General features: G+C 40.6%; 3 protein-coding genes across 6 annotated transcripts; 1 reads left to right on the top strand and 2 right to left on the bottom strand.

Annotated features, from left to right (window-relative positions):
* Nucleotides 1-23,771: 23,771 nt before the first annotated feature.
* On the top strand, nt 23,772-26,503 carry LOC307018211 (frizzled-8-like). The gene has a single exon (XM_079648361.1). It carries the CDS (start codon nt 23,958-23,960, stop codon nt 25,695-25,697), a length of 1,740 nt encoding a protein of 579 aa, XP_079504487.1. The 5' UTR covers nt 23,772-23,957; the 3' UTR covers nt 25,698-26,503.
* Nucleotides 26,504-36,506: 10,003 nt separating this feature from the next.
* LOC307019639 (gap junction delta-3 protein-like) lies at nt 36,507-38,736 on the bottom strand. The gene has a single exon (XM_079650639.1). The coding sequence runs from the start codon at nt 38,717-38,719 to the stop codon at nt 37,607-37,609; it is 1,113 nt and encodes a 370-aa protein (XP_079506765.1). The 5' UTR covers nt 38,720-38,736; the 3' UTR covers nt 36,507-37,606.
* Nucleotides 38,737-40,333: 1,597 nt separating this feature from the next.
* On the bottom strand, nt 40,334-70,187 carry LOC307020533 (cyclin-Y-like). 4 transcript variants are annotated; one of them, XM_079651950.1, is made up of 11 exons: nt 69,905-70,187; nt 55,007-55,081; nt 52,916-52,933; nt 52,202-52,236; nt 51,618-51,712; nt 51,490-51,525; nt 50,966-51,023; nt 50,716-50,835; nt 46,674-46,840; nt 43,636-43,798; nt 40,334-42,679 (listed from the first exon to the last, which is right to left on the bottom strand). In XM_079651950.1, exons 1-11 carry the CDS (start codon nt 70,056-70,058, stop codon nt 42,563-42,565), a joined length of 1,038 nt encoding a protein of 345 aa, XP_079508076.1. In that variant the 5' UTR covers nt 70,059-70,187; the 3' UTR covers nt 40,334-42,562. The 4 variants fall into 4 exon arrangements, with proteins under 4 accessions (XP_079508076.1, XP_079508078.1, XP_079508077.1 ...); XM_079651952.1 differs by lacking the exon at nt 69,905-70,187 and adding an exon at nt 56,786-56,935; XM_079651951.1 differs by lacking the exon at nt 52,916-52,933 and having other exon boundaries at nt 69,905-70,185.
* Between the last annotated feature and the right edge of the window lie 1,902 nt (nt 70,188-72,089).

Genomic DNA, 72,089 nt, shown 5'->3' with positions numbered 1-72,089 from the left:
CGGTCAGCTTCACAGGGCGTTAAAGACAAGACATGTGAATCAAAATGTTAATAATCACCAATAAAAAGATGAGATGAATATAAGAAGTTAAATGAAATAGAATAAAGTGTAAATGTGGGAAAGTTGCATCTTTTACTACCATATTAAACATGTACAGTATATTCAAATACATAGTGGTTTCTGTCTTAACACACTTTTTTTATTTACAAAATGGTTCCAATTAAGGAATTCATAATTTTCACGTTTTACACTCATATCCTTTTCCCTTTAACACTTTCTCTATCCTCCTCCTCCACCTCCTCTGTTGTTCACCTTTCTCCCACCTCCATCTCTCCCTGCCCCTACTCCCCCCTCTTGCCTCTTTCTCTCCCCCTCCTTCATTTGGCTGAAGCTAAATGTCTTGTGTGAGATAACATCGCAGTAGGAAATTCCGCCTGTGTTGCCAGACTGCTCAGTTTTCTCCCCAGGGCTGGCAACAATGTGCGTCCTTCATAAGTGCCTCTGCAGCGCTCAGGATCTCCACTCATCCCCAGTGAGCCGGTCAAAAGACCCGCCAGCGAAACCCAACGCCAGAAACTCAGCCGCTAGCCAACGGGATTACTACAAAGCCACAGGAAAGTCCACTCTGCCATCTTACATACACTTACAAGACCCCCAATAATGTGGAGAGGCTATTAGCATAAACCTGTGCTTGAAGATGTATTCCTCCAAAGGTCATTTTGAAAGTATTTTAAAGGTCACCTATTATGCACCATCCACTTGTTCCTGTCTCTTCTACATCAACATGTGTCCCCTCTGTGTAAAGAGACTCTGAAAGTTTCAGGAACAAAGATTCTCTCTCTTTTTGTCCTATTTTTGCTATAAAAAACTGTCTGAAAACGAGCTGATCAGATTTTGGCCACTTTATGATGTCATAACGATGTTTTGGCTTGTGTAACCATTAGCCAATCAGCAACCAAGGTAACCCCCCCCCCCCCCCCCTTATCACCTGGATCTCCTCCTAGAGCACCATGAGGCGCGTTCACACCGGAGTACTTTTCCCGTTTAGTTCCGATAGTGCCTGGAATTTTGCGTTCACAGCAAAAAGAGAACTTAGTTCATGAGAACTTTTACCTCCTTTTTAGTGCCTGCTAGAGAGGTGGTACTATCCTGGGGAGAAAAAAGTACCAATTTTGATTGGCTGGGCGAATTGCAAACCACGCCCCGTAAAACTCGGAAAAGTTTTGTGAAGTGTTTGCTGGCATTAGCATTAGCATTAGCCCCGCTAATTATTGTGAATGATTGTGTTCATCACTTCCAATGTTGCACTTGCTAAAAGTGGGGATTTGAAATACGTTATACACCACCGGGTAACATATATGTAGTGGAGTAAAAATACAAAGTAGCATAATGTAAACATACTCAAGTAAAGTACATCTCTAAAATAGAAATAGTGTAGTGTTTATATTGTTTTAAAAATGATGAAATTAATATATACTTGAAAACAAAATCATTGACTCGCTGCTGCCCAGTGATGCATGAAATATAATAAGGGGCTTAATTTTAATCATGGAGGTGTTTCATCGGAAACTGACTCTTGCACGATGATGACATTAAGTGCATTACAGTTATGATTCACCCCCAACCCGTCGTTAAGTTTAAGAAAACCAACAATGAGTTTGTCAGAGCAGTTTCATATACAACTATTGCATGTTGAAATGTCCAGTCATCTGGGAGGCAGAGCAATTAATAAAAACTCCCAGCCAGCCATAACGAGAGAGAGGTTAGAGGTTAAAGTTGCGAGTTCGAACGTGCAGAAAGAAGCTGGGTGTGGAGCGTCAGCAGGAAACAGTTCCTCTGCTGCAGTGTCCTTCAGCAAGGCACTCCAATGTCAGCCGAGCAAAGGAAAGAAAGATGCATGACTTCGCATGAAGGAACTTGAATTATCAATATATTGACTACAAAAACACGAAATCTTGCCAAGTATATTTGTCTAATATCTAGTCAGAATATGTCTTGACACTTGCTATAAGACATGATAACTTCAGAAGTAACACCGCAGTGAGATATAGGGTCTTGTTTTTAAACAATAGGCGCTTTCACACCGGAGTACTTTTCCCATTTAGTTCCAATAGTTCCTGGGATTTTGCGTTCACACCAAAAAGAGAACTGAGTTCATGAGAACTTTTCCCCCCTTTTCAGTCCCTAGAGAGGTGGTACTATCCTGGGGAGAAAAAGTTCAAATTTCTGATTGGCTGGGCTAATTGCAAACCACGCCCCGTAAAACTCTGAAAAGTTTTGTAAAGCGGCCATTGTATTTGCTGGCATTAGCATTATTAGCATTAGCATTAGCCCCGCGCACCAACGGAGAGAGACTAACTTATGGCAACACAAAAAAAAACATGGGAGCGGTGGAGCGGTGGAGATGAGGAGGTGTCGGCGTTCTGGCGATTTACTCGGAAGGCTTCAGTAGAAGCTGCTGGGAGACCCTGCCAGTAAACCCAAAGCAGCAGAAGAAGAAGTGACGTCAGCGGCTTCATTTGCGTAATCTTCCCTCAGGGAACTTTTTCCGGTGTGAACGCGATCTGTACTTAGTGCCATGGGGGTACTAAGTGCTGGCACTAAGTACGGCAAAGTACTTGGTGTGAAAGCGGCTATTGTGTTCTTTTTAACCAAATCTCTCTCAGAGGGTCGTGGGGAGGGGCTCCTTATTTTAATCTAAAGTAACAGACAGAGAATCAGCACTTTGGAAACAGGGCTGAAACAGAGGGGATTATGGGTAATGCTGCAATGATCTGTTTGGTGTTTCAACCAATCAGAGACATGCTCTGTATATATCGGAGACCTATAACATATTGATGAAAAACAGTATAATAGGGACCTTTAAAGGAAAAGTTCCTAAAGTCTCTGCTGGTTGTCCGTCAACCTCACAATAACAACAACACTTAAGGCAGTCACTTCACCTGCAAAGAAATATTGAAGCACATAACCTAACCCGCGTTATTTTATACAACAGTTTTGGATTAAACGAAATCAGATATAATATGATAATTACACATCTTTAGAGGTGCTGTAGGTGAATTGTGTTACATTTGATCCTGTTTCCAGACTTTGTGCTAAGCTAAGCTAACCAGCTGTGGACAGACACTCACACAGTGATGACTTCAGTTTCAAGGCCAACCCTGAAGTCAGCATCGCAGGACTCCCTCGACAAAAAGCCAAATGGGATTTTTCCATTGGATTCTGTGGAAAACACTAGTCGGGATAATTAGACTATTCTGTGGGTTTATGTTACAGACGGCAGATATGATTATTCGTCTTTTCTGTTTGTTTTAAATTGTGTTTTCAGGGACAGAGGCTGAAGCTTTTTCTCGATGAGTAGAAAAGATGTGGCGCTACATGGCTTACGATAGGAACATCCAGTGGTCAGTTTATCTTCCAGATGGCTTCTGCAGAGTCTGTCATCCACGAAGGGCAAGTAAGCTCGGATCCTACATCATTTTAACAGCACATGTCAAAAAGTATTTATCTATTTCCTGCCATGTAAACACTGATTTCCATCCCTATAGTCTTTATATAGCACTAACCCTGGAGCAACACAGTACACAGCGTTACCCCGGAAACTAAACAGTTACCTCCAGCTTTGCCGAGATTAGTGGGTTGTTGTCCGGGCAGGACGAGACGTTTGGTATAAAAAGCTTTATGTATTTAGGGTTGTGTCTCTAAATTTGGAGCGTCTGCGCCATAAGCGCACAAGGCCCTTTGACAGATAGGCAAGGAGTGTCTCTCTGTGTCAATGTCTGTGACCTTTCTAGGCGAGTTCAGGGGCTGAACTTTGCTCTGCACTCTGCACGAAAAAAACGTCCGCCCAAAAAGCAACAGAAGGTTTGAAGAAAAACAGGCAGGCCAACAAGCCATGAGGCTACCCCCATTCACTGGGAGCAGAGCCATTCGGGCCGTGGGGAGGCGTGTGGCGCAGTGCGTTGCCGTGTTACAGGTGGTTGACAACACAGAAAACCCCTCCTGAGGGAGATCTAGTATTCTCAGCAACCAACAGAAAGACTTCACTTTCTAGAAGTTCTTAAATCCCATTATGTTAGAGTAAAATGTTTTGGGTAAAAATGTGACCCGCTCTATCAAAATTAGCGAGATGTTGAAATGGCTAATTTTAAGACAAACGTCGATTTTTGTCAGAAACAAATTTTGTTCATATCGGGGTTTTGATGGATTTTGAACAAACAAAGTCAAACTCTTGTCGCCATATTCAAATGATAAGTACATTTATAAGCTCAGCAATCATCGGCCTCATCCAAGTGAACCGACATTGTCGTCCTCTATGGTATTAGCATAAAAATGAGTTAGCCACAGAAATACGATGGACTGATCTCTAAGAACAATAAACTATAACAAACTTCAAATGTGTTCTGGGGTCAATGAGACTAATGTTCATATAGCAAGTCTCTAATGCACTATTGCTGTCCAAATTAAAGCCTAACTCTCATACAGTGGTACACAAGAACCAAAAGTAGTGACAAGTCTGGTCCTGAAAGCTCAGAGTCAAAAACATATTTGTAATGTTGAAAGAGGAGTTTCAACATTGTCGCTGTCGAGCCTCAAAACGGCGCCACTTCCAGGTAGGAAAATAAAAGGTTTTTACCACCTGCATCAATCTGGGGAACGCAGCAAAGACAAGGCCAATTCTTAATTGTAATCTAATAGTAGAGAAACAGTTCAGGTGAAACTACCCCCGGTCATTTGCACACCAAATGTCATTAGTCGTCGCTGCAGATTGACATTTTCACTGCTGTCTAAACATTGGCAGCCATCTCTCCTCGGGTTGGTTAGCCTTTGACAGCGCTATCTAACAAATGAGGGCTCTTGCTGGAGCAATCCTCGCCGACTGCCGCGCTAAACGCACCTGTTGTCAGACTTATTTGAGGTGAGATAAGGTTAATTACGCTCCGCAGTGTGCTCCATCTTCGCTGAGTGACATACCTGGAGTTTGTACAGGGGCTGCACTTCCAGGGCTGCAGGAATGCCATTCAGTCGATGTAGTGCTCCTTAAGAGATAAGTCAATTGTCATAAAAACATGCTATACCTTCACATGGGAAATAATCATTTACTAGCCAGTAGCATCAGTTGAAATACACAGTGTAGTAGACGTAGAAGTAGGACAGTCCTTGTGGTGCTATGAATGTATAGAGGTCATACAAATACTGAAGGAGATATTACTGCAAAAGAAGTTTGAATTGCATAATTTTTTTGTCATATAAACATAATTTGATATAGCTGAAGAGCAGAGAGGGAAAGTTCTCTTCTAAATTGTTTCATGAGTATTTTTATTTTTACGAGACTTTCTACTTTTCCTCGGTTTACTTGTTAAAAGGAATTGTTCTTTCTCTTCCATTGTGTATCCGATGGTTGCTGGACCATACTATGCAGAGCCAGAATTTACCTGACCAACGCATTTTAAGTGTATAATTGTCAGGATCCGTGAATTTTAGGACTCAGATGCAGTTTTAAAAAGACAAAAAAAGGTAAAATAACAAAAGGCGAGCTTTATTTACCAAAAAGCTGTAGACGATAAGCAAACAAGAAAGAACTTAACATTGAGAAATCCGTAGCATGAGCTTCCAAACAGAACCGACAGTCAAACATGGAGGGTGACAGGAAAGAGACAAACAATGAACTGACACCGAACACAGGAAGAGACAAGACTAAATACAGAGAGGGGTAATCACGAGACGAGAAGCAGCCGGGCAGGGAAGGAGAAACACAAGGGCAACAGGTGAACACAATCAGACAATTAGACACACCAGGGAAACTAACGACAGGGAGGACAGAACAGCAAAAGAACCCCGAAACTAGACACACAAAAACTCAAACCGTGACACGACATAAGAATCGTGACAATAATGTTTGGTTGTAGAGGAGCATGTTAACAGTGACACTTGTCAATGCAGGATATAATAAAGTGAGGTATTAGGCTTTCATTGTTTTAGTTTTCAACTCAACAAATCTTATTTTGTCGTAAAATCAATGGAAAAAGCTAAAAGCCCACAAACAGCTTAATCCTTTACAATGGATATAGTACACGTAATATCCGCAAAACACCATCCAGTAGAGGGGTAGTTATGGGACTAATGTGTATTTGTTCCAGGTTTTACCGACAACAACGGTCGCCAAGTCATGTGTAAAGCTTAGCAAACTTATGTCTGACAGATATTTGAACCCCTCCCTTTCATTTCCCCCTTCTCACTTCAACGTTTTCCTCCTTACACCATCTCACGTCGACCCACGTTCACCCCAATAATTCTCTCCTGTCTGTTTTGGGCGAGACCATAGCGCTCTCGGTTTACCGTGTGTGTGTGTGTGTGTGTGTGTGTGTGTGTGTGTGTGTGTGTGTGTGTGTGTGTGTGTGTGTGTGTGTGTGTGTGTGTGTGTGTGTGTGTGTGTGTGTGTGTGTGTGTGTGTGTGTGTGTGTGTGTGTGTGTGTGTGTGTGTGTGTGTGTGTGGATTTGGGTTGACAATGGGTGTGAGTGGAGGTGCTGCCAGGCATCGTCTGGGTCAAGGTTGACTCACCACCTCGGTGTGGAATCTGTCGATCCCCCAGGTACAAACACATGTACGTACACTCAGAGAGCAGACTGCACCCTTCACTTGCTCCATATTCTGAAGCTCATAAGCTACACTGACACGGACACATCCATAAAGAAATGGGTTTACACTTGATTGGATATCTATGTGTAGTAAGAGACATTAAGAAACCAGTATGTTCTACAAAACTGAATTGTCCAATTTGTATCAAGTCACCGTATGTTCTCTTGGATTATGTTTATTTTTTACTCTTTCGAAAATAGGTTTCTGATCAAGTCTGCAAAAGTCAATTTGGGAGGAGGAAGGGTTGGTGGATAGGTGGATGGTGAACAATGGTGAACGGTTGTTTTTCTTGAACGTTAACCACATGTTTTAAACTGCATTGTCACACATGCTCCACAAGTCAGGATTCACATAAGCATATGTTTTTTATGGTCAGTCTTTTGTTCGCTTAGAATTAAAGTCAACGGCAGCAGAGTTTTTGATTTCATGCGTGTGTGACTTTGCACTTATTCATGGTAAAAATAAGATTAAAATGAAAGGTAATTGAGACGGAAGAGGATTAGGGCCACATTGTTCTTGCGATCTGACCAAAGGTGGATTTTCTTTAACAGAAAAAAGTCAGAATTCTGAAAAAAAACCTTTTGTCCGTTTTCTTGGATTAAAGTCAGAGTTCAAACCAAATCACTTTTGGTCAGATTTGTTTGTGTTTTATACTTCTCTCATGATTGTACTCTTTGTACAGAATGATTGCACACACAGCTTTTCAGATTTACAAACAATGGCGCATAAAAGCCTTTAAAATGTCAGTCGTACACTTGGTATCGCTGCTCACACACCAACACAAACACATAGGGTCTGATTAAATGTGGGAAAAGCTGTTACTTAAGGGGCTAACATGGGTAAATATTAGCTGGGGAGAAAGAGAGAGAGTGTGTTTACTCTCCGCACAGATGTGTGTGTTAGTGTGTGGGAAGTCTTCCTGAGTGTGTGTGTGTGTTCGACTAAGTGTTTATTAACCTGTCTGTACAAATGTGTATGTTAGTCAGATTTTTTGCAAATGAGTAAAACGAGGCCACTTAAAGCCTCCAGGAAACAAGTCGAGCCTTCAGACTCACGCGCTGCGGACATGTTATTTTAAGCCCAAATGACACATCATCTGATATCCGTCCTAAATGGCTTTTCCAGCTTCACCGCTCCAAGTATTCTGAGGGAGAAGGACAGCAGTAAAAAGGGGCCAACAGGTTTACCAGCAGTATAAAGAAGAGGTGAAAAAAAAAGGAGACAAGGCCAGCACTAAGAAGAGGGAAAGCTGCCAAATCCCCAATTCCCCGAGAAGGAGAGGACAGGCCCGGGCACTGAGGAGATGCTAGGCTACTTATCTCTCTTTCAAACAGTTACACTCCTGGCTTCGGCACTTCAGGGAAGTTGATCTTCCCAAATGTTCAAGTCTCCATTTGATGAGGTGATGGAAAGGGGATGTTTTTAAGGCATCCGGTGTACAATTAGGAGAGCTGTGTTCAGATAAACATGAGTACAAGTTTCTTTAAAGGTATATCACATTTTAATTAACAACGACTAGACCAGGGGTGCCCAATACGTCGATCGCAAAGGTAGTGTGGGTAGATCGCATGGCATTGACAAAAAAAGAAGAAAAAAAGATATATATTTTATTTATTTTAGTTTTAGCCTATCGTCCATCCTTACTATGGCATTTGCCACTTGATTGACGTACAGGTAAGCCAGTCTGAGTTGTATTGTGCCATACGGGTTCATGCAGTTATGAGGGGGCCTCACCTCATCTGAAGTGCAAATGTGGCGCACTATTATACGCTTAGGGCTCAACGCTAACTTTTAAAAGTGGTTGCCAGGCTGGCAACCAGGCATCAGCTTTTGGTTGCCAAAACTGAAAATACGGTTGCCATTTTTAGTCACCTTGTATTTTAAATAATGAAGATACTATACAGTTATACATCAGCTTAATAATGTGACAAAAAAATGTTCAAATGCTTTACAGTAAGTAATTAACACCATTATTTGAAACTAAAGTGGTCGTAAACTTATCCACCCTCAATTGCTGGTATACAAAATACCAGTGGTGCAGCTGTTGTCATGTTCTTCGCAGATCCCTCACAAATGAATTGAGCAAGTCACTAGTTTCTTGGTCATCCATTGTCTCCCTTTCAAATGTGGGTTTTCTTGACCTTTGTGCTGACCCCCACCATAGATCCATTGGCCCTTCAGCATTGAAGTCTTGGATTGGCCAGACTAATACATTTCTAATGTTAAATAAATTAAAACCATTCACAGTTAAAGATTAGATATTAATTTTGAATGCTGTAAATTACCTTTAATAGGCCTATGTCTAACTATATTTAAAATGGGTTTCGTTTTGCACTTTTATTTCGGTAGTAACAAGATCGGGACTCTTATTTTGAAGGAACTTTTACCGGAAGTGAATGCACAATGAAGCAGAATGTACATAATTTCGCCTCCCAAGACTTTACAAATGTCCTCTTTGCTTTTCGTTCGGGTTCACCTTGCGCTTTATCAGTTGAATCACTTTGAACATTCGTTTGAGATATTGACGGGACCTTTTTACCCCACAGTCAAACAACTTAATTTGCTTCGCCATTTTTTTGTAAAACAAACACACGGTGCATCGCGCACACGAGTAAACGTGCATCGCTTTCTGGCTCCGTAATCACACCAATCACCAATCACGAAAATAATTAAATATCACTCTTAATACAACAAATATTTAACATTTATCTATTTTGGGGTGCACATTTAGCTATTTGCTGTCCTTATTCCTTCATGTTAAAAAGTGGTTGCCACTGATGACAACCAAAGGCCAAGAAGTGGTTGACATTTTTTCTGAATGGTTGCCAATGGCAACCTGGCAACCGTTACTGTCGAGCCCTGCAGTATGTGGCGTAATTAGTGTAAATTATCCAGATGGCTAGTCCGCCCCTGAAAATGTCTATGCAAACGTTATTATTAATAATAAAATAAAAAAATTAATTATTAAAAAAAAGAATTTTCTTTTGGGGGAATTTTTTTTAAATTTTATTTTCCATTGTTATTTTGTAATCATCTCGCGACCCCCACTTTGGGAACCCCTGCACACCCAACACCCCCACAATCACTGCCTTAATAGAAATATCATGTGTTTTCTCCCAGTACTCAGAGTGATTTACTACAAGAATACAAGAAGAGGGTTTATTATTTTAGTAGTTAATAAAGATTTGCAAAGGTATCGGCCTTAGCTCCAAGATTAGGCTGGTAAAAGTGAAGAATACAACATTTCCAAGTGGAAATTGTAAAAGTAAATATTCACATTCACAAGCTTAGCCGCCTTTTTGTCTTTTAGCAGACACACAAGGAAAGTTACTTGCTGTTGAACATAGTGGAGCATTTAGCAACAAAAGAGATCAATGTTTCCATTCGGACATGGTGGAGACCTACGTACGATCATTCAAGAGGATAAATATGTTGCTGGGTAACTGCTGGATATGTAAATAAACAACTGCTTGTTAATATATCTGTTAGGAGCACGGGGTGTTCTGTCTGCTGGCCCTTGATTGTTGTTGTTGATCCAGGTCGTGCGCTTAAATTTGATATGTAAAACTCACCACCTTTGAACAAAGCCTCTCACTCTTCCTTTGGACACAGACACTGTTTGGCTTCGTTTGTTGCACATTTTCAAACACATGCATACATGACTGATCACTGGGCAGAAAACATTTCCAATAGCAGTGAAAACACATGTTAGTGAAAGCACATTGGGCTTGTAGATTCCTCGCTGAACTCAGAAATAACCGATTCAAATAATTATCTTAAGAACATTTTGCAAAGCTCAGAGAAAAATAGTAAAAGTGTTATTTGCCAGATAAACCACACGTACAAAGAGCAGCTAATTCAAGTTAAGTAACCGATTAATGCAATGACAGCCGAAGCCTTTCTTCGTGCACACTTTCTTTTTTCTGCAGGCAAGCGTAAACATGTTTAAGATACCTCAAATAAAGAGTTGAATGGATATTTTAGAAACCTTCTGTTTATCTAAACCATGCACCTAATTCTCAAGGTGTTACGGTGTTGAGCGTGGAAAAGGCAATATGTTCTTATTTCAAAAATACTTTTTAAAATGTCCTAAAACAACTTTCACTTTGTTTGATTACACGACGTTCAATAAAGAACAGAGTTGATTTGTTTCTAAATGACCTGGGACACGTATGGCCCTGCAGTCAGATGTAGAAAAGGCCCAGTGTGTCACCTCTATTCGCCTCACTCCACGACTGAAGGCCTGAACACTAATGGGACACTAATGGCTTTCAACATGGCTACATTTCCAACTTCGTCACTGGTTCTCTACCCTCGATGACAAGCTCCCTCTGAGGTGAGAGTCGCTCATAAAACACAGCCGGCGACTCGGAGTCAACGGAGCTCCTGGGCTGTCGTCTCTCTCCTCTTAATGAATCCTCGGGTCTGTGTGTTTACCACCAGGAAGACGTCATTGCCCCCGAAGAAAGAGCGTAATTATAAACATGCCACCGCCACTTCCAGGGGCCGCAGTTTGAGAGCAGGCGTCCTGTCTCAATGACGCCAGCAGAACAAGTGGCAATTTAGAAAAGCTGGCAGAAACACCCTTAGTGCTGCCGCCTCTCAATATAAACTACAGTCCAGCAGAGGTGGGAAGTAGTGGAGTACAAATACTTTGTTACTGTACCTAAGTACATGTTTCTGGTATCAGTACTTTACTCCACTACTTATTTTTCTGACGATTTTTTACTTTTACTTCTTACATTTTGAACTCAAATACCTGTACTTTCTACTTCTTACATGTTGAACACAAATACCTGTACTTTCTACTTCTTACATGTTGAACTCTAATACCTGTACTTTCTAATTCTTACATTTTGAACTCAAATACCTGTACTTTCTACTTCTTACATGTTGAACTCAAATACCTGTACTTTCTACTTCTTACATGTTGAACACAAATACCTGTACTTTCTACTTCTTACATGTTGAACTCAAATACCTGTACTTTCTACTTCTTACATTTTGAACTCAAATACCTGTACTTTCTACTTCTTACATGTTGAACTCAAATACCTGTACTTTCTACTTCTTACATGTTGAACACAAATACCTGTACTTTCTACTTCTTACATGTTGAACTCAAATACCTGTACTTTCTACTTCTTACATGTTGAACTCAAATACCTGTACTTTCTACTTCTTACATGTTGAACACAAATACCTGTACTTTCTACTTCTTACATGTTGAACTCAAATACCTGTACTTTCTACTTCTCTCATTTTCCAAACAGGCTGGTTCCTTTAGTCTGAATGTGTGTTTGGTGGCGTGATCATTATTATTTAGAGTCATTGCGTGCCTATTGATTTGAACACGATCCGTGTATCCATCATTTCCTGGTCTTCTCTAAAGAAGAGGGACCAATGAAAACGTTGTCATGTTGCCGTTGTTCAGCATGGAAACATTCATTAGCTAACAATGACATTATTGTTCTATTAATATAAAGGGAGATCAGGTACTCTTTAAAACAGCTGGTAGTTATGGGTACTTTTTATTGAAGTACATTTCAAAGTTCTTTACTTTGACTTGAGTAAAGAAGTTTAGTCAGTACTTCTACTTTCACCAGAGTATTTTTAAACACGAGTATCTGTACTTCTACTTGAGTAAAGTATGTGTGTACTTTTGCCATCTGTGCAGTACGGAGGGATTCTACACACAGACACAAATGGTCAGACATGGCAGCTGGTTTCACCCCCTGATGAAAGAAGACTTCAGTTTTATAACTTATTCAATTATCTTTTACCAATGAATGAGGCCCGTTTACCTAACATTGTATTTTTTTCAATAGTTCTCCCTGGGTTTTGCATCACTTTATTTATCAGTTAAGCTATACTAATGGTGGTTTAAAGAACAAATAACTCAAATGTGTGTGTGTTGTGTTGGTAGTTAGGGTTAGGGTTGTTGTAGCTATCAAACTTCTTTGCTGTGGAACGTAATTGCAATTGTAAGGCAGGAATATACAATATGTTTTTGTGGTCTGGTATATCATTAGAAGTGTATATAGGGGCAATTAGTGGGTCCACCGGGTAAATAGTTTAATGAAGTAACAAGAGCTTCATAATGTCACCTTATTCTTGTCTTATCTCCTGCCTTATTCACTGGAGTTTTGCCAATAAAATCTGTTTTTCTTTCTGCACTTAATTAACAAGAGAGATCAACTCTTACTTTAACCTCTATTTGTGTAACTCGAGAACTGTTAGCCTATTTTATATTTCAGACCCATTAGCTCTTATCTATCGTGCGTACGTGTGTGTGTGTGTGTGTGTGTGTGTGTGTGTGTGTGTGTGTGTGTGTGTGTGTGTGTGTGTGTGTGTGTGTGTGTGTGGCTGTCATGATCCTGCTCAGCAGTAGACTGATTGGATGGGAGTGTTTTGTGTCACTGTTTGCTCTGGTTAATGAGCGGAAGGAAGGTGAGCCAATACAATACACACTGTCAACAGAGGGACACTGTCAGGGTGTGTGTGTGTGTGTGTGTGTGTGTGTGTGTGTGTGTGTGTGTGTGTGTGTGTGTGTGTGTGTGTGTGTGTGTGTGTGTGTGTGTGTGTGTGTGTGTGTGTGTGTGTGTGTGTGTGTGTGTGTGTGTGTGTGTGTGTGTGTGTGTGTGTGTGTGTGTGTGTGTGTGTGTGTGTGTGTGTGTGTGTGTGTGTGCATTCTGTTAAGGTTGACATCCCACCTCAGGCTGATTATTAGTCAGTCTTTAAGTAAACACACACTAACTGTGGAGGAATCTAACCTGAGTGTAGAGGAAGGAAGGAAGGAATCCTCCATCCATCACTGACCGGAAGCAGCAACATGGACTTAAATGAATAGCGTCTTTAATTTCCCCTCGTAAAATGAACACGCCATCTCCATAACAACACACTCAAAACACTTTCTTTTGAGACCAACTTTAAAAGATGTAAGCCATCTTCACTAGAAAGCACGCAAAAGACAGATGCGGGTTATACAATTGTAAATACAGAAAAATAAATAGGGCCATTCCACAATTTGTATAAATATATTTTTGTTTGCAATAGTAATACTAAATCTATTCACATGCCCTAAAATGCTTGTTGGGGTTTTCCCTTTCCTGTAGTGTGTTTTATAGGTTTGTGTGCATGTCAATGGTCTTGAAAGGCTAAAATCCAAAACTTCTGGAACATGGTGACATAACTATGTAACACTCGCTTCGATTGGCTAGCGCTCCAAAACGTTGTACGTAAAGGGGCGGGACATCTCTAAGCGGTTGACCAATCACAATAGAGCCAGCCAGCTAACCAATCAGAGCAGACTGGCCTCTGGTTTCAGACAGAGGGTGAAAAGAGGTGCTGCAGCACAGGCAGCATGAGAACAATAAAGAGCTTTTTGAACATTAAAGCATGGAGACATGTCCCAGGAGAGACACTACATACTGATATACACCTGAACATCAGCAGGAGAGGACTCTTTAAAGTATAAACACTACATACTGATATACACCTGAACATCAGCAGGAGAGGACTCTTTAAAGTAGAGACACTACATACTGATATACACCTGAACATCAGCAGGAGAGGACTCTTTAAAGTAGAGACACTACATACTGATATACACCTGAACATCAGCAGGAGAGGACTCTTTAAAGTAGAGACACTACATACTGATATACACCTGAACATCAGCAGGAGAGGACTCTTTAAAGTAGAGACACTACATACTGATATACACCTGAACATCAGCAGGAGAGGACTCTTTAAAGTAGAGGCACTACATACTGATATACACCTGAACATCAGCAGGAGAGGACTCTTTAAAGTAGAGACACTACATACTGATATACACCTGAACATCAGCAGGAGAGGACTCTTTAAAGTAGAGACACTACATACTGATATACACCTGAACATCAGCAGGAGAGGACTCTTTAAAGTAGAGACACTACATACTGATATACACCTGAACATCAGCAGGAGAGGACTCATTAAAGTAGAGACACTACATACTGATATACACCTGAACATCAGCAGGAGAGGACTCTTTAAAGTAGAGACTCTACATACTGATATACACCTGAACATCAGCAGGAGAGGACTCTTTAAAGTAGAGACACTACATACTGATATACACCTGAACATCAGCAGGAGAGGACTCTTTAAAGTAGAGACACTACATACTGATATACACCTGAACATCAGCAGGAGAGGACTCTTTAAAGTAGAGACACTACATACTGATATACACCTGAACATCAGCAGGAGAGGACTCTTTAAAGTAGAGACACTACATACTGATATACACCTGAACATCAGCAGGAGAGGACTCTTTAAAGTAGAGGCACTACATACTGATATACACCTGAACATCAGCAGGAGAGGACTCTTTAAAGTAGAGACACTACATACTGATATACACCTGAACATCAGCAGGAGAGGACTCTTTAAAGTAGAGACACTACATACTGATATACACCTGAACATCAGCAGGAGAGGACTCTTTAAAGTAGAGACACTACATACTGATATACACCTGAACATCAGCAGGAGAGGACTCATTAAAGTAGAGACACTACATACTGATATACACCTGAACATCAGCAGGAGAGGACTCTTTAAAGTAGAGACTCTACATACTGATATACACCTGAACATCAGCAGGAGAGGACTCTTTAAAGTAGAGACACTACATACTGATATACACCTGAACATCAGCAGGAGAGGACTCTTTAAAGTAGAGACATTACATAGTGATATACACCTGAAAATCAGCAGGAGAGGACTCTTTAAAGTAGAGACACTAAATACTGATATACACCTGAACATCAGCAGGAGAGGACTCTTTAAAGTAGAGACACTACATACTTATATACACCTGAACATCAGCAGGAGAGAACTCTTTAAAGTAGAGACACTACATACTGATATACACCTGAACATCAGCAGGAGAGGACTCTTTAAAGTAGAGACACTACATACTGATATACACCTGAACATCAGCAGGAGAGGACTCTTTAAAGTAGAGACACTACATACTGATATACACCTGAACATCAGCAGGAGAGGACTCTTTAAAGTAGAGACTCTACATACTGATATACACCTGAACATCAGCAGGAGAGGACTCTTTAAAGTAGAGACACTACATACTGATATACACCTGAACATCAGCAGGAGAGGACTCTTTAAAGTAGAGACATTACATAGTGATATACACCTGAAAATCAGCAGGAGAGGACTCTTTAAAGTAGAGACACTAAATACTGATATACACCTGAACATCAGCAGGAGAGGACTCTTTAAAGTAGAGACACTACATACTGATATACACCTGAACATCAGCAGGAGAGGACTCTTTAAAGTAGAGACACTAAATACTGATATACACCTGAACACCAGCAGGAGAGGACTCTTTAAAGTAGAGACACTACATACTGATATACACCTGGACATCAGCAGGAGAGGACTCTTTAAAGTAGAGACACTACATACTGATATACACCTGAACATCAGCAGGAGAGGACTCTTTAAAGTAGAGACACTACATACTGATATACACCTGAACATCAGTAGGAGAGGACTCTTTAAAGTAGAGACACTACATACTGATCTACACCTGAACATCAGCAGGAGAGGACTCTTTAAAGTAGAGACACTACATACTGATATACACCTGAACATCAGCAGGAGAGGACTCTTTAAAGTAGAGACACTACATCCTGATCTACACCTGATCATCAGCAGGAGAGGACTCTTTAAAGTAGAGACACTTCATACTGATATGAACCTGAAAATGTGCATAATATGTCCTCTTTAAATTAGCTATGAGCCCTCTCCTAATTGTCTTTTCACATTTTGAGGTAGGCATGTCTACAATCATAATTATCAAAGCTATTACTGCGTCATCAAACCTCAAAACAAAACACTCAAAAATTTAAGTCTGATGAAAATGTCAACCGTATCCGTCAGATTTCTGGCACGAAAAATGAGTTCTCATATAGATATTACAATCTGTTTTAAGTGAGACACCATCTGACTAAATGACATTTCCCAAGTCTGGATCATCTATGGAATAATTGTATATTTGCACCGAAATGGATGCATAGATTTTTCTCTCCGTATAGTTATTTATACACTGATTATTTATCCAGCCGGTGAGAACTCGCTGACAGCAGCATTCCCTCTGAGATCAAGGGTGGCGTCTAAAAGCCTGCGACCAAACTTAAAGAAAGTAAACATCTTCATAAGTCAGGGGGGCCTCCACGTCTTATCTTGAAGTCGTACGTCAGATCTCATTACACTCAGGCCTCCTCTCCGATATTAACTTTTGAATCACGTATAATACGCTGGGGACCGAGGCGACACGTTATTTAAATATTCATTGAAATCCAGTCAGACATGGAGATGTGAGGTTCAATGAAACGAGGTTAGTTAGAAGCAAAGTGAGACAATAGGACAATTAAGTATTGTTGTGTTGGGTTAACCCTCCTATTGTCTTAGTGTTTGGTGTTCGCGGTCAAATTCGACCGGTCCTGTTTTAACTGCTATTACATTAACACAAAAAACATTAATCATCACCAAATTTCATTTAACACCCTTTCAAACTGTAAGTATTGTATCAGACTACTGGTATACATGAAGAACTGCAGTACATATACAAAGAATAGACACTGAACATGTATTGCGTGTGCCAGGTGTGATCCATGGGGGGGGATGGGCACATAAGAGCGGGAAATGTTTCAAATTGTTCTGTGTGTGTGTGTGTGTGTGTGTGCGTGCGTGCGTGCGTGCGTGCGTGCGTGCGTGCGTGCTTGTGTGTGTGTGTGTGTGTGTGCGTGTGTGTGTGTGTGTTTATAATAATGTTATTTTTACATGACTAAATAGCTCATATTGTGTTTATGCTTGCACCATTTTACACCAAATTCGTATATGTGTAAACCTACTTGGCGTTAAAACTGATTCTGATTCAGATTTTGATGTCGAACTGTATCCTCGTCTTCCATTAACCTCCAGCAGGTGGACTGTTATTATGCAGAGGAGGGAGGCAGCCAGCAAACATCACTTAAGCACACACACCTGCAGCATCACATCAATGAATGCCTAACTCCGGACGCATCAGAGGAAGTCATTAAGTTGCTGCTTTTTGGAAAGTCGCGCCAAAAATGGTTCCCAAGTGCATTCACTCCTAAAAAGAACTGTACTGACCTTCTCTGATTGGCTGGCAGCTCTAGAGAATGGATTTTGGTTTTGTGTACCCCGTAATACCCCAAAATAATCAACACAATGCCAATCCACTCAAATCTGACACTTTATATGATCGGAAGGACGGCAGACTTTGAGAGTATCAGAGGGCCAACCTTCCCATGAGGAGGTTACAAAGACAAACATTTCAGTTTCACAGCACGCCTCAGTAACTCTGTGAGAAACCCCCCCCCCCCCCCCCTTTCTCTTCCTCCCTCGCCTTTTTCTTTGGCGTCATGAACTTTGAGAGCCCTGGGAGAATCAGGGGGAACGAGAGGAGAGGAGAGAAGGGAGGTTTAGATAAAGGAGTGGCGGGGTGGGCAGCTCGGAGAATGCAGAAATCGACTTCTTAAACAGATGCAGTAATTCCATTTCCAACCCCTTTAAATGTGGTATGCAGGGGGCCGGTTTGTAACCCTAGACCCACTATCGACAGTTGGTGGAGGGCAGAGGTGGGAAGTAGTGGAGTACAAATACTTTGTTAGTGTACTTAAGTACATGTTTCTGGTATCAGTACTTTACTCCACTACTAGTACGACTTTTTACTTTTACTTCTCACATGTTTAACCCAAATACCTGTACTTTCTACTTCTTACATGTTGAACTCAAATACCTGTACTTTCTACTTCTTACATGTTGAACCCAAATACCTGTACTTTCTACTTCTTACATGTTGAACACAAATACCTGTACTTTCTACTTCTTACATGTTGAACTCAAATACCTGTACTTTCTACTTCTCACATTTCCCAAACAGGCTGGTTCCTTTAGTCTGAATGTGTGTTGGGTGGCGTGATCATTATTATTTAGAGTCATTGCGTGCCTATTGATTTGAACACGATCCGTGTATCCATCATTTCCTGGTCTTCTCTAAAGAAGAGGGACCAATGAAAACGTTGTCATGTTGCCGTTGTTCAGCATGGAAACATTCATTAGCTAACAATGACATTATTGTTCTATTAATTTAAAGCGAGGTCAGGTACTCTTTAAAACAGCTGCTAGTTATGGGTACTTTTTACTGAAGTACATTTCAAAGCCTCTTTACTTTTACTTGAGTAAAGAAGTTTAGTCAGTAATTCTACTTTCACCAGAGTATTTATAAACACGAGTATCTGTACTTCTACTTGAGTAAAGGATGTGTGTGCTATCTCCTTGTTAATCAATACGGGTTCCACTCTGACGGACAGCCATTGGTGTAACCGATGCTCTGCTATTCGGAGGAGGAGGAGGAGGAGGAGGAGGAGGAGGAAGAGGAGGAGGAGGAGGAAGCACCTGTTTTCCTCCTGCTCTCACCTGCGCTTCACAGCTCGGCTGGCCCAGCGTGAGGCTTCTGAATCGGGCCCAAACTGTCTGTACATGAGCATGGGAATGTTGGAGGGGGGTCATTTCTCCATGAGACAAAAATCCTTCCACCTGTTGGGACAAAATGTTGGCTGGTAATGAAAGTAGAACGACATGATGAGTTGGTAGAGTTGAGAGGTTGGAAGTGACACAAGGCAAGATTTGTATGTAAAGATCAACCAAAGCTACAAATGTGTCACTGAGGAAATACTGCAGTAAAGTCTCTGTGTGCAAAATGATATCAATTTTGATCAGGACTTCAGATAACGGAACGGGCTTCCTACTGATATAATCAGGACAGCAAAAAGTATCAAAATCTTCCAAACTGAAAACCCACCTGATTCACTTGCACCTTGGACATTAGATAACAATGCAATAGCACCTGCACTTAATGGTTTGTCAGCACTTTTCTAGTTGTTCTGAGCTTGAGTTGTTAAGGTTTATTGCACCTATTGTAAATATCTTTCGATAAAGGTGTCAGCTAAATGCAATGTAATGTAATGTACTACTACATCAACTCAAATCTACAACACCTCCTTTCTTTCCATTAAGAACCATTGGATCACAAAGTCGCTTGTAGATGTATCTTAAAATAGTGACATCTTACAAACAAGTGAAATGCAGGTGTCATATTAAGCTGTTAAAATTAGACAACCCATTTATTTCTCCAAACTGCTTGCAGAGATTTAGAGAAAACAGTGTGAACAGGTTCCTTTGGTGCATTAAGGCTGGAGCCACACGAGGACGATAACGCAAACGGACCGCGCAATCGTTATCAAAAAAGTCTTCCGTCCACACGAAACAGGCACCGGAAACGTGTCCTTCCACACAAGACCGCTGGAAGACGCTGGAGATGCTGTAAGTACATATGCCAGGCCTGTAAGTGGCGCTGTAGTCCTGCCACAAAAGCAGCGAAGAAGACTTCCCGTGCATGGTTGCCATGGTTGCCCTTCTGTTTATTCTCCGCTGTGGACGCTCTGGCTCTTTTTCTCCCTCCCCGAGGCAAGCGGTTATGGCTAGAAAGGATCCGTCTAGTGTAAATATGACGTCACGTTCTCGTTGTAACTCTCGTTGGAGCGGCTCGGAAAAAACATCTACAGCAGTGACATGATGCAACATACACATTCATGCTGCAGGATAATAGTAAAACACTGAAAGGGAACATTTTATTGCACCAGGAGCTATCTTGGGACTTTTACTGTGACAATGTTGACTTGCCTGTGAATAAAAAATAAACCATAGTGTTGGTGATCTACAGTGTTGTCATTCTTCTTTGAACAGCAAGGCCACTAACACCCTATTTCAACAATCACACTCCCTGTCATTGACATAATTAATAGATGGTTTAGCTTCTCACGATCATTTGATGTGGCCCACTGATGTTAACGATCGTAACTGAAAGGCTGCCTGCCAAACGTAAACATTCAGCCACGTGACTTGCAAACTCTCGCGAGAGTTTTACACTAGACGGATCCTTTCTAGCCATAACCGAGGCAAGCGTGTGCTCCTGCTGTTCTCCGGTAGTCCACCAGCAGATGAAAAACACCCTCCTCTCCGCCTCTTCCAAGGGACGAGGGGACCGTGCAGCAGAGTTTCAGTTCAAGTTTAAATCTTCCTGACAAAATTAGAAAAGTGCCGGTTAAAGGTCTTCTTTGTTATTTATTGAGACTGGCCTACATTAACAGGTCATTCTTGTAGCCTGAAATAATTCAAATTATCTTAAAAGTAAAGAGAAATATCTTAGAGACAAATCATTTAGATGGATTAACCTAGATGTTGAGATAAATACATTTGAGAGAAGAAAGTATTGTACACACTGGAGTTGTGAGTGAAACGTTGAATAATTTGCTAATTTATCAATCAGTTCTCTCTCTGGAGCCAAAAAGGAGTGCCAGAAACCCCCAACGTATCCATTGGGTGATTCTGGTGTACTTTTCTGTGTATTGGCTTCAGCTTGAAGTACCTGGTTTTGTGAGGTTTTTCAAATTAATCTTCATAGTTTTCGAAAGGTTGATAATTTGGCCTTGAAGTTGACAGATCCCTGTTTTAATCTCAGACTGTCAAAGCACTTTTGAGCTCACTTTCCATAAGGGTGAACTGTAAGCTCTAAAAGAACCTGGCGTGTACATAAAGGAGGAAAGAAATGAGAGGTGCCTTTGAGGATTTTTGTGAGGATTTCCTTGTATGTTTGATTGTAGAGACTTGGAGATTAATGTGTGACTTGTGGGGGCTTTTCAAATAAAACTAACCTGGCTTGACTTGAAAAGAAAACCCAACCACACGCGTTTGTGTTTGATGCGTGTTGGAAGATACAAATGGCATTGTTTTAAAATAGTTTGGTCTGACTTTTCAGCCAAATGACTCATATGTGCCCTACAGGAGCAGACATTGAATGCTAAGAAGTTATATGACAGTATCTTTAACTCAATTGAGAAACTCATTGGTGATTGTCAGCTTACCCAAGACCCTCAAAATCATAATTTCACACTTCACCCCACCCAGCTATAGGACCCCACACTGAGGCAAAACAAGCATCCTTTAGCAAATAGTGGAGGTCGGGGTTAATGAGTTCTGATAAATCCTGAGCATTGGAAACCTGTCTGACAACAGACTCCATTTGAAGCTGATAAATCCAATAAGAAGTGTGAATGACTTTAATCAGTGCTATCACAATGCTGTATCTGCCCATGTTAGCTTATTTCCTTCAGGCTGAGCTCTCACACACACACACACACACACACACACACACACACACACACACACACACACACACACACACACACACACACACTCATTACTGTACTGTTTGTGTGGCGCATCGCAGTAATCGCCGGCCCAGCATGCCCTGAGTGAAACATTGGCACCAGCGTTAAGACAAACAGCCCCTCCTCCATTTAGACCGAGACGACCCCCCGCTGTGGGCTAACAAGACCACATTAACCTCCCTTACCACACGCACACACACAGACACACACACACACACACACACACACGTCCTCGCTCTGTTTCTCTTGCATGCAGCAGACATGCAGACATATTTGCATACTGTCACACAAAAGCAATTTGACACGTTTCCTCTCATTCTTTCACACGTTTATTCAACTCTGAGGCCCCATCCATTCACACACCCTGTCAGATGCAGGGGACACTGGAAGTCAATCACTTAGCTGAAGTATGAATGACGGACAATATCAGCCTGGAGCTCCCTTGTGGCTTTCGGAACAATTTGTTCATGAATAATAATAATAATAATAATAATTGATGCGTTTCACAAAACTTGGCAGAAAATTGGATCACCATGTCACAGCCAAAATATGTATCTTACAGAATTGAGTTGTATCCTCACCACAGTGGAAATGTGGCTCAAAATAGAACTGGTTGGAAAGAAACACACTTGGACTTTAATATTCTTTTCGCATATTTACTGCCATTGTGTTGGGAGCTTTGAATAATTTACTCTCTGACCTAAATGCATTCCTGTTTTTAAATATGTTTGAAAAAATATACAAACCATCAGAACAACTAGAATTACAAAAGAGAGGACAGGTGAACTTTCAAATAACATATTTATTATATTTATTTAAACAGAATAAAGTCCTGAGAGCACTTAAGAGTATGTTTTCATAGAAAATGTTTTTATTTCAAGTAAACTTAAGACAGAAGCTGCAGTTTTCTGCAGTTCACTTAATGAAACATAATGTTGTTATCCAGACAGGAGGGATGTGTCCCTGCAGTGAGCATGCAGAGATTTAATATGTGATATATTGCTGTTGAATGATTAACAGCTGTGAGGACGGTTCTTGTCAAATTCATAATATAATCATATATAATATAATATATTTCAATAATAATGTACATTTTCAAATGTTACTCTCTTACCTTAAAAAAGTTCGTTTTCAAGCAAATGCAGATTGTGCACAATGCCTCATTAAGTATGCTATAAGAAATATGAGCAGATATAAGAAGAGATGAGATACACATTGTTGGGTAAGGAAACATCATATTCTTTCAGGCAAGCATTGTTTTTAAAGTGTCCTTAATGGTATAATTTGCATCATGAGTATTGAGCATTTAGCCACATCCTGTTTCCTTCCAGCCTAATAAGCAGTAACGTTTTGTTAGTTTACTCCCCACTGTCTGCATAATAATTAAATGTCTTCCTGATGTCTCTATTGTATTATAACTCCCCGACTTGTTTGTAAAGGGCAGTGTGTGTGTGTGTGTGTGTGTGTGTGTGTGTGTGTGTGTGTGTGTGTGTGTGTGTGTGTGTGTGTGTGTGTGTGTGTGTGTGTGTGTGTGTGTGTGTGTGTGTGTGTGTGTGTGTGTGTGTGTGTGTGTGTGTGTGTGTGTGTGTGTGTGTGTGTGTGTGTGTGTGTGTGTGTGTGTGTGTGTGTGGCTGAGGGGGGGGGGGTAAACAGAGACAAAGTGATTATAACCCTTCCTCCAGGGTGAACATTTTAAACAAACACCTTTAGGAACCCCTGATTGACTTGTTCTCTCCGTCCCCGCCCTGCTGGGGGAGTGTCCTCGCTGCTCCCGTATAAAAACCAACGCACCCACCAGCAGTGCAGCATGCAACCAGAGTCACTGTGTAACACCGACACAAAGGGAGAGAGAGCAGACTGACAGTGAGAGTGACACGCTTGTTTTGGATATTACACACCACCACACACTCTCTGCGCTCTAGCATGACTTCTGCAGCACCTCTGGATTAACTGCGCAAGTTCGCTGGCACTACGCGAAAATGGAGAGGAGCATCCCGGGATGGTGTGTGCTGTTTGCCCTCGTCCTGCGCGGCTGCATGGCGGCAAAGGAGCTCCAGTGCCAGGACATCTCCGTGCCTCTTTGCAAAGGAATCGGCTACAACCACACCTACATGCCCAACCAGTTCAACCACGACACGCAGGACGAAGCCGGGCTGGAGGTGCACCAGTTTTGGCCGCTGGTGGAGATAAAGTGTTCCCCGGACCTGCGCTTCTTCCTCTGCAGCATGTACACACCGATCTGCCTGGAGGACTACAAGAAGCCTCTGCCGCCGTGTAGGAGCGTGTGTGAGAGGGCTAAAGCCGGCTGCGCTCCCCTCATGAGGCAGTACGGGTTCCCGTGGCCGGACCGGATGAGGTGCGACCTGCTACCCGAGCAAGGCAACCAGGACGTGCTGTGCATGGACTACAACCGGAGCCAGACCACCACAGCTTCCCCTGTTGTGGCAAAACCCACTAACAGACCCGTGAAGCCGTACAACCCGAGGAAGAAGAGCAGCTACGGGCGCGGGATCCCCGGGAAACACAAACCAGCCGCGTCCCCGTGCGAGCCTGGGTGCTTCTGCCGCGCGCCCATGGTGACAGTGACCGGTGACAGCCACCCGCTGCAGAACCGCGTCAAGACGGGACAGATCCTGAACTGCGCCATGCCGTGCCACAACCCCTACTTCACCCAGGAAGAGAGGACGTTCACCGCCTTCTGGATCGGACTGTGGTCCGTGCTGTGTTTCATCTCCACTTTCGCAACCGTGGCGACCTTTCTAATCGACATGGAGAGGTTTAAGTATCCAGAGCGACCCATCATCTTCCTCTCCGCCTGCTACATGTTTGTGTCCATCGGATACATTGTGAGGCTGATCGCTGGACATGAGGAAGTGGCGTGCAACAGGGAGAGTGGCGCTGAACACATCCACTATGAGACCACCGGTCCGGCACTCTGCACCATCGTCTTCCTGCTGATCTACTTCTTCGGCATGGCCAGCTCGATCTGGTGGGTGATTCTGTCCCTCACTTGGTTCCTGGCTGCTGGTATGAAGTGGGGGAACGAGGCCATCGCCAGTTACGCACAGTACTTCCATTTGGCCGCCTGGCTCATCCCCAGCCTCAAATCCATCGCAGTACTTGCTTTAAGCTCAGTGGACGGAGACTCTGTGGCTGGGATTTGCTACGTGGGCAACCAGAATTTGGATAACCTGCGAGGTTTCGTGTTGGCACCCCTGGTGATCTACTTGTTCATCGGCACCATGTTTCTGCTGGCCGGGTTCGTCTCGCTGTTCCGGATCAGGAGTGTAATCAAACAGGGGGGCACCAAGACTGACAAACTGGAGAGGCTCATGATCCGGATAGGAGTTTTCACAGTTTTATACACAGTCCCTGCCACTGTAATAGTGGCGTGTTACTTTTACGAGCAGCACAACAGACAGACTTGGGAAATTACGCACAACTGTACGTGCATGACAGACCCCAGCAGGCAGAGGCCGGACTATGCTGTGTTCATGTTGAAATACTTTATGTGCCTCCTGGTGGGCATCACATCTGGGGCCTGGATCTGGTCCGGGAAAACCTTGGACTCCTGGAGGACTTTTTGCACGCGGTGCTGCTGGGGGAGTAAAGCCTCCGCGGGCTCCATGTACAGTGACGTGAGCACGGGACTAACCTGGAGATCGGGGACAGCCAGCTCAGTGTCCTGCCCCAAACAGATGCCACTGTCCCGGGTTTGAACAAAGAGGGAAGGGGGGGGTTTATCGGCTCAAATGCATCTTATGTCATTTGACACTAAAGACTTAAAACCAGCGCTCTTTGTATGGGGACTTATTATAAATGTTTTGGTAAATTATTCAAAGTGTCCCCAAACTGCCACGAGCACTCCTCTAATGTGAACTTTTTTTAAATGTGTGGTCAATTAAGCTCTATGAAAGTTCAGCTTGGACTTTTACTTAAGGAAAGGGCTCCTTCCTTCCTTGCCTTATCCAAATGACGTCCATGTGTTTGAATAGAGGGTATTGGGTATAGAGGAGGGAGGGGGGTGACTAATTGTATGGGGATTGTCCATCAGCGTGTTGTAATTAGCACATTAATGAGCGCCTAATGGCTTCTCTTTAAATAATGAGACTGTCAGCAGCAGAACAATGTACCTGGCACGAAGAATGCAGAGTCTTATCTGGGCTTAATTGAATGCGCACAGCTGACAAGATCCCCCTTGTCGATAGGTGACATGGTGTAGCTGAGGCTCTACTTCTTCTTACTGTAAAGAACCGCTGTGTCTTAAACATAAGAGCCACAATGGGACTGCTCTGCTGGAAATTAGGCTTTTTGTCTGCAAGAGATGGATTCTACACGTACATTAATCAATGCCTTAATACTGTCTCATATACGGGTTGCATCAGCGCGTAAAAAAGTGTATTTATATAATTATTGGTGTACATATATTGTACATTTGTATATGACATTTTACGAGATTGTAAATATGTATAATTTCCACTTTGATAGAAAATTCTATTTTGAGAATAAAACAACTTTTATTGAATTTTTGCTTCCTGATTTTTCTCGCAAGATTTGCAAGCTGGGGGAAAAAAGTGGTTTGCTGTTATGCCTGGTGTGCACAGCTTCATAACAACGTAATATATTTCTGCGTAATGGTGATTTATGGCAGCTTTATCTCAATTTAACTAATTGTAACTTGCCTTTGGGACCACATGGGATGTGTTAGCTGTATTAAAGCTCCAGATCCACATGCTGTGAGACGCGGGGAACAACATCGGCATGGCAATGCCTCACTACAGGTGGTCTTCTCCATTTAATGCCCTCAAGTCTTGTTACTAAGCCTTTCCTTCTGCCCTCTGTTAAACTCCTGATCCAAGCTTAGTGTGGGACGTTTTTGTCCCATTTTACACAATTTAAAAGAGAATTAACTTTTTGTTGGATTGGTGCTAATGTAGGAGGATCCTTTATAATTGTTTCCAGTGATAATACGAATATTTACGAATTATTGAAACAACGAAGAAAAGTCCACTAAGCTGCAAAATAATTTTAAAAAATGTGGGCAAATGCATGGTAATTTCTCAGCAACATATCAACATATTAAAAGAAATATCTGATTAGTCATACATGCTTAATGTGAACCTGTAGTGGACAGGTAAGGTGGCTCCTAATATATTATGGATACCTTACATAGCGATAGTGCTGATAATAGAGGCGTCTGTGGTGTTGAGGGACAGACAGTATCTGCAGGCTGACGCCCTGTCTGTCGTGCGCAAAGGTAATTAGGGCCCTGCAGTGTGTGGTCCAATTATTGTGTGACAGTGTTTTCCTCTTTAACTGTCAGTATCAACACTAAATTGGTGGTTTAGGAGATGTTAATGATGTGTGCATAATGGCTCGTAAGTGAGGTCTATTTTTGCCTACGTGGGAAAACATTGCCGGTTTCAAATGTGTTAAGACTGAATAATATTTCTCCAACTTCAATGACATGAACGATGTAACAAAACTAAATGTGCCCCAAACTTTGGTGAAGATTCTACACTGCACTGAAATCGAGAGAGATAGATCAAGTTGGATCATACTGCCACCTGGTGGTCCATCGATTAAATTAACATGAACAATTGAAGGCAAGGCAAGTTTATTTTCACAGCACCTTTCAGCACACGGAAATTCAAAGTGCTTTACAAATTAAAATAAAATACATTTAAAGAATAAATACAGCAGAAACACATTATAAAATGGCATTTAAAAACAGGCATTAAAAAGCAAAGGTAATAAAATAAACACAGCACATATAGAACACATGAATAAAAGCCATACTGCAGTGCGGATATAAACAGCTCACTCAAATGCAGCGACAAAAAGATGTGTTTTTATTCTGGATTTAAAAGTATTAAGAGTTGCAGTGGACCTGCAGGATTCAGGGAGTTTGTTCCAGATCTCCATGTTTAGTTCTTACTCTTGGAACAGAGAGCACAAAAAACCTGAATGCAGATAGCATTGAAAAACGTATTCTACAAATATAAAGTTTAAACCAACAAGACTTAGAGAATAAGACTAGATTCCAGTATGGCGACTGTAGCTGCGAGGGAGTGCGGTCTTCTTTCCACCAGAAGGTTGTGGGTTCGATCCCAGCCCGTGCAGTCAACATGTCGATGTATCCTTGGGCAAGATACTTAACCCTGAGTTGCCAACAGTGTGTGAATGTGTATGAATGTTAGTTCATAGAGTAACACACCGCTCTGTGTGAATGGGTGAATGACATAGTATTTAAAGCGCTTTGAGGGGTCATAAAGACTGGATGAAGCGCTATATATAATTACAGTTATTTTAACATTTATGCACTTTTGTGTTCCTTCCACTTCACATTATTTTATTTTTTAATAGACCTCCATAAAACGTATATTTTAAAACAAAGACTCTTAGTTGAATATTCATTCATAATATTTACAATAAAGATGGCTGCACAATTAAGTGTTTGTATATGTTAAAAAGAACACAGAGGAAACAATGTTGAATAAAACATGCATTTGTAAATATGGAGTCATCTGTCGGTAAACTCAGAGTTTAGCAGATTAAAGTTTCGATACCAAGTCAAAATCTGAATTTCACCCTAAATAACTTTTTTTTAACTGTCCTCTTATTTGCTGTGCATACCCAAGGCGGTAAACGAATCAATGACTTCCAGAGGTCTAATTGTCTAAATTTGTCCCCCCAATAATTGCATTACATAAAATGTAAAGAATGGAGGTCTTGTTTGCTCGGACCAATGAGAACAAATTGCTCTGTCACTGCTTATTAACCATGAGACAAGTTAGCTTCCTCTTCCTGTGTGTGTGTGTGTGTGTGTGTGTGTGTGTGTGTGTGTGTGTGTGTGTGTGTGTGTGTGTGTGTGTGTGTGTGTGTGTGTGTGTGTGTGTGTGTGTGTGTGTGTGTGTGTGTGTGTGTGTGTGTTCGCTCCAGCCCAAAAGCACGGAAATCAACAGAGGAAATGGGTTGAGAGGTCATGCCTGATCCATCTCCTTCTAACATAAACATGGCACTGTGTTCAGGAGGACCTCATCATGGAGAGATCCTATTGGCCGAATCCAGTGAACCCAACTCCTCTGTATTGGTCGGGATGTTTATGAATGCCATCTTTGTCTAATGATGTAATTATCTGTCTGTCTGATTGATTTGGAATAAATCGGGTTAAGATGTCTGATTGGCGTACGTGGGCTGTTAAAGGTCACATACTGTAGGAAGGCATACTCTCACATTGTTTACAAAGCTGGGCGGGAAACATTTAGCTTTCAATAACAGCTATTGTCATGTCATGGCTGATTTACAATGCAGTCTAAAACAAATATGTTTATTCAGGACCTTACTGACGTGTTTTGTTATTGACAGTTGACCTGCTTTCTGCCCCAAAGCATGCTGGGATCCACCACTATGAAAAAGAAGTCCAGAAATAAAATAAAACACAGAAAGAGAAGAAAACATGTGCAGCATTCTTCAAGTTAATGCTATTATTATTGTGTTTGGGCATTTATTGGCAGTATACACACACAAAAACAGGACATTTTGACACCCTTTTGTTAGCTTGTTAAGTTGCTAGCTTGTTAGCAATTTACGGTACCTCTTGTCGTTTCTGAATCTTTCCACAGACCAAAACATGTTTTAAAAAAGATGCTGCGTGAAGTTAGAGGATTATTTTCTGTAGTTGTATCACTACAAGCCAACACTTTCACATGGAAGGAATCTTGTTCATATTGAAAGACTATTTATCAGGGTTGCCAACTTTGGGTACCTGGCTGGAGTGAGATTTTGATATCATGGGTTTGATTAGAGAAATGCGCACTAAATTACTGCTATTGTGTCAGTAGACCTTAGCATATATATATAGGATATATATACAATATATACACATACACAATATTGGACACAGACTATAAAGGGCACAAAGTTTCCTTCACTAATGAAAGTCAAACACATGTTTGTTTCCACTGTTTTATTGTGTGCATAGGCCTGTCGCGATAAGCAATTAATTAACTTATCGTACGATAAATGAAATGAACTCGATAACTTTTCTGACCTCGATAAATTGCCATTTATATGAGGATGTGACTAGCAGTTTGAAAGGATGTACTTGAATTATTATTATATATTATAATGATGTCAGTGGTCTAAAATGGTCATACAACGGTGCCGACAATATTATCGTTTATCGCAATGATTTCCGGGAAAATGTATCCAACCAAATTAATTATCGTGAGAGGCCTATGTATGAAACACACAAACAAATCTACAGACTTACTCCAAACTGCCAAATATATTAATTAACACACTCTCACTCTCACATACTCTTTGACTCTATTTTGGCCTACTAGAACAATAAGCAGCAGACTTTTACTTTTTTAATTTTCAACTGGATCTTAGATCTGCGCATGCGCAATACGGGTCGGGGATTGACCAACCGGCTCCCACTGCTCTGCTGTCTGTTAACGTTGTTAAGAGTGGTGGGGGCGGGGAGGGAGCGGATCGACAGCTTGAGCAGCTATCAACTCAACATTGTAAATAACCAACCAAAAACGATCGCCGGTTCATCTTGTTTTTGGCGTGAGAATAGTTTGGGCAGCGTGAGATTGAGAGTGAAAGCGTGTGTCACACGCCAGATGCGTGAGAGTTGGCAACCCTGATTTATAGCCACTTTCGTGGTACCGCCTGAACGTTAACTTACCATGTATACAGTTAGCATTCTGATCTGTAGGCTATTAGGCTCATTCAAATGTAAGGTATATTATTATATTAGAAACGTAAGCAAATACTGGACATGTATTAATGTTTACTTGCTGTTGTGGCAAAACGAAAAGAGAGGAGATGAAGTCTTAAAGATGCACATGTATGTATTGTTTTAACAGTACGTGGTGTTGGATAAGGTGAGTGTTGTTTTATTTGCCGGTGTCAAAGACAACCTTCCATTTTATGTAGTTTTGTAATCTGAGTCATTAGGATGTACGGCTTTGTCCATATTTGTTAAAGTTTTGAAGACTCCTCTCACATGCTTGTTGTGTGAAGAGTCATGCAGGGTTGTGGGTGTAGAGGTGAGAGGTCAAAGGTCATGTTTGTCATTTCTGGCATTCTGTAGAGGAGCACAAAAGGCAACACAAAAAAAAAATCGTCTCAATTTTAAATACTACTACACAACATAAATATGGGTTATATCTACAGCTAACAAAGCTGAATGCATTCTCCAGTGTCAGATTTGAAGACTCATTGTGCTGTTACCAGAGCTGCGGATCAGGTTCCTTGACAAAAGGAGCGCTACTTAGGGTGTGAGACGGTTTTGTTATGTATTTAGTGGCTTCTAAATCTATAAAAATGATCCAGAATTTAGCAAGATTTTGTCAAAAGTGGAAGATTTAAAGAAAAGGGTTCGGGTTTGGTGAATGGTGCTATTGATTTGCATTGAAGGAAATGTGGGATCCAGTATTTTTACAGCCTCACTTATACAGTCTCCACTTCTTCTGCTTCAGTTTTCTCCATGTCATAATAATCTGTCTCTCTCTCTCTCTTAATTCCACCAGCTTTAGGAAAATGCCATAAAAGTTCCCCTTTGATAGAATAGCAGAAACAGAGCTTATCTGAATCTGCTCTGCGAGGGTTGATAATTATCCAGAGGTTGTAAAGTTAATTTAAGTTCTGTTGAATGGCACACTACAGACATTTCGAGGAACAAGCAAGCCGAGGCAGAATTCAACCCAAGCAGCCTTTCAGTCTCAAATCATTTTGGAAAGTAAACTCAAGAGCATCAAATATTTTGTCAGCTTTCTTCATGAAATAATCTGTGAAGTCCAAGAAAGATACGACCTTGAAGCCATTCCGCCTTCGTCTACTCAAAACCATCGGATCACCCTTTTCTTTTTTCCACCCTACAAGCCCTCATCATCAACTTCAAAGGAAGACAGGATCGATTTTTTTTCTTATCCGAGCCGTAGGGACACGTCTCAACCACCCATCCTCTCCCATTCATCTAAACTACAAGCTTAGAGGTGAAGAGGATGCTGGGTAATCAATATTGTTGATGCCTCTGACATCTTCTCTGATGTGCCGTTGTGGTCAATGTTGATTTCTCCATCCCATTTCTCAATCTCCTCCGCCTGTCACCCATGAGATCGGAGTGTGTTATTGCACCGAGGCGGACGCAGGTTGACCGTCTGACTTCAGAAGAAGAAGAGATCGATGAAGAGCAAAGGCACCGACTCCTAATATTCGACATCTGAACGCGGCTGAATGACACACAGTGCATATATGAAGCATTGTTTGTGACAATGAGATATATTTACAGCTCAAGATAAGAAAAAAACTCTGACATATGATTTACACTTTTAAAGTTGGACAACTCATTGTTATGGTGGATGGTTTCAGATTTACAAAACAGTGACTGATACATTTCAGTTAATGCTTTCCCCATATTTGGACAATAGATCATATTTTATCTTCTATTCTTTCTGGTTTTAAAAAGTGGCACTTATATTTTTAAAGATATCGTTTTTTCAGTTAACCCTTAGATACATAAGTGGGTCTTTTTTGACCCGGTGAGGTGGTTTTCTTGAAGTATCTTTGTAATTACATTTTTTATCATTTCATATTCCAGCTATTCCTCAAAAAACATGTTTTGGATATCATGCCATTCAAATTTTAATGTACATTTTGTACATTTTAAGAAATTGTAGTTTTTGTATTTCTACCCCAAGCTTACATAAGTGGGTCAAAAATGACCCGCATGCATTTCCTATGGGATCCTCTGGGAACCTTTGATTCTTATCACCTGTTGCGGTCAGGAATGCATTCACTGTGGACCACACAGACTACATCACAAGTGACACCTCTCAGGAAGATTGTTTTGAAAAGGGACTGGAATACCGTGAGGGTCTCACAATAGCGGAGATCTTTGCATCGATATGTTCAAAACGTTTTTTTCAATATGTAAAAAAAATATCTAAAATTATAATAATATATATATTATATATTATTATATAATAATAGTGAAAAATTAAATATGGAATATTTCTAATGTGAACAAAAATATAATACTAAATATTATACAAATGATTTTTCTTAACCAAAATGACAAAAATGGCATAAAAACACATTATTCTAATACGGGTCCTTTTTGACTCACTTATGGAAGAGTGTAGGGTCCAGTCACTCGGGCATCTAAGGGTTAACATTTAAGGTGCTGTAGCTTTACATCCTTATAATCATTATTATCATTTTAATAATTTATTTGTGTTTGTTTTGTCTGTTTTAGAAACACTCTTTTGATTAACTCATTTCTAAATTACTACTGCAATACCTACTACTGACCACTAGATGGCAGTATAAGCAACACTATGCACAGGTGGATTTTTGTGATAGAGCTCTCAAATGGTTACACAAAGTATCCAAATATCTCTCTAACAAATAACAATAATTGCACAAAACGAGTTAATGAATAGTTAGTGGTCACAATAACAAAATAAAGACTCTTAAATAACTTTAAATTACTGTTATCTCCAAAGAAAATTGTTCTTACCACTTTTCAAACTTGCAAAACTATTGTGTATTTTTCCATAGCTTGTTCATATCATGTGTCAATAGGGGTTAGTTGTACAAGGTTTTATAAACATCCCCACAATATGTTTGTGTACATTTGGTGAAATGCTTTACATTTTGGTTTTAACTCAGAGAAATACAGCAGTTTTTTTTGTTTTTTTTAATCGTTTATTTGAATAGTACGGAAGAGGATTAGAGCCACATGATTAATTCTTTGGGGAGGATTTGAAAAAAAAACGTTTTGGTTTTTTTCTGAATTCTGACTTTAAAGTTATTTTTTTTTGTTCTGAGAAAAAAGTCAGAATTCTGAGATGAAAGTCAGAATTCTGACTTTTTTCTCAGAACAAAAATTAATGTGTCCCTAATCCTCTTCCGTAGTATAGGGACAATGCACATTAATGAACATTTTAGAAAAATAATGCTTCAAGTGTAAATATGCCGGATTTTAGCTTTGAGCTAATTTCCATCCGTAGTCCCTGACATACAACATATAAGAACATGACATTTGTAAACATAGCAAAAAATAAATACGTGATATTGGTTTTTTCAGTTAAGAAAAAAACAATATTCTAGACATTATTGTCTAGAACTGGACATTATTTTCCATTTCTAGACAATAATGTACTTCCAGCCATGAAGCAAGTGTTGAAAGGCCCTTTCCTCTTTCAATATCGCATTACGAACTGGAGTTCGACTGGGAGCCAGGCTTTGAACACCAGTTGTTGACCCGGCTAATGCTCTTGTGGCTAAAAAGGAGCAGCAAGGTTTCTTAATGTGGTGGAAAGCTCCCCCACAAGAATGGACGATGTTATATAGCGGCACATTGGGGCCATGGGAGGAGAAAATGTCCAACTGGCACATATGGGTGTTGTACTCAGATGTCCACTTATACTTTTGTACGAAGTGTCTCATTCTGTTGTTTCTGTTTCAAACCTGGGACAATGAAAGGTACTGTATAAACCCTGTATAGAAAACTGGTAAACATCATATTTGTATCAGTCTTGAAAGATGCTCAGTTACTCTACTGAAGTACAATTGTGTGGTACTAATGCTGTACTTGAGTATAAAGCACAATACTTCTACTTCACTACATTTTGGAAGAAAGTTCTGTACTTTTTACTCCTCTACATATATTTTACAACCTCAGTTTCTCTACAGGTTGATATAATTAACTCAAAGTATACACGACACATGAATGATGATGTACTATTGGGGAATAAGCAGTAGGAAAAGAAATGCATCAATAATTGTATTACAATAAGAGAATAAATGCATTATTCCGATAAGTACTTCTAGCTTTGGTCCTTCAGGTTTTGATGCTAATAATTCATTCTAAAACCTATAATAAAGATGTGTAACTTGCAACAGCATTCCTACACAGTGGTTTTAATTCTTGAAGGAGTACGTCTTCTTCAGTCTCTGCTTGTTATAAATTGCACAACAAAGAGCTGCCTTTAACGCAGATGATATCATATGTTAAGGCAGACATGGCGGCTGGGATTTTGCCAAGGACAGATAGCTAACAGAACAGTTTCTGTGTGTACGCTCACTTTACACACACTGTTTTGTGTGTGTAGGGGCTGACTCTTGTGAAGGGTCAGCCGGTTTGCTTGTGCGACCTCTTGACCTCCACTAGTGACAGTAGAGTCCTTTCTCTGCGCACCAGCAGAAGAAGAATAAGACGGGTATGTGGAATGTGTTAGGGTCGTGGCGACAAGGGGGTAATGTTACTCAGGGGTTGTGTTGTTGCAATCATTGTCACAGTTTTGACAAGGGAGGTGTGCTAGTTCACAAATTGAAATGGCAGTTTGTATTGCAGTAGGTACAGCGATCATTTGAGTCGAGGGTTGTTTTGGTACCAGGATGATGCTTTGGGTCCTGTGTGGAGTTTTGCATTGAGGACGAATCGGTGTAGGTCAACCAGGAAGTTAGCATGGCAAGGTGTAACTCGACAAAAAGCAAGATCATTTTTACATTTGATTGTAGAATAATGCAGGAAATAAGATCTGTGGAAAACACACTTTTTGTTGAGTAGGATAATCTCCACATATTAAGATTTATAAAGCATAAATGCAATCGCCAGATGTAAAAAGCTAATCTCACGCTATAAACAAATTACATCACGGTAGAATGACTTCACTTCAATTAGCTAAAAAAAAGACAGATTTGTGTTCAGTGTAATTATGTTTATTATTTTTCATTAAGTAAATGAAGTTTTTAAGACCCCAGACATTGTAGGGTTTTTAGTGACAGACTTTTATTTTTCAGAACTAAATATGGATATCTCCACAGACCTTTCTTCAAGCATCTAACCAAAAACACGTTAAAAAAAAACATTGACTTTAAGACGAGGGAACCGTGAGTGGTAAAATGAAAACTCACTTACGGGTTTGAGGGCTCATTCATCCATCACTCTATTCGAAAGGATGCCGAAAAGTACGCAGACACAACACATGTCAATCATCAGGCCATCATTAACATTTTCATTTGTGACCTTTTTAGAGATGAGGTAATATCCTGAATATGCCTACAGGTTTTTATCATCCGCAAAATCAAACGTGTCTGTGACCCATCAATCACTTTCTGCCTCACAATGCCACAGGCTTTGCTAGCATGCTAAGCTAATGTGGAATGATGTTAGTGAGATGGTTGAAGGTCTTATGTCATCCGATCAGGGTGGGCTTAAGTCAGGGTGGTGCAGTGGTCGTGTGAGAGGTCAGAGGTCGGGTCAGTGTGTCTGTTGTGTTGCCAGCACTCAGTCATCCAGACAACAGCTGAGCACTGGAAAAGTTCTCAAGGTCACTCCGTGTTTGTGTTACTGACCCTAATGCAGAGAAAGCTCAGGGTGTTAAAACACACATGGGAATGTGGAGCAACATCTCAATGTGAATCAGCGCCATTTTACTGAACAGGACCACAATTAACACATTTTATTATTATTTATTAAAAAATACAACAAGTACTCCAGTGTGCATGCATCAAGAAAAACGACACATCAATGTTGTCTTCTAAAACATCTCCAAAACATTGAAGATTGAGACGAGAGTGGTGGATTTTGTATCCGTTGTCTACCTGTGTAATGTGTCAACACTGTGTTTTTCTATTTTTGAAATGTTAAACATTGTCACTTGCATGTTGAGTTACTTTAATAACCTTTAAGACATTGAATCTAAACTCAGATTAAGATGAACGTTGCAAAATTAAATTAAATGAAATCTGCACTAAGTGAGTTTTTGGCCTCTGGGTGCTTTGGAAAAGGCTAAAGAAAGATTGTTTGACTTCACTCTTAATATTCATTTAAATTGTAATCACGTTAGATGTGTGGCAAATAGCAAACCATTGCCATTCTTACTGACGACATACTGTATATATAGCTTACTAGCTTACTACATTTAGTTATGCAATTTGGTACTGGAGTGGTTACATACAGTGGGGTTATGAGAGCTTACCTTTATAAAAAAAAAAAAAATTGCTTGGTTAATGAGTCTAGAAGTTTTTCAAACCAAAACAATGAGCCGACATTGTTTAGCTGCCAGAAGAAGTTCATTTTGTCCTCATCTTTTAGGTTTGATTTGGTTTCCACCAACTCTTCTTTACAGTACATGTTAGACACTTTTATCCAAAGCAACTTACAAACTCAATACTATGGACAATCCCCACAGGAGCAATTTGTGGTGAAGTGTCTTGCCCAGGGACACAACGACATGCAGTGGGGTTTGAACCTGTGCTCCCCTGATCTGAACACCAACGCACTAGTCCACTGCGCCACACGCCTTTACCTTGCTAACATGCCCTTTTTAAAATCTTGCTAGCTTACCTTTCACCCTACTTAATAGATGTTGTTGATGTTGTTTGTCTGCCATTTGGAGTTAGGCTTGTAGCTTAGAGTGGGTTTAATGAAGCTGACTTTTTTGAACAATGGTGGCTAGTTCTCCGTAGGTTTGTCACTATTACCAACACCATGACACCAAACAACTCCTTCTAAAACATTCATGCTTAAAATGGTTGAATCAAAGACATCTGTAGACGCAGCATTCATTCCAATGACATTAATAAAAGGCCTCCCAGTCATTTACACCCATGCCCTCTTGTCCTGATTTTCGCTGCTATCAGACTGTTGTCCGGAGTTTTCCTTGACTGGAGTGACCTGCTTTCTGACGGCCACAGGTGTTAGCATCCTGGAGTGTGTTGGTGGTCCTCTCTCAGGACGAGGGGACTGTGGAGGTCTCAGTTGGCTGTGGAGGACATAGTGAGTTGGTATCGGAGGGCTCGTCTCAATCTCACCCTCTTTGTTCTCTGGACTCTTCTCATTAGCGGTTCCATTATTCACCTTTTTGTGAAGAGGTTCGCCGTTTGGCACCGCATGTCTTTCATCTTTAAAAGCGTTCTTTGAGCTTTCACAGCGACTGCTTTTCCTGGTTATTACAACATCGCTGTCTTCAGTCGTAGATGTTGTTGTGAACACACTGCTTTGCTCTCCTTTACTCATCTCGTCCATCATCATCTCCCTGTGCCTTCTCCATCTCACCATGGCCTTCATGGAGCTCATCAGATCAACCAAACTTAGCAGAATGGACAAGGAGGCAACACCCAGCATGAAGCTCAGCATTAAAGTCTTCTCCGTAGGTTTGGAGATGTAGCACTCAACCCCGGAGTTGCAGGGAGTCTCATAACACAGGAATCTCTTAGGAACGGACAAACCGAAGAGAAGAAACTGGCCTGCACCGAAAACCATTTCTAGAAGGATCCGTAGAATAACAACCAGGAAGTAGGTGCAGTGGAAGCGCGGCGCTCCAACATCATGTGACAGGTCGTGAAGTGGAGCTTTGTGCAAGGACACTTCTCTCGAGGAGTTCTCGCAGTAGAAACCTCCAAAATGGGGGTTTGACCAAACGTTATGCATGACGTAGGTTGCAAACAACACATGAGGAAGACAGAGGAACATGAGGTGGAAGAGCCACAGACGGAAGACACACACCGGAGCAAACGCATCGAAACACACGTTGGAGCAGCCCGGCTGGATGGTGCTGCAGACAAATGTCTCCTGTTCGTCACTGAAGAGCGTGAAACCCACCAGAAGGACGACAGGAAGACGTAAAACCAGCATCAGCATCCACCAGGTCTTTCCTGTGATGGAGACAAAACGATACAATGAGAGAGAGATTCGGTGAAGATGAGAAATCATAATGATGTCGTTGTGGAAAAGAGGACAATAAATACTTATTTACAGTTACATGAGTGTGTAGTCTATAACAACAAAGACATACGACAGAGAGAGAAACTAAGGGACACATTTCACTTCAGACAATCAAGAAAATACTTCCAGCACCTGTCAAAATATATTGGTGTGGTATATTGTGCCATAATTAAGAGAAATGCAATTAAAAATGCTTTCATGTATTTTGATTGGATTGAAAAAATGACTTCCACTTTTTTTTCCATTTTTATTGTCAGAGTTTATAGATTTGTTATCTTCACAGCCTACTGTATACTTCTTTCTTTCGGCCTTCTTGCTTTAATTCTATTTTGAGATGTTTAACTTCTAGTATTGTTTATTTCTACTCTTTAATTTCTACTTGTGTGCAATGCCTTGTTTTGTTTTGTTGATTTTTACGCTGCTGCAAACATTTCACAAATAGCAATCAATGAAGTACCTCTTATCTTATTCTATCTTATCGTGACCAAATAATAATGAGCGCCAGAGTCAGTGAAGATGAGAAATCCTAATGAGGTAGTTGGGCGGGAAAATAAGACAATAAATACTGAAGTATGATTATTTACAATTACATGGGAATCATGACAAAATGAAAGAGAGAAAAACTAAAAAGGGGCAAAATGTCACTTTACTTGAAAAATAAAATCATGAAAATGCAAGACAATACTTCGAGCTCCAGTCCAAATATATTGTTCTCATGGTATATCGTACCATAAATAAAATAAATGCAATTAAATATGCGTTGAGAACAATTACTTTTGATTGGATTGGAAAGGGAAAGTAGATGTTTTATAGATGTATTAAGTGTTTGAATTGACAGCTCTTTACAAATACTTCGGTTCGGTAAACTATTACTGAAATAATAATACATTATATTTTTATAAGGCTTTTCAAGGACTCAAAATCGGTTTATAATATAAGGGAAGGTTAGGGTGGGGGGGTATAGGACTATCAAACTTGATCAACCGGCATGGATTGATGGGGGGTGGGCTATGAGTAGACAAGAGGAGTTTTGAAAAGGGACTGGAATACTGTTAAAAAGATATTTCTTAATCATCATATTCTGAACTACAAAAAGGACTTACCCACAAAAGAGACGTTTTGACTGATGGTGATGAAGAGTAGATCTCCCGCCCCCAGCATCCTGATTGTTCAGCGCTAACCCAAATTCAAAATGCCAATGAACCAAAACTCCAGGAGTCCAGGAGAGGTTCCTGCGCTGCTCTCCTCTTCAACACGGCTCCAGATCTTCAGCTGAACTCTGAATGCAGTCACCTCAGAAGTTGTGTTACTGTGTTCTGCCTGCAGAGAGCTATTCTTACCGCCTGCTATCAAAGCATTGTTGGGATGTCAGAGTCCCAGTCAACCTTACTGGAAGCTGAGGATCAGACGCAGGCACGCCGGTATCAAACAGGTGCGACAGCTACATGAGTCAATATCTAATTAAGGTAACATTCAGATCAAATAGAGGACATTTTTAGGAAAAGCAGCTTATGTAAATACACAAAGTTCTTCAATAACACACTTTTAGACAAGGGCTTTTCTTTGATCACACACACAAATAAATCACAATGCACACCTTCCCAGTTTTTCTACTTTTTATACGTTATACAAAGTTAATTTGCAAAATAAGTATATTTTAGTGCTTCAGTTTTCACACAAATGAGGGAAAGAAAACATGAAAACCTGATCAGATATTTGCACATAGCAATAAGATGGAAATAAACGTACGATGGAATTACAAAATACCAGTTTCAACACTTGGCTCAGCAGTTAGGGTTTCTTAAAATGACCCTCATTGACAAGTGAATTAAGAATATCTAATTTTGTCCAATATTTGTGTGATTCTGGGCTTTAAAGGCAGTCTTTGTGGTTCACCCTATAGTGCCGTATTTCTATTATTTTAGTAATCTTAATTTTTTAGGGCAGACACCGTGGATTTGCAACATGATTAATTGGTTGTCAAACACTAAAGAAAGCAGATTAATGGACGTTTATGTGTGTGACAGCTACAGGCTGTTATTGAACGACTGTGTGACCAACAATAAACCCCCAGCTGGAAACATGGGAGAAGTTTATTTTGGGATTTGTGATATTTTACGGTCTTATATTACACATCACAGCCACATTACCACAGCAGTCTTTCATCCATAGCACTGGAAGTTAACTTGTTCTTAAATCTTTTCTGAGTGTCCATTTATAAAAAAAAAAATTAAAAAAAATAATAATCATACAATGGTGGACATCTCAGGGAGTAAGGAATAGCTCTGTCTATCCTGATGCATTTTTAGGTGTAGGAGCCAAATGTGAGGTCGATCTTTTCCTATTATGTGGTATTTGTAACTCATCACTTGTGGTTTTGCATGTAAGAGAGAAGGGGGTTGAGTCTGGTGATGAAATGTTTCGGTTATCCGCATTTCTACTGCATACTCTTTCGCAATTTGTACCGTACTTTCCTACCATTTCTCATCACAATCAGCCATCTAACTTGTACTACTACCACCGATCGGACTGTATTTTTGACCGTCTCCTCGCAATAAATGGTGAAACGAACATAAGGATTGGAGCAGTTTTGTTTGAGTGTTTAAAAACAATTGGGAAAGTTAGAGAAACCACCTTATGCAGACAAGACTGCATGCATGGATGTACTGAAGTCTTTCAATATAAGTTAACTTTCCAGGGACTGTGTGCAGTAGATGTAATGCACGGTAATACTGAATAATTGAAAACAACGCACTGTCCTGTGTTTTAAAGTAACACTATATTTTGGTGCTTGATACATTTGTAAGGTGTAAAGTCACCCTGCATTAGTATAAATATCTATTCCAATACATACCGCTATAAAAATGGTATTTGGGTAAACAAAACTAATCTCAAATCCTCAAATGTCCACTAGATGTCAGCAGTGAGCTGTGCTTACTCTATTCAAAGCTTATATTGGGCATCTAAATTTGAATTGACTGAAACTGCTAAAAGGCCTTGTAATAATCATGTTAATATATAACCAGAGTCTGATGAGTACAGAATCAGAAACTCTGGAAAACGGGTTATATTTCTTGCTATACAGGCCAAGAAAATGTGGTAGTTTGATTATTAATGTCCCTAAAATAGGAAAATATCACAAGATTATATTAATTCTGTCCTTCACAATATGTAATTTGTCACTTTCAACCCTATAGGGGAGCATCACAATAGATTAAACGGACTACCTGAGTATCGGAAGGTACACTACAAACACTGTAAACCTTGAATATACATATTGCCAAAGGAGAACACTTTCTAACACTTCAATTATTCTAAGTAATAAATAATAAGTCCAGTGCTACACTACTGGAACTCTGCAGGTGCTATGGGTTCAGGCAGAAGTCCACGTATAATCAAAGTCAAATAAATAGTATGCTTCGTTGTGGAGATGCACGGCCATTCTCAAAGGCAGGTTATGTCAAATGTTTTCAAATAGGCCGGACACAAAACTGAACAGAGTGCCGTGTCCCAGGAAGAATGAGGCTTTTTGAGTCCAGGATGTTCCAGGTGGGTCCAAATAAATGTTTCCCACAGATACTATAACAGTCAGGAAGTTCTCTTTCATTATCAGGAGAGTTGAGGCACTGAGAAAAACTCAAGACAACATCCGATGTGGTTCCACTTTCTTGCCTCCACTCAAGCAAAACCAAATCCCACCGTCTTGGTATCATCTGTAATCCAAAGTAAAGTTCTTGTGAATAAAACCATGTTGGTGTATTTCGCCCTTGTGAGTTTTTTCACCCAGCCGGTGTTCCTGCAGCCTGATGCCAGTGTTCAGATTCATATTGGTTAGGAGAGGATAGCAGGAACCCATTTGATGCCACATAGATTGTCCGTGCTGGAGGAGCGCTTTTTGGCAGCTTTCCGGACGTCCTTGTACCGGTCATCACACAGCCGGGAGATAGCCTGAAAAGAGGACAGGGATTGTTTTTATTAACACTAGAACCGCCAGAGGTCGCTGTATACCTAAAACCGCCAACGGGTCAAATGTACCCGCTAATAGAATGCATTGATTTTCAAGGTACAATGTTCTTTTATTTATCATACTAGAACACAGGGTTAACAGTGAGTTTTGATCGCAGAGTGATGAAACTTAGACCAATAGAATCTGTGGACTCTCAGCTTTCATATGCTATCTAGTGTGCAGATAGCATGAAGTATAACATATCGTTAACAGTGTCTCTCTAAGGAACCGCAGTAAACAACAGGCGTTGCTATAGCAACACGTCATGTTTATGTTCTTGCGTGAGATCAATAGTGCGAGAATCACTGCATTTTCTATAAGGTAAATATTACCCGCTGGCGCTGATGGGTATAAATGGACATTCTTTGGGCCATTTTTTCAATCTGACTTCATATTGACCATTTTTAATAACAGAGGGTGCTACATAACACACTTTCAGGAAAAGTCACGGACTGGGAGACTTGAATATTTGATTGAAAAAAAGTTATACAATCAAGAAACAGCTGCGGGTAAAATGTACCCGTTGGCGGTTCTAGTGTTAAGGAACAAATACTCTACTTTTAGTATCCACAGTACCTTTCTTTGATGCGCAATCATACAAGATGTCAAAGAAAAGATTTGACATGCTAATTTAAATTGTCAAAATTAACAACAGTCACGATATTTTGTTGGTTTCCTTTTTTATGTTGGCTGTGGAAATGATGGTGGAATAGAGATACCTCCAAAGAAGCAACAATCTGCTCAATGTTCTGTTTTTTTTTAACCACATTGTATAGAATAGAAACTCATGTTTACAGTTTTGTGGTTTATGTCTTTCTTTCAAACCACCGCTGGACGCACTAAAGTAAGAGATCTTTGAACACGTACAGAGAGCAGACTTTGCATGGAGGCGCCTCACCTCCAGTTTCAGGGCCTTGTCTCTGCTGAGCAGCTCCAGAGGGAAGCTCAGGTTGTTGGTTTCTGACAGCGAGCGCAGGTCAAAGTAATATTTGGCGTAGACACTGGACGGCACGTTGATGTTGAACTGCAGCAGCTCCAGGAAGTGCCGCTCCAACTCGTTCCTGTGAGAGAAGAACGAGCAGGAGGTTCAGTGATAAAATCAAAACAAGAGATACTACTTTTTCAAGATTCAAGCCGTCCCACACACACACCTTCTCCTCTAAGAGCTTAATGTACATACCTACTCCTGTGCACACTCACCTGCCCACGTTAATGTTATTAGTCACTTCAAGAATCTTAATGGTTCTCTCTCCTAATGTTATGCCTCATTTGTTTTGACCAACTTGCGTATGTTTATCTGTCTGTGTCTTTGATGTAATGATGGGCCATATCTCTACTTTCTAACATATTGGTGTACCTCTTATTTGTAATGTCATGGGGTGTTGAACATGTTTGTGTTGTCTCTACAGGTGGACCAAAACAAAATCGCCTCTCTACTAGAAGAATCATTCAGCCAAGCTCTTCAATAGCAACGGTTTCCTCATCGACATCGCCTCATTAGTACACTCTCTTTCGCTTTGATTGTCATTCGTACATAGCTCCAGTGTAGATATGTCAGGTCACAGTTGTATTGTGTTGCACTGTTGGATGAGCCTGATAAAAATAGTGCAAGTAAATACAAATAGAATATAAATAGTGCAATAAGAGTTTATATACAAGTAATTGGAATATGATATGTTAGATAAATAATTTGTAAGATGAAAGTTATGGATGTTCTTTCAAAGTTCAGGTGTTTAAACTTCTTATGACCCTGAGTCTGGTAGTTTGACTTACTCTAGATCAGTGCTTGCATATCAGTTTTAGGAGAACAGACATTCATTCCTTATTTTCATCATTTTAACTAAATGTCCAACTTTTAAATTGCATGCATGCAGCTGCAGGAGGTTACCAGTCATAAATCTGTCTGATATTGACCAATCAAGGGGCTGCAAAAATGGCAAAGCATTGATCTCTATTTCCTTTTAACATTGTCTTAACTTGTCCTGGGATTAATATCATTGACTCTGAGAGAAATGTATATTTGAGTGTCCATGCAATGATGAATGGAAATTCAGCAGGAAAGTATTTTGAGGGATTGATAATAATCTTCGTTTGTTCCGCTCCTTTCTTTGAAGCCCTTTGGTTTTTTGTTATATCGTAAATAAATACGTTTTTTTGTAACAATTAACTTGTCTGGTCTCCCATTTTTGTTGCAGCCTATGAGCCGGGCCGTAACAGGGATTAATCTTAATCTTTGTTTTGGCCCCAAACCTAATATGAGTTAAAGGTCCCCTATTATACTGTTTTTCATCAATATATTATAGGTTCTCAGATATATATAAAACATGTCTCTGAAGTGTTTGGCTCCAAACACCAAACAGATCATTGCAGCATTACCCATAATCCCCTCTGTTTCAGCCCTGTTTCCAAAGTGCTGATTCTCTGTCTGTTACTTTAGATGAAAATAAGGAGCCCCTCCCCACGCCCCTGTGAGAGAGATTTGGTTACAAAGAACTCAATGGTGCTCTAGGAGGAGATTCAGGTGATAAGGGGGGGGGGGGGGGGTTACCTTGGTTGCTGATTGGCTAATGGTTACTCAAGCCAAAACATCGTTATGACGTCATAAAGTGGCCAAAATCTGATCAGCTCATTTTCAGACAGGTTTTTAAAGAAATGGATCAAAAAGAGAGAGAATCTTTGTTCCTGAAACTTTCAGAGTCTCTTTCCACAGAGGGGACACATGTTGATGTAGAAGAGACATGAAGGAGAGGGGACACGTGTTGATGTAGAAGAGACATGAAGAAGAGGGGACACATGTTGATGAAGAAGAGACATGAAGAAGAGGGGACACATGTTGATGTAGAAGAGACATGAAGAAGAGAGGACACATGTTGATGTAGAAGAGACATGAAGAAGAGGGGACACATGTTGATGTAGAAGAGACATGAAGAAGAGGGGACACATGTTGATGTAGAAGAGACATGAAGAAGAGGGGACACATGTTGATGTAGAAGAGACATGAAGAAGAGGGGACACATGTTGATGTAGAAGAGACATGAAGAAGAGGGGACACATTTTGATGTAGAAGAGACATGAAGAAGAGGGGACACATGTTGATGTAGAAGAGACATGAAGAAGAGGGGACACATGTTGATGTAGAAGAGACATGGAGAAGAGGGGACACATGTTGATGTAGAAGAAACATGAAGAAGAGGGGACACATGTTGATCTAGAAGAGACATGGAGAAGAGGGGACACATGTTGATGTAGAAGAAACATGAAGAAGAGGGGACACATTTTGATGTAGAAGAGACATGAAGAAGAGGGGACACATGTTGATGTAGAAGAGACATGGAGAAGAGGGGACACATGTTGATGTAGAAGAGACATGAAGAAGAGGGGACGCATGTTGATGTAGAAGAGACATGGAGAAGAGGGGACACATGTTGATGTAGAAGAGACATGAAGAAGAGGGGACACATGTTGATGTAGAAGAGACATGGAGAAGAGGGGACACATGTTGATGTAGAAGAGACATGGAGAAGAGGGGACACATGTTGATGTAGAAGAGACATGAAGAAGAGGGGACACATGTTGATGTAGAAGAGACATGGAGAAGAGGGGACACATGTTGATGTAGAAGAGACATGAAGAAGAGGGGACACATGTTGATGTAGAAGAGACATGGAGAAGAGGGAACACATGTTGATGTAGAAGAGACATGAAGAAGAGGGGACACATGTTGATGTAGAAGAGACATAAAGAAGAGGGGACACATGTTGATGTAGAAGAGACATAAAGAAGAGAGGACACATGTTGATGTAAAAGAGACATGGAGAAGAGGGGACACATGTTGATGTAGAAGAGACATGAAGAAGTGGATGTTGCATGATAGCTGACCTTTAAATACCAAAGTCCTTAATATAAAACGAATCCCATTCCTCAGTATGAACTCACATGTCCTCCACAGTGATGTCTTTGAGGATCTGGCAGTAGTCCACGTTCCACACGGCCTGGTCGTCCCACACCTTGGAGGCCAGCAGGATGGCGCCGAGAATGATCCTTTTCCAGTTCCCGGGAGTGATGTCGATCTCTGCGTAGGTCAGCAGCCGCTCCAGGTAGATCTGAGCAACAACACGGAGTAAAGAATCAACACTGAGGAGGACTGGGCGTGGAAGTGAAGCAGTAGGAAAGGCTTTAAATAGACACTGTAGTTCTGTCTAATCCAAAAATGAATATATCCGCAAGTAGCAATAAACTTGACTCCAACAAAAATACGTCTAAGGAAAGTTTGGTTGACTCTTTTTTACTTAAACAAAAAAAGGTACACATATGTTCAAAAGTCAAAAAACGATATCGCTCCGTGATTCTTTTCTCTTTCTAACTTCTCATTACCAGCAGCTGCGGTCGGCTATGACGTCAATTTTACAACAGCTGGTTTAAATAAATGATATAATAATACTCATAACAAAGAATACAATGTTCAAATATATATACACACATAATATATCAAATTCTACATTTTAACATATGGCTCCTACGGACACAAAAGAGGCTATGAAAAACAAATGTTACGATTTGGGAAAGGTAGGACCCAAAAGTAGACTACAAAAAAAGGTAAGTTGGTCTAGAAAACAAAAGCGAGCTTTATTTTAAAAGCTGATGGCAAAAACATGGCATAAAATGCAAGGAAGATACAATACCAAAAAGCTGACGGTGACTGACATGGAGGGAGACAGGAAAAACAAAACAATGAACCGACAGGGGAAGACTAAATACAGGGAGGGGTAATCACGGGACAAGAAACAGCTGGGCAGGGGAGGGAGAAACACAAGGGCAACAGGGGAACACAATTAGACAATCAGACACAACAGGGAACTAACGACAGGAAGGAAAACACAGGGAGAAGGACCAGACAAGACACAAGAAGGAAAACATGAGACAGGGAGAACAGAACAGCAAAATAAACCCAAAACTAGACAAAACTCAAACCCCGACAACAGAACTCCCATCTAACCCAATGGGTCCTGAACTCGGAGTATGGACCCCCCAGTAGAGGTCGCCAAAGCTTTAAAAGGGGGGTTATAAAGCCTTATTGATTTTTAAAATGTGTAAGATAATTTATTTTGGATTATATCTAAGGATTTCACTCATTTCTGGGAGAAAAAAATATGAAATAGTTATTTTTGGCTTTTCTTAAGATCTGTATACTTATTTTTTTCAATCTGACAAGATGCAGGCATGGTAAACGTGGTTGAGTATGTTTGATTGTTGAAATTTATAAGATTACAATTCATAATAAGGACAGATGATTGTTCTTTAACGTCCTTAAAAACAGGAAGGCAATATTGACCTGAAATGATCAGCTCAAAATGAATCCAAACAGTTAATTTAAACAAACCTCCTGCAGTTATTGTGTTCAATTATGGGGTAAATGTACAGTTTCTTGTTATGCTTTCAATATTATACGAAATATAACATGAAATATTTTCTTGAGTTAATGGTTGTCAGTTTACTTAATGACAGAAAAGGGGTCCCTTAAGGAAAAAGCTTAGTAACCCCCTGATCTAATCTGTTTTACTTATCTATGTCCATGCTCCACTCGATGGTGTCAGGAGGAATTCATCTTCACTGACCCCCCCACACACACACTCAGACGACATGGTATTTTGGATGCACACGTCTCATCACCATTTTACACACATCCCTGGCTTGTCTCTACACATCAGGGCAGAATTTCCCCTGAGGCCTCAACAGGAAGTGTGTGTGTGTGTGTGATAATGTGTGTGGGGAGTGGGACACAGTTGAAGCAGATTCCACCTTAACCTTTGTGAGAAATCTTGTTTTTTTTATGTGACAAGTCCCCCTTTTTGTTATGAATGTTTATGGTGTGATCCCAAAATATATAAAGAAGTCGTGCAGAGATGAGTCGTTAACCCGGGAATGAATTGTTTTACTCCCAAAATAAACTCTATGGTTAACAGGAGTTTACGAGATTATCACATTTTGTTCTACGACATAAAATACGGCACTAAATAACCCAACTGGTGAATGTCTGAAGCTTCTTTGTGTCTTAAAAACTGTGGTTGCTAACAAGAGTCTAAATGAGACGACTAAACGTCATCATTCCCAACATTAGCCGCCTTTAGCTTAGCGGTGGCGAAGTCAAGTCATGTGACCGTGCTGTAGTTCCGTTATAGCCCAATATTAGCCACCTTTAGCTTAGCGGTGGTGACGTGAAGTCATGTGACCGTGCTGTAGTTCCTTTATAGCCGAACATTAGCCTCCTTTAGCTTAGCGGTGGTGACGTGAAGTCATGTGACCGTGCTGTAGTTCCTTTATAGCCGAACATTAGCCACCTTTAGCTTAGCGGTGGTGACGTGAAGTCATGTGACCGTGCTGTAGTTCCTTTATAGCCCAACATTAGCCGCCTTTAGCTTAGCGGTAGTGACGTGAAGTCATGTGACCGTGCTGTAGTTCCTTTATAGCCCAACATTAGCCACCTTTAGCAGCGGTGGTGACGTGAAGTCATGTGACCGTTTCGTAGTTCCTTTATAGCCCAATATTAGCCGCCGTTAGCTTAGCGGTGGTGACGTGAAGTCATGTGACCGTGCTGTAGTTCCTTTATAGCCGAACATTAGCCACCTTTAGCTTAGCGGTGGTGACGTGAAGTCATGTGACCGTGCTGTAGTTCCTTTATAGCCGAACATTAGCCACCTTTAGCTTAGCGGTGGTGACGTGAAGTCATGTGACCGTGCTGTAGTTCCTTTATAGCCGAACATTAGCCACCTTTAGCTTAGCGGTGGTGACGTGAAGTCATGTGACCGTGCTGTAGTTCCTTTATAGCCGAACATTAGCCACCTTTAGCTTAGCGGTGGTGACGTGAAGTCATGTGACCGTGCTGTAGTTCCTTTATAGCCGAACATTAGCCACCTTTAGCTTAGCGGTGGTGACGTGAAGTCATGTGACCGTGCTGTAGTTCCTTTATAGCCCAACATTAGCCACCTTTAGCTTAGCGGTGGTGACGTGAAGTCATGTGACCGTGCTGTAGTTCCTTTATAGCCCAACATTAGCCTCCTTTAGCTTAGCGGTGGTGACGTGAAGTCATGTGACCGTGCTGTAGTTCCTTTATAGCCCAACATTAGCCACCTTTAGCTTAGCGGTGGTGACGTGAAGTCATGTGACCGTGCTGTAGTTCCTTTATAGCCCAACATTAGCCACCTTTAGCTTAGCGGTAGTGACGTGAAGTCATGTGACCGTGCTGTAGTTCCTTTATAGCCCAACATTAGCCACCTTTAGCTTAGCGGTGGTGACGTGAAGTCATGTGACCTTGCTGTAGTTCCTTTATAGCCCAACATTAGCCACCTTTAGCTTAGCGGTGGTGACGTGAAGTCATGTGACCGTGCTGTAGTTCCTTTATAGCCCAACATTAGCCACCTTTAGCTTAGCGGTGGTGACGTGAAGTCATGTGACCGTGCTGTAGTTCCTTTATAGCCCAACATTAGCCACCTTTAGCTTAGCGGTGGTGACGTGAAGTCATGTGACCGTGCTGTAGTTCCTTTATAGCCCAACATTAGCCACCTTTAGCTTAGCGGTGGTGACGTGAAGTCATGTGACCGTGCTGTAGTTCCTTTATAGCCCAACATTAGCCACCTTTAGCTTAGCGGTGGTGACGTGAAGTCATGTGACCGTGCTGTAGTTCCTTTATAGCCCAACATTAGCCACCTTTAGCTTAGCGGTGGTGACGTGAAGTCATGTGACCGTGCTGTAGTTCCTTTATAGCCTAACGTTAGCTTCTTATCTCTGGAGATTGCAGTTACGCTTCAAATATTAGAAAAGTGGCAGCAATCTGTGGAGAAAACATGTAAGTATCAAACGTTTTTTTTCTTCTAAAAAATCCTATTGGCTTTTTGTGTAGGAAGACCTTTTGGGTCGACCTTCAAAATTACTTGATCCCTTCACCCCTCTATAGGAGGATAAATGAGGTGAAGGACCTCACCAGAGTGACGATGGCACACTCTGCAGTGAGCTGAGCGGCACTGAACAACGTCCGGACAAATCGGTAGATCTGTTTCTGCTCCGTGTCGATCTGGTCATAGTCCGGGGGAACCTCTGTTTTCTGGAAGAAAGAGAAAAGGAACGTTTAGGTAAAATGCCTAAATGAGCAGATTTAAAAGCACAATTACTCCAAAAACTGACTCTGAGGTAGTTGTGCAGAATGTTTTCTATGATAAGTGATGATGACTTACTGAGAGAGGGTGCAGCTTCTCGTCAAATATATCCAGCAGCATCGCTCCTTCTGTGTCCCTGGCATGAGAAAAACATGGTTAAATTATAGATTTCATTCATAAGACTCAGGTCGCTATAGTACAACTCCGTGAAGTTATTTATAAAGGGTGTTAATATAATTTATATAGACTGAATTAGAGATGATTATAGCTGATATTTGTTTTTGTTATTGCTGTAGATTTGTATAATCAACATTATTTCATAATCTACTTTATGGATTCTTACTTATCAAACAATACATTTGGCTTTTTTTCAACATTTTATGGATTTCTATTTTCATTTTCATCTTATGTTTGGAGTTGTGTAATCAAGACTGTGTCACATGTATTGGGACACATATCACATATTGTTGTGAAAGGAGCAATTTGCTTTTGATATCTTTGAAAAATACATACAAATAAACTCTGCATATGCAATAATGAGCATGATTCTCTTTTTCATACAGTTTACACTCAAACTGCTGAAAAAAACCGAGAATCCCTACCTGTTTTTTATATGGTAGTAGATCGCCACTGCTACACTGTAAAGGGAAACCAATACATGTGTTAATATGTTATAATAAATATGTTTCTTGAGATCTTAAAATATGTATTTATTCCTTCATGTTGGTACCATTTGATGGTGTATTTGAGGTTGGGCTGGCTGACTGTGTTGTCATCGAGGAAGATGGTGGAGCAGGAGCTGTATTTCCGCTTCGATGTTCCATGCTACACACGCACACACACACACACACACACACACACACACACACACACACACACACACACACACACACACACACACACACACACACACACACACACACACACACACACACACACACACACACACACACACACACACACACACACACACACACACACACACACACACACACACACACACACACACACACACACACACACACACACACACACACACACACAGTGACTGTTATTAAAGTGTACATGTTTTTGGCTGACCCACATTAAGCATGCCAGGGTGTTGTGCACAGGGCGAATATGAATCAGCGACATGCGACCTGAGATTGTGATGGTCTGCATTTATTCAGATTACTTTGAATACAGCATTTAATCAAAACACCATCTAAAACAAAGTGATTTTTTATGAAAAGCAAAACATAAATCTGTCGAAATTGGAGTTATAACAATAAAATGGCTCAGCTTTGTGGCGAGAAATGTAAATAATGTACTTACATTATTGATGAAGAGGCTCTTCCGTTTATCTTGCACTACAAGAGAGAGATAGCTTTATTAATAAATGTCATTACTTCTTTACAATAAAGACAAACGCAGCAAGTTTAACCCTCCTATTGACTTTGTTCCCCCCCCCCCTTACTTTGGTGTATCAAATTGTTCTGTGTGTGTGTGTGTGTGTGTGTGTGTGTGTGTGTGTGTGTGTGTGTGTGTGTGTGTGTGTGTGTGTGTGTGACTGTGTGACTGTGTGACTGTGTGACTGTGTGTGTGTGTGTGTGTGTGTGTGTGTGTGTGTGTGTGTGTGTGTGTGTGACCGGGAACACCATGGGTGTTACAAAGTTGACTAAATCATCCAAAATTCAATGAAAGTGGTGATCAGCCATTTTATATGTTCAAATATCTACTGTGAAAGATATCATAAAGACTTAATGCAATCGAATGTAAAACAAAAAAGTTATGATTGATGAAAGTAGTAAATCGGTCAGATTTGACCCGAACACAACAGGAGGGCTAAATCAGCAACACACACTGTTATCAAAAAAAGCAAGAAGAAAGGAGTTAGCACACGTCTACAGTATGTTATTGTAAAGAACGAAAGCTGTAAGTGTTGAGAGGCAACAGTTCAATCACACGTCAGATAAGCAGAAAGATCAGAGCTTCAACAGAGAGAAGAGTGCAGTTTACACCACTAGAGGGAGACAACGCCACACTCACCGTTCCTGCAAGGCACCTCTGAAACAAGAGGAACCAAAGACCTTTCTGTGACACCAGGATACATCAAATATGTGTGTGTGTGTGTGTGTGTGTGTGTGTGTGTGTGTGTGTGTGTGTGTGTGTGTGTGTGTGTGTGTGTGTGTGTGTGTGTGTGTGTGTGTGTGTGTGTGTGTGTGTGTGTGTGTGTGTGTGTGTGTGTGTGTGTGTGTGTGTGTGTGTGTGTGTGTTATGAATTATTATTAATATAAAAGGAGGTCAGGTAATCTTTAAAACTAACTAATAAATAATAATCCAGATATGGTTGTATTTGCGTGTGTGTGTGTGTGTGTGTGTGTGTGTGTGTGTGTGTGTGTGTGTGTGTGTGTGTGTGTGTGTGTGTGTGTGTGTGTGTGTGTGTGCGTGTGTGTGTGTGTGTGTTATTAATTATTATTAATATAAAGGGAGGTCAGGTACTCTTTAAAACAGCTGCTAGTTATGGGTACTTTTTACTGAAGTACATTTCAAAGCCTCTTTACTTTGACTTGAGTAAAGAAGTTTAGTCAGTACTTCTACTTTTACCAGAGTATTTATAAACACGAGTATCTGTACTTCTACTTGAGTAAAGGATGTGTGTACTTTTGCCATCTGTGCAGTACGGAGGGATTCTACACACAGACACAAATGGTCAGACATGGCAGCTGGTTTCGCCCCCTGATGAAAGAAGACTTCAGAATTACAACTTATTCAATTACCTTTTACCAATGAATGAGACCCGTTTACCTAACATTGTATTTTTTTAATAGTTCTCTCTCTTCTTTAGTGCTCTTTTTTCAAGTGAAATAAAGTAACGCAGTGGTTTGCATCCAGGAAGTCAGGGCTCCTTAAAAGGTCACAAGATTACAATATTTCAAGTTTCATGTTTAGCCATTTGGATGCTAAAATGACCTTATTCTCTTTATGGACAGATTAATACTATTTTAATCTTTTGCAAACAGATAAAGTTGAAAGCATGTTATGTTGAATGCTGTTCATGATCTGTGTTCCTAATACACATTTGAATAATACAAATAATAACAAAAAAAGAGGAAAGACAAAAACATCTCTGCTACACAAAATTATGTTTATCCCTGATCTATTGGAGAGCTTTCCCGTTGCCTGAGTCAAATGCTCACAAAACTAAAATGTTAGAAACCCAGTAAATGAAAGAGAGAGAGAGTAGTGTTAAATGTTAGCTTTAAAACAACATGAAAATAGTTTTTACTCAGATGGGAGACCCATGTGTTTGAACCACAATGGCACACCATGTGGTTAATACACGCTGTAGGGTTGATTTTCTGCTCGTTTGGTCTCTTGGGAGGGGATTTGTTGAAATAAATCAAAGGCTAAAATGATGTCAGCTTTATCCTTTAAATCTACCAGGAAGAGGGAGGGTGGATCACAAACATGTGACTCTTTTCCCTGAAGACTAAATATTGCAAAAAACAACAAGCAACTGATAAACAACCAAATGCTTTTTCATTCCTTCCTCACATGCAGCTGGCCGAATACTCATCACATGGTCAACATATTCTCTATATGGGCAGAGAGAGATTGAATATCAAATCTGATGCATCACAGAATCTAATATCGGTCGGACATTGAGGATTACAGTATATTTATCAGTTGCTGTCTTCATCACAAAGCTTGTATTGTCTTGCTGTGGTCCGCCATGGAAAAAGATGATCTCATGCTGTGATGTTTGCGGCTCTGAAATACATTTGATTTCTTGCTCTGTTACAGCATGACTGAAACCCCCACAGGATGCTGAGGCTCTCAGTCGGATGCCTCTGGGCAACGGCATAAATTACCAGGCATCAGCCGGCCACAAAGAAACTAGTCTGGGATCAGAGCTCCTACAGATACAGTGGAAAGGGAAATAGTATTTTTCAAGAGCCGCGTTTCCCTGATTTTATTTCATGATCAAGTGTCTTCTGTGTAAATGATACATGTCAAACGAAGGCACATGTGTTTTACTCAGACATATTTGTTTGGTGACACTGAGATTACATATAGATTGCATTAAAAGAACATTTTAAAACAGTTAAATCAGTCAAATGAAGAAGAGTTACTCACCATCGTTCTGGGATTTGCTGAGGAATATGGTGCTGGCCCGCGGATGGTCCGCTGGATTGTAATCCATATTCATCTCTGTCAAAACACAAAGCATTTGTGTCACTTTCAATATCTCAAAACGTACAATCGCTGCCATAAAAAAATGGTACATGCTAGCAGGTTATGGAAAAACTAAGAAATAACATCCTTTGATTGACATTTCCAGAGGCAGCGACACTTTTGGATCCTAGCCTCCATGTAACAATGCTCAAATGTATTTTAAAATTGAACAACATTTGAATATGGGAAATAAACTAACGCATATGTTAAAATATAGGTAACTTCGATAGATATACAAATGTATAATGGCATTTACGAGTAAAATGTTAGCATGCTAACAGGCTAAACATTGACTGTGAAATGCATGCAAAACATCTGCATGTTAGCATTATCATTATTAGTATGCTAGAATGTAGCTCAAAGCTCGACTGTTCTTAAGTACAACCTAGCAGAGCTATAGTGCTTTATAGCAAAGGTTGGCATGGTAACATGTTAAATGACAACCCAGTCTCACGGCATTTCATGTTATAGTCACAACATTTATGTAATCTATTGATTCGTGTTCACCAACACAATTTTCGAATTTTTTTCGTGTCACAAAGAACGATTTAAAAAGCAATGTATTTCTATTGGTGGTATGTTTCACGTCTTTTTGTCCGGTCGGGTCTTGGAAGACCAGAAGCTGTGTGGTTCATAAAAACATTTTCTTACTCAATATCTTACCCAAAGCCTAACCCTTTTATTTTAAATTGTATAATGTCGGAGTATTTTTGCCATCCGCGAGGAAAAGAAATGGAGCTCAGAGCCTCAGAATACTGAAATCTGTATTTTTTGTCATATTTTTTTCCTTCTAAATTGTTATTATTTACATCGCTTTTAAAATCGTTCTGTGTGACACGAAGAAAATGGCGAAATCGTGGTGGTGAACACGAATCAATAGATTAATTTCGTGACTATAACACGAAATGCCGTGAGACTGTGTTGTAAATGAAGATGCTAAAATACCTGCTTAAAATAAGCAAGTAAGCATGCTAGCATTTAGCTCAAAGCTAGTACACTTCACAGAGCTGCTAGCCTGCTTGCAGACTCTTAGTTCATAATTAATTCATGTCATGTATAAGAATAGACTAAGACAAATCTCTTAATATGTTTTTGTAGGTTTCTCTTCAGATACTATTGTTCCATGTGTTTGCAGTCCTTATAGAGCTGTATGCTAATGATTTGCTCCACTCACAAACACACGCAGGCATGATTCATGTTCCCATCCAAAGCTAATCTGCACTGCATCATGGCCTGAGGGCCTGAGGGCCTGAGGGCCACAGACTGTCTGTGCACATCCCATAAAACACAGTGGACTCAAACCAGTAGCTGTCATCACACAGGCCACAACGCTTGCCTCGTTAGCTTGTAGATACAGATGTTACTTTGATAAGACAGACAGCAGACCTCATGTGTCACAGCTAGCTCTCCTATAAAACAAAACATGCTAGTTTGCAAGAAATGAAGCGCACTTTAAAGGTCTCCTATTATGCTATGTTTAGGCATATAGTATAGGTCTCGGATATTAAAAACATGTGTATGAAGTGTTTTGCTCAAAATACCAAACAGATCACCCATTCTCTCCTCTGTGAAGAGAGGAGAGCTCAGGCAGGAGAATTCTACCCAGATTCTCAGCTAAATGTTGCCGTGATTAAGGATTATTTCTGAAACAGCATGGAGCTCAAATGCTTTTTCTCTTACCACAAGGTGAGTTCCTTTTTATATCCTGCTTCTTCACACACAGGCCTACTCTCTTCCAGTATGTTAGCTCTGAGTGTTAGCGATGCATGCTAATGTAAACAAAGACCATATTACGTCCAAAACACGTTGCATTGTTTCTGATCGGGCCGTGGGCGTAAAGCCGGCCCACATTTTAGTGATATCGTCATGGCCGCAGCAAATCTGGATCAGCTCCGTTGTTCCCCCGTTTTTAGAGATGTGGGTTTGGAGGAAAATAGAGGGTTTTAGTTACGGACACTTTGTGAGTCTCCTTACACACATGACACACATTTATGTAAAAAAGACATAAAAAAGGGAATTTTGCAAAATAGGTGACCTTTTATTTCCACCGTGATCAAGCCTTTGTATCTATTCCCATCAACTCTGTGTTTTGAGAACTGAAATCCATCAATGCGGTGCATCCAGTGAGATAAGTGCTTGCTTTCTGTGAAATCATCATTAAAAAATGCTCGGCATGCAGTGCGAGTGCCAAGTGTTCTGACTCCTACCCTATGACTGTAACAGACCCAGATTAAGATCCAGGATATTTGATTACAATGCAGAAGCTTGGAGAGAGTCTTCCGTCTCGGTGACAGCAGCTGCTGGAGAGGACTGTGTTTGGGGTTAGCTAACAGAAGTGTGCTTTAAAACAAGCTTCTCTTTCTAGCCCACAGACCACCTGGCAACAACGTGTAGCATGACCTTTAGGGCTCATTTTGTATTACATTACATTACAAGTTACTTGTTAGACACTTTTATCCAAAGAGACTTACATACTCAGTACTGTGGACAATCCCCACAGGAGCAATTTGGGGTGAAGTGTCTCAGGGACACAACGACATGCTGACTGCAGTGGGGTTTGAACCTGTGCCTCCCTGATCCGAACACCAACACTGCCCCACACGCCCCTTGTATTTCATTTATTTGCAAAATTGCTTGTTTCTTAAATTTACTAACTTTGAAAAGGTATCTTAAGTTCAAGGGTAGTCTTGCTTTCAAACACTTATGTCTGACAGACAGCAGAATCATTTTATAAGTGGAAATATGAATCTGAGTGGATATGATCATTTGTAATGGATGTAATGTAAAGTCTACTTTGTTCTGCTAGTTTCAGTATACCAATAAAATACATTTAGCTGCTTGTTTAAATTACAAAAAAGGGATTTGACATGTCAATATATTTGCTTCTACGTGTATAGGAGTGATAGAAACATATGTATACCTAGATTGGGAATATCTTTGGGTACCCTATAGTCCTATAAGACGTTCATTTAGCCAATTAAGAACAGAGCTAATTGAAAAATGGGTGTGATGAATAGATTTGAAGCTTATTGTCACTGAAGGCTTGTAAAAAAAGGCCCAAACTAAATGTTGAATAAGACAACACCTTATTAACATATGATAGATTATTGTTGATTCTTTGTGTATTTACTCAACTAATTTAAACCCAAGTGCCACTTAGCCCCCAGCAGCTAACCCTCTGCAGGATGAACACGGTCTGCTCTGTAAACACACCAGGCTGAATGGACTGAGCCCGGATTAGTCTTTATGCAACAGCAGTCCGGCTCATTTCAACACGTCCACATATTAGAGCTTAAACAGAAGCTGAGCTGGAGTCCAGTGTGTGAGAGAATAAACAAAGTGACTGAGCAATAAAGTATTCTGGTCTTATGTTTCAGGTTTCCTTTACACACGGCAAGGAATGTGTATGTCCAGGTAACATAAAGAGACACTTCCTGTCACTGTACTCATTTCTGAGAGATGCCACTAAGGTGTTGAATATGTGCATGTGTCAAACAGGGGTCAAGGCTTCCAGTCACACGGAGCAGAAATTAAGGGGGTCAAAGGGCAAAAATGTAGCTGATATTGGAGAAAAAAATACAAAAAATAAACCCTACAAAATATATATTTATCAGTTATGGCCAATATCCTTATCCTATATTAAGAATTATGGATAAAATATAATTGTATGCACTATTTACATATTTTTTAAGTGCTTCACAAGTATGTTAAAGGTCCCATGTCTTGGCCATTTCTACTGATCATAATTCCGTTGTTGAGGTCTACTAGAATAGATTTACATTGTTCAATGTTCCAAACTCACATTGGTTTCTCACACAGCATCTCTGTATAGTATGTGCATTCACTCTCTGTCCTAAACGGCTTGTTGGAGCTCCTGCCGCCCCCCTCCCTGTGAGCCCAGTGTGCTCTGATTGGTCGGGACGTTGCGAGGCTCGCTGCTCAGCGAGCTGACTTACTGGTGTGGTTTCTGGGTCGGCGATACAGCGAGACAGCGCGAAACTCATCCTGAGCACACACAAACACTCACAGCCGAAGTAAAAACAATAAGTGTGGCTTGATATTGAGAAAGAAAAAGGTTTGTAACGCTGTGAGAATGCGTCTGAGGAGAGCATTTCTCCACCATCCCAACTCGTCTGTTACCAACCAGGGAGCTCTATGCAAGTCAATGGGACTCCCTGTTAGTTGAAAATGTACGCTAAAGGTCCTGGTGTGTGAGGAGCTCCGCGGATTGGTCCATTTTGGTTCCGGGAACCACATGACGTCATGTGGTTCCCGGAAGAAACAAATGGATAAAGAGAAATGTCCGACGAGGCGTTCTGGGGCAGCATAGACAGGTCTTCTCTGTGTTAGAGTTTTACTCACTACAGGGTGTACTTTGAGGGTTTGTGACTCTGCAGACCGTTTACATTCAGAAAAACCTTCATAACACACAAGGGGACGGGTAATAACCAGAAAAGCATGACATGGGACCTTTAATGCCACCGTCTCTTAGTCGGTCAGGGCGAAGTATTAAATCAAGGAAAATTAAATAAGAGCCCCACACCAGAATTTAGAACATCCTTGGAAAGTTAGGCTATACCGATTTTTCCAACAAAAGACGTCAATTACTTGAAACATTTTAAAACATCAACATGTTCTAACTCTTGAAAAGCAACAGACTTATCATGCAGATCTTGTAAACATGCAAATCTAGGCCTACTTAGTGGAATTCCCAGAGTGCACGGCAGCGGGTGTCGAGTGTTGATATGTGATATTCAGCACCGAGTAAACTTTAACGAAGACTCGCGATCAGCATCTGCACAGTGAAAGAGGAGAAGCTCGGCTAACCTATCACCTGTCTGCCTTACTGCTGCTGCATAATGAATCAAGAACACACCCTGCTCCTAACAACACAATACTCAACTGCACTTTGGTGTTTATATGTTAGGAAAATCTCACTGGTCCCCGGCTTGAGCTTCAATCTCAGGATCCATGTATCTGTGATCCTCTCCAGAATGGAAGGAGTCATCACATACAGAGCATCAACTAGTTCCTGAACAGTGTCCTTCACATGCTGATATCCAAGAGAGGGAGTTACACAGTCACAAGATGGAGGAATACCGGGTCTTAGGTAATCACACATCCTGTCATGAACACAGCTACAGTTGGGATACCTTTGTTAGCATGTTACTCTGATATTGGAAGAGTGCATTCAGTATTTTCCCAACATTATACAATTTGTACTTTCAATTTAAAAAAATCGTTATGATTAGAAAGGACCAGGTGATGGACTAGTGATGGATTTTGCAGTGTCGGTCATTTTAAACATCTCGCTGCGTCAGTATCTCTCTCCTTGAATGTGGCAGTCTCAGCCACACTGTGATCTGTAACCTCAATCTGCTCTGTTTCGAGGAGACTTCAGTCCTGTCCTTTTTTATCCAATTCTTCTGATCTGACCATCAGACGTCTTTAAGGGCTTTGTTAGATTTTCAGGATATGAAGTTGGAACTGACATTGTAAAGAACAAGTCCAATACCTATTTCAAATTTGACTTGATTTGACTAAATCTGCCATGTGTGTCAATTACTTAGTTACAAGTTTAGTTACTACTTTACCATTAACCTAAATGTGGTTTTGGGTAATAAATACATTATTTATGCAGACAAACATTTTTTTTTAATTATTTCTTAATAATTGTTGGTATTTGTAAAAACAATGTGTTTCAGTAACTTAGTTTACATTTATTTAATTACATGACTGAAAGCAATTCCTGTTATCTTTCTATTGGCTCAGGTTACAGCACAGTATTGGCTTAACACTTTTGTTTACTTTTGTGCACAACCAAACCCTAAATAAGATCTTTTAAGTCAACCAAAATGTCATCATTTACTTACATGAACTAAAAAACACACCGGGTTGAAAGGGTTGAAGTTGTAAGGTAGACTCTGCTAAAACACCTATTTTACCCTAAATTGGACCATAACATATACAATTCACATAATGTTGTATTGAAACTAGAGATTGAGACTATACACTTCTCAGGAACAAGTTTTCTAAGGTAATACATCTCAGAGGTCATTTTCTCATCAACCTGTCTATAGTATTTGAAACTGATAGTCGCCCTGTTTGATATTACAAAGAATGAGGTTCAATTACATTACATGTTAAAAGCTTTTACCCAAAGCGATTTACATACTCAATACTGTGCTCCCCTGATCCGAACACCAACGCACAACCCACTGCGCCAAACGCCTCCACGTGCACTTTTATATTCACGTTCCAATTTTAGAAGCAGAAGATACCGCCTGGTTTAATGTTTGCGACTTCAAGCTAACCTTACTCCTGGTAAGAAAGCACATTTCTCAAAAATATGATCAGTGCATAGACTTTTTTCACACGAAAATATATTTTTGTGTATGATAGTCGTACATTTAATTAATTGGGTTTTTCCCGCCTCAAGCCCTGCCCCGCCTCTGAAAACAGTTTGATTTGCGTGTTCGATGCGCGCAGTGATCCCAGAGTTGTCATTAGAGTCTGTGGTGCATGAACCCTGAACATGTTCTCTGTTCACTCATTATTCATCTCATTATTCATTTGACTGAGACAACTGAAATGATGAATGTATTGCTATGAAGCCTGTTTGACTTCTGATATGCTTTCCTGATTATCACAAAAGGACCCATACAATTGCAGCTAATTGTAGACTAATCTAATGAGCTCTGCAGAATCCAACAAAATTATGTATTAAATATTGCGAAAATAATACATTTAGGTCAATTACAGATTAGTGATTACATTCTGGTGGGATGTTAAGCCCTTCTGCCAGTGTTGCACATTTGGTTTCTTCTTCATTATCATGTAACCCGTCAAACAACAGGAGGATGTTATCCTAACACCCACCCACCCACCCACCCACCCACCACACACACACACACACACACACACACACACACACACACACACACACACACACACACACACACACACACACACACACACACACACACACACACACACACACACACACACACACACATATACACACACAGACACAGACAGACACACACACACACACACACACACACACACACACACACACACACACACACACACACACACATCGATCCTGGGCAATGACCCAGCTTGAACAGAAGTAACCTGCACACACATTCAAATGGCCTAAAATTACTGGGAGATGGAGAGGGGGTTCCTGGGAAAGCACGGATCATTATACACCTCTTATACCGTGACCATTTCACCTAATACTAGAACTAAATATGATAGTAATGTACAGTATTGACTATTGAATGCATGTCAATGGTCTGCAAAGGATAACATTGCTGTGTCCCCTCCAGAGGAAGTGTTTCCCCCACACACTCCTTTGTTTACATCCAGAACATAGTAACATCACTACGTAACACTCAGGCTTCTATTGGCTAGCGCTCCAACACATTGTACGTGATAGGCTAAGGGGCGGGACATCTCTAAGCTGTTGACCAATCACAGCAGAGCTGGCCAGCTAACCAATCAGAGCAGACTGGGCTCTGGTTTCAGACAGAGGGTGAAAAGAGGTGCTGCACAGGCAGTATGACAAAAATAAAATACTGAAAAACCTGAATATGAGCATTTGATGTCCTTTTTAAGTCCCAGGCCCCGCTAACAGTGCCACACATACAACCTATTTCATTGGTTTTTATAATCACAACAGAACTGACATTCTCCTGTAACATCTTGTCGTTATTAAGGTACATCAGATTGTCTTTTAAGTGTCTCTCTAAGTGTGTTCTGCCTCGACAGCTCAAAGCCGACGTGCCTTTCTCAAGTGATAATTAGTGAGATGAGGGGGTCTTGGCGCGGACTGGGGAGTAAATTACTCTCTCATTAATAGTCAATAACTCAAACAAGGACCCTCTTCTGTCAATACCCTGACCCTGAAAGGAATAATCCATCACCAACAACGAGGGAGAAGAAAGACTTTCTGGATACCGGCCATTGATTGGGTTTTCTCTCCAGCTTTAACCTTTAATAGAGATGTTTCTCCTTCATCTCCATGGTGAGCACAGCAGTGGAGCCCCTGGTGAAACACATACTGCTGCTGTAAAAGCAGAAATGTGTCTTCTATAGTGGACATAATGAAACGCATGTTGCTAATTCAGCAAAACGGTGTTACATTACCTTATTCCCCCTTGGACAAAACGTTCAAAATGCTGTCATGCATGGCGAAGAAACCACACTGTTAGAAACAGCTTTTTCGATGAGTCCACATTCGGTTTTCAAGTTAATTTAAGGCTGGATTCTTTTAGGAACAATACGTGTATCGTAAGGAGAAAGTAGGACAGCACGTCAGGGGATCAAATCTTCAACGTGTATTCATCTTTTTGAATGCCTTTTAGGTGCTTTATGGCATACCTGGCATGTGAAATAAAATACTTTGCGTTTCTCACTTTCTGACACAGCTTGCCTTCACCATGCATGTGACATCATGCTGTGATCTTGATGAAAAAGGATCAAACATGTTGTTTGTTGTGCCGATCAGTTGATTTTTTTAAATGGAGGCGGGGCCGGGTTAATGTGCAGTATGACCTCACTGAGGGGAAATGACTTGTAGATGTGTGTGTGTGTTTAATAGTTTATATAATACAGAATCTTAGTCCCCGTTGTTCTCCTCTGACTAGCGTATTTGAATATTCTTGATATTCTTTGTCCCATAAAATATTTCAGCTCCTTATGATATTAATGTCATTTCAACCCATTCTATTCCTCGCCTGCCGCCCAGTAGTCCCATGTGTGTTCATCCCTAAACCATCCCCCTATCAGTCACCTGTGCACACACTTGCTCCCTTTTAGACATCAGTGCAGGTATACATTATTCTCAAGAAAAAACTTTTGCCAGTTGCTGCAGTTTTCTGGTATGTCCAATTTGTTTTTTATGTTTGCCTACGTTTGCCCCTTTTCATTTTTTTTCTAGATTCTATAGTTTTGGGCTGTTGCTAGATCAAATGTACCAAGTAAAGATATCATATACTGGCTTGCCAGATTTCTACAATGCACTTTCTAGATTTTGGGCATTCAATATATTTTAACCAGATGAAGGATTGTAGTCATCAGACGTCTCGTATTCAGGGAAGTTAGTGACAGTCAACTGGCGACTGAGAACTGTATTTTTTAGTGTTTTTAACAGTTTGTTTTGAATAAGAGCCGGCCTCTTTGTATAATTCTCTTTTTGTTAAAAAACTCCTGACCCAGAACAATGAAATCTATAGAAGAAGCTGCTTTGCAAATGGTGGTTGAAAAAAACTCCCACGAACAAAGGCTACTGTACTTTAAGAAGTAATCAAATCCCAACTGTGTTTGTTTTGATTAAAAGTCCATTAGTGTCGGCAAATTGCATATTCTGTTCTGAAGTTTGACAACGCTGAGTCCAGTCCTTTGCTTTGAAACATTGTGATTAGGCCTGTATCCTTCCACCGCTCCACACACTGTACCTAAATATAAGAGCATCAGCTGATGCATGGTGCCTCACAGAGACAACAGTCGTCTTCAGAGACAAACACAGTGAGCTTTGTCAAAGGAAACACATCATATGATGTCCGTGTCCCTCTCTCTTTCCCTCCATCCATCTTTGCACCTCTGGGGTGAGCAGTTGTGTTGCTGCCCCTCTATGTCTCTTTTCAACATTAACGGCTATATTCAGTTTTTTACCCTTAGTTTTAAACCATGGGAAAACTGTGTAAATGTTTAAAAGTTAGACTGAATCTTTAAATTAATATAATTAGCAGCATTGACAGAAAGGTAACCTCTTAATGCATCACCAGCAAAACATGTAAACTCAATATAGTTGCAGTAATGCGAGACTATTTAAAGACTTCATCAGTTTCTAATCTTGTGATATAATTTTGATGGTGGGGTCGCCATTTGGTTCAGATCGTATCTTTAAACAAACTGATTGCACAGAAAAGCGGCCTTTTTTTTTACTGTGGAATCACTCAATCTCCATCAACACACTTCTCCTATATTTGTAGCATTGTTATAGTATATTGTCCAAGACAACATGTGACCAATATGGTGGCATGTGAAACCGAATGCTTAACTCTAAGATTTTAACCAATGCTCTCTCCAAAATCACCTCGCTGTGAAAATATGAGATCCAAGTAGAGCAGCAAAATTCCCCCAAACGAAGCTCTTCTGAAACTCTATTGAGCGGTTTAGATTCACAGCCCAAGGGAAAAGATGGTGCTACGTAGTGAAGGGGATTATCTGCTCTTAAGAACAGAGGGTGCTCGGAGCTCATTTAGGAGTCCAATAGCGACATAATATTCCTTACTCCAATCTTTCCAGGTTTCCCAGGACTCCTTGATCCCTTTAATCCTTTTTATGAGAGACAGCTTGTCCAAAAAAGAAATAATTATTCTCTACTAAGCAGCTTTGAGACTGTGATCAAACCTGAGGCAGCACTTATCCTGCACATCCTCACAGGACCTTTAGCCTCTGCACAAGACTTTCAAATTCCTATAGTTTCCTCCTGGTTTTTATCACATCCCTGTATAGGCAAACTGTGACTTATTCATTACATATTATTACATTACATGTTAGACACTTTTTATCCAAAGCAACTTACATCCTCAATACTGTGGGCAATCCCCACAGGAGCAATTTGGGGTGAAGTGTCTCAGGGAAACAACGACATGCTGACTGCAGTAGGGTTTGAACCTGTGAAACCCTGGTCCCAACACCAAGGCTCTATCAATTGCGCCACACACCTCCACAGTTCTGTACAGTTTAGGTGCAAGAGAAATGTAACAGATTTGGGGTAAAGAGTATTACACCGTAAAGGGACCCACGGTTTCCAAGCAGAAACTGTGACACGTTTGAATTCGGCCTATGCACTTATACAGGTTGTTTATGAAGTGAACTTAGAAAAAAAGCTAGTCAGAGACACGTTCAGAAACATTAAGTTGAACCTTGAACGTTTTTTTCTTCTGTTTGTTATAATTATTATTATGAAAAAAATATATCTGTTATCATTATTATTGTTGTATGTTTTGTTTCTGACATGTTCAATAAATTGACAAAAAAAAGAAAGACATTTTAAAAAAGTATTTTTTTCTAGCTAGTAGCAAAGACGCCCAAAAATGTTGATAAACAATCAATGGTTGGAAAGAATAAATTGTCATACTTAATAATAAAGTTAAAATACACATTTTAACTCAGGAGATACTAGGGGGAAAGTCTATCAAACATATTGGATCAAGATGAGCTCGAGGGTCCTTTTTTAAACTATTTTGTCAGCATTTTGAATTGGGATATCTTTTTTATTTGAGGAATGTCTGCGTGGTTGGAGATCAGTTTTATATTTGCAAAATATTTTTAAACAGATTCCAGCTTCAGACACAATTTGTCACTCAAACCATCTCCATTCAACTCTGCGCTCATGTAAGGACCTACTCCTGCCTTTGTGTTGGACATAATACTGGTCGACCAATCTGTGGACGAAATTCGCTACAATTAAATGGGTTGAATCAGAATAAAACAATTAAGGTACAAGGAGAATACACCTAATTAGCTAAGAATCTCATTGTACTGCATCACTGTGCTCTTCAACATAGGTTTTACTAGCCTTCTAAAGCATAAGAGCAAGCCCATTCAATTAGGAGCAGAGGGTGTCTTTGAAAGCAGCGCGTCAAACTCTGAATTGAGGCGTACATTTGTGGCAATGGTTCGTCCCTGGTGGATTCTCCTATCTGCTGCGACACAGGCTCACAGCTGCCTCTCCGGGCTTTTCTTTGGGGTGGGGGGGGGGGGGGTGAAGACGTTTTTTGATGGGTGCAGATCCTAATGAAACCCACTAATCTCCGTCACACAGTCTGTGAACTCATAATAGAGCCAACACATTAGACACGCTCCGGTTTCAATCACTGCGCCACCAAAACAGACAGCCTCTCAGCACGGGGCGGCTTTATCCCCGACAAGAAGCGTTGGTCGACTGCCAATCATCGTCGGGCGTCTCCGAATCTACCTCATGTCACTCTTTCTGCTCGGCTAAAAGAGCATCTGGCTGCACATACGGGGAATATATGCATCCCATTAAAGTAATGATCCAAAACATGTTTGAGAAGAAGAAATGAATGGAGTTTGCGATGCTATGTTGCCAACGATATAACACCATGCAAGGGATACAGGAGCAATATAAACACACGCCATAAAGCAAAGCACTCCAGTTAATAGCATAAGAACTGGCGTACAGCATGTAAGTGGCATACACTCCTCAGGTTTATAAGAGGAAATGACATCACTAGTCAATATGTCTTCCAACTGGATGTTCATACAATTAAAATATTTTTGATAAATAATAATCAGTTGTGTGGGAAATGCCAATAATATAACAGTCAGGTGAGTTAAAAAAAAGTGTAATTCTGTACTGCATTGCAGCCAATACATTAATAAAAATACATGTATGCCATTATGATGTTTAAAGTCTAAGACGATATCAAGTCTAATATCGCCATTTTGATATAATATGGACATATTGCCAAGCCCTGGGTCAAAATCACTTTTTTTCTCATAACAACTAGCAGTTCATTGTTTATTTCCTTCCCAAAATGCCATACATAAGCATGAAACGTTCTGCGATGTGGCTGAGCTAGATTTAGCTTTAACACATCACAAACCGCAACACAGCCTGACAGTCACACCCTCCTTATAGAGCGGTTTGACAGCTGTTTGAAGGTTTGAAAATAGGAAGTGTTTGAAATGTTCTGTAACGCTTTCTTTTTTGAAACGTCTTCAGTCATGAGCAACAGAAAGCATGCCTTCAAGGAATGACGGTTCAAAAGTGTTCCCATCATTCCCATTTGAACAAAGTTCTTGACAAGAAATCGTTGTCACACAGCCTTCAAACACAGGCTTTTAGAGCTCATCACGTGACTGCAGGTGTGTTTTAATGCCACAATGCTCATATATAGATCAGAAGATGTTATACATGACATTTTACTGGTGATTATATTATCATCATAAGTTAAATTTAAAAAGTGGATTCTTGCACTCATTGCTTCCCTGTGTCTCAATTTGGATGCTTACCTAAGTACAGTGCCATTTCATGCACCGTAACAACAATTATAAAATGTGTGAATTTCCACCGTGTAGTATAGTGTCTCAAATCGTACGGCTGCTGTTTGCTCTCAGAGGGACGAGTTTAGCTGTTAGCTAGTTAGCAACGGTCGTTCAGTGTTAGCTAGTTAGCTAGCCAGCAACCACATCATTACAGACTGCTCAATAACCCCAAAATTAACAGAGGCTTCTTTTTGACACGAGTATATTGTGTACATGACTCAAAGGGGAAAAGAAAACACATGTATAACTTTTATTTGTACATGGTTGTGCTTTCCAGAGAATGCGCTATGTAGCCAAGATGGCGGTCGTTGAGTGTGAGACGAACGTTCAACACTTTACTTTTGACCTTTATAATTGCAACATCCTGGTACTCATAATGCTATATTTTGCAATGGGACACACTTATATACTCAAAACAGCAAATGTCATTATGTAAGAAGTGTAAGAAATGTAAGAAGTTTGCATATTGAGACACAAACTGGTAATACCATCTGAGACATATTTCTTATGGTACAGCCTGAAAAGCTAACATTGAGTAATATACCGATATAGTTACAAAATACAATGTTCACTATGCAAAACAACTTTTTGAATCATGCTGCCCTGTGAAAGATTCTGTACAATTGCTGTAAAAACAAGGGTCTTATACAGTTTCTAAGAAAATCCATGTAGGCTATGTAACGGTTGGCTATTGGTTTAAAATAAGCAACCCATTTAGTAGACACTTTCCAGTGTGAATGGGTCAATTGTAATGCATATTAGCATGTGTCAATGGAGGGGGCTGCGCTCCATCGTTGCTGTTTCTTTCATGCCAGGCTGAAAACAAAGAAAAGCACAAAGGAGCTTGCCCTCATGAACAGGATGTTGTCTGAAGCTCCATTTCGCTGTGTAAAGACACATGGGAGTGAAAACGCACACATGACTCTTTCATGTGCCTGGCTGTGCTGTCGGCTGTTGTGTTTCTGCCAATCAATCAATATTACAGGAGATAAGAGTGAACGGAGGCAGCAGCTATTTCCCCAATACACACAGAGGAGGTCATGTGCTGCCTCTAGCATGTCACCAGGTTATAATATGCTCGTTATAATTTAATTTAATAGTCCCATAGGGATTTAGCAGTGTATTGAACTTTTTTTGTTATCATTTTATGGAGCTCAAATTATTTGTCCTCTGGATTTTATAAGCTTCAGCAATTTATTGTTTAGTTTGGTGAGTTAGGAATGTTTCCATATTTGACATTGTATTATTAGTAACAATATATGGTACATATATAAACATATAGCATCAATAGCAATCCCTACAATATTTCCTTGGTTGTTTCCTTTAGTCTCTAATGATATTCCTACATTGGGACTTGCAGTAGGCTACTCTCTCTCTATTATGTAATAGTGATGTATGATTGTGTTTGTTTTTCCATCTCCTATAGTAAAAGTATGATAATCCCTCCAATTGTTGTATAGGATTCCTTTTAGGCTCAGTCTGCACACCATGCCAAATCCAGCCCCCCATAACTGTATTCCCTGTATGCTGTCATATTCCCCTCACATGTGACTTTTTTCTAAGTATTTTGACTTTTTCTCAGAATTTGACATTTTTCTCAGAAATTCTACTTTTTCTCAGAAATTCTACTTTTTCTCAGAAATTCTACTTTTTCTCAGAATGTTGGCCCGGTGACAGGATGCAAACACAGAATATATATTTGTTTTTTACCGTCAACGTTTTCCCTGTCGCTGATGTGCTGCAGGTTGCATCCCGTCTCCTCCGGGCTCTGATCCGACTCCTGGTGGTAGGACTCCAGCCTGGAGTGCGCATTTCTGCGGAGCTTTGGGCTGCCAGACACACAGCAAGAGGTCGTGCTCCCCATCTTTAACCCCCTTTATCCACCCCCAAATATCCTTCCCGGTGAGAGAGGAGCGATTGCCCGGTCAGTCACCATAGATCCCTGGTTAGTGTGCAGGGTGCATCCGCGACCATGGATCCCTGCGGACCTCGGTGTGTGTGTGAGAGAGGCTGTCACTGAGGGGGGAAATGTCACTTCCACCGAGGGGATCTGATGCATGAGAGGCGCAGACCTGCCACATCTATCCCAGGCATCGTGGAAGAAGACGCATCTGTGTGTATGTGTGTGTGTGTGTGTGTGTGTGTGTGTGTGTGTGTGTGTGTGTGTGTGTGTGTGTGTGTGTGTGTGTGTGTGTGTGTGTGTGTGTGTGTGTGTGTGTGTGTGTGTGTGTGTGTGTGTGTGTGTGTGTGTGTGTGTGTGTGTGTGTGTGTGTGTGTGTGTGTGTGTGTGTGTGTGTGTGTGTCTGTGAGGATCGGTGTTGTGGCTGCTGTCAGGGTGATAGACCGATAGCGAGGGCTGCAAATCCCCAGAAACGGTTCCGGTTCAAAGGGGTGGTTACAACTGACAGAGCAGAAGAGATAAGAGGAGAGAGGATTTCATGATTTGTTGCATTTGTATCACATGTATTCCCCACCTTTAATTTGGATACTTTGCCATCATCTTGTTTTATGTTTGCATATTTATATTTCTTTCTTCTATAAAAAAAATCAATATTTGTCACATGTTTTACACATTTCTATTAATCTACAATGTGTTTGTTTAAAAACTGCACAAAACCGTGAAAACCGTGAAAAACCGCTTTTCCAATTTTTAATTTGGAGTCATTTTAATCTAACATTTACTGTAAAAAAAAATATATATATATATCGCCTTTTTTACATCCTGGTTCCTCTTTTCGTGTTTCCTTTCTATTCGTTTTTTTTATAGGATCAACACAAAAAATCCTAATATGAGCAGTTTTTTAGTTAAAGGGCAACAAAATAATATTGTTTTCATTCATTTGCATGAAGTGGCGGCCGGCCCATAGGGGCGCTAGGGGCGCCGCCCCCCCTCTTCCCACATGTTTGATTGTCATTCAAAATTAAAAATAAATACAAATATATTTCTAACATTTCTTTTTTACATTTTTTTTTTTTTAAAGAACAAGGTAAATATTATATAGTTGGTATCAGTAAAACGTATAATCTACAAAAAATATCTCGTTTAAAATTGTTTTACGATGTCTAAAGTTACTGATAAGTCACATATTTCCTGCCTGGCCGCAGCGTGTATCATTACCCTCTCTCGTCCGGGCGGTAGAAAGGAGCCCTCAGCCAGAGCAGCAGCAGCCAACAAGCTGACTGTTGCTATCTGTAAACTATGCCGCCGAAACATAATTTCAGCCAATCAGCGTCGTCAGATCTGATGCTCAAAGGGCGCCCTTTCAGCGCCCTGGCCTGTGTGTCTGTGAGTTGTTTGGACTCGTATCCAAGGTGACGCTACAGTAGTTGTCTGCAGGTGTAGACTTCAGTGTTAGTGGATCGCCGGAGCTGTAGATTAACATTTGCATGCTTATTGTAGTTGTAAGGGCAATGCCTGTGGCACCATGGAGCATATGTGTGGGCTGGACCTGTATTTTACAGGAAAGGAGTGATGTTCAGTTTTCATCTTCCTCACCCTCTCAGACTTTGAGTTGCACGCGCCGCAACCAAACAATGGTGTAGCTGTATTAAAGTCCGAGTGGAGACAGTCGTGAGTAAATCTGATTTTGTCAGAAATCGGGAGAAATGCGGGAGTCTCCCGTGAAAATCGGGAGAGTCTGCAAGTATGATACACACACACACACACACACACACACACACACACACACACACACACACAATGTTCGTATTTAGTCTCCTGATTTTAAATGCCCTAGTATGGTTTTGTCACCATTTCCATAGCCCCACCAAAAATATTTTCCAACAGCCGCCACTGGATATAAATGTTCATGATAGGCTATAGCTTAAAGCAGTGGTCCTCAACTGGTCAGGCCTCGGGACCCACTTTTTCCTTAGTCAATACCGCGACCAGAAA

This window comes from Notothenia rossii, assembly GCF_949606895.1.
Source record: "Notothenia rossii genome assembly, chromosome: 9".
Lineage (NCBI taxonomy): Eukaryota > Metazoa > Chordata > Actinopteri > Perciformes > Nototheniidae > Notothenia > Notothenia rossii.
The sequence above is the reverse complement of the archived record's forward strand: the minus strand, read 5'-3'. Positions and strand labels throughout refer to the sequence as shown.

What these genes read in the sequence shown, in the direction of transcription:
- LOC307019639 (XM_079650639.1), bottom strand. Translation starts at nt 38,719, where the DNA reads ATGATTTCTCATCTTCACCGAATCTCTCTCTCATTGTATCGTTTTGTC.
- LOC307018211 (XM_079648361.1), top strand. Translation starts at nt 23,958, where the DNA reads ATGGAGAGGAGCATCCCGGGATGGTGTGTGCTGTTTGCCCTCGTCCTG.
- LOC307020533 (XM_079651950.1), bottom strand. Translation starts at nt 70,058, where the DNA reads ATGGGGAGCACGACCTCTTGCTGTGTGTCTGGCAGCCCAAAGCTCCGC. An exon ending in AGAGCCTCTTCATCAATAAT is followed by an intron (nt 51,713 to 52,201) that starts GTAAGTACATTA and finishes GTGCGTGTGTAG; the next exon opens with CATGGAACATCGAAGCGGAA. An exon ending in ACAAGGCCCTGAAACTGGAG is followed by an intron (nt 42,680 to 43,635) that starts GTGAGGCGCCTC and finishes TCCTCTTTTCAG; the next exon opens with GCTATCTCCCGGCTGTGTGA.